The sequence below is a fragment of the Gobius niger genome (assembly GCF_951799975.1).
Source record: "Gobius niger genome assembly, chromosome: 7".
NCBI classification, from domain to species: Eukaryota; Metazoa; Chordata; class Actinopteri; order Gobiiformes; family Gobiidae; genus Gobius; species Gobius niger.
The window spans coordinates 24,232,268-24,304,356 of NC_136858.1; the positions used below are offsets into that span (position 1 = coordinate 24,232,268).

The 72,089-nt window shown below is 38.7% G+C and overlaps 2 protein-coding genes across 2 annotated transcripts in view; one reads left to right on the top strand and one right to left on the bottom strand.

Annotated features, from left to right (window-relative positions):
- Nucleotides 1-557: 557 nt before the first annotated feature.
- On the bottom strand, nucleotides 558-34,057 carry lmbrd1 (LMBR1 domain containing 1). Its single transcript, XM_079560108.1, has 16 exons — nucleotides 33,972-34,057; nucleotides 32,646-32,822; nucleotides 32,002-32,065; nucleotides 21,251-21,348; nucleotides 20,733-20,800; nucleotides 19,082-19,167; nucleotides 16,808-16,881; nucleotides 12,912-13,037; nucleotides 12,391-12,543; nucleotides 10,692-10,756; nucleotides 10,506-10,608; nucleotides 9,744-9,848; nucleotides 9,519-9,668; nucleotides 8,861-8,924; nucleotides 1,182-1,273; nucleotides 558-749 (listed from the first exon to the last, which is right to left on the bottom strand). Exons 1-16 carry the CDS (start codon nucleotides 34,035-34,037, stop codon nucleotides 639-641), a joined length of 1,602 nt encoding a protein of 533 aa, XP_079416234.1. The 5' UTR covers nucleotides 34,038-34,057; the 3' UTR covers nucleotides 558-638.
- Nucleotides 34,058-41,561: 7,504 nt separating this feature from the next.
- LOC306965605 (uncharacterized protein) overlaps nucleotides 41,562-72,089 on the top strand; it is a 111,256-nt gene continuing 80,728 nt past the window's right edge. The window contains exons 1-9 of the mRNA XM_079560119.1: nucleotides 41,562-41,764; nucleotides 43,814-43,935; nucleotides 44,549-44,623; nucleotides 44,712-44,811; nucleotides 50,799-50,922; nucleotides 50,998-51,273; nucleotides 51,874-51,954; nucleotides 53,692-53,811; nucleotides 63,129-63,173. Coding sequence (XP_079416245.1) covers nucleotides 43,848-43,935; nucleotides 44,549-44,623; nucleotides 44,712-44,811; nucleotides 50,799-50,922; nucleotides 50,998-51,273; nucleotides 51,874-51,954; nucleotides 53,692-53,811; nucleotides 63,129-63,173 — 909 coding nt within the window. The 5' untranslated portion in view covers nucleotides 41,562-41,764; nucleotides 43,814-43,847. The remainder of the gene's footprint in view (nucleotides 41,765-43,813; nucleotides 43,936-44,548; nucleotides 44,624-44,711; nucleotides 44,812-50,798; nucleotides 50,923-50,997; nucleotides 51,274-51,873; nucleotides 51,955-53,691; nucleotides 53,812-63,128; nucleotides 63,174-72,089) is intronic.

The window sequence follows — 72,089 nt, forward strand, 5'->3', positions numbered from 1 at the left end:
TATATTTATTTTGTTTGACTATTGTTTAACCAGGAAAGTCCCACTGAGATTTAGAATCTCTTTTACAGGAAGTCCTGGCCCCAGAGGGGAACGATAAAAGCACGCTTTACAACTGTCAGGGGCAAAGCAGAGCATTACTGCCTCAGTAATGCTACCAATAACGCATCATGGCTACCTCTGGGCTTATCATAAAATGACATGAATCTTTGTCTATTTTCACAAATGTTTGGGAATACAAAATACAGCAAGGGGGCAAAACATTTTTCACTCTACTATCGGGTACAGCACCTTCCTAACCAGTACCAAAGATTCAAAGTTACCTCAATAATAAAAATCTAACATAAACTTGGCATGAAGCTTAGAAATAAGGTTCAGAAACACCCAGAATGCAGCTGCAGGAGTCGAGATCAATTCTCATGGTTGGGTTGAGATGAAGAAAACTCTCCGAATCCCATGCTCATCTGTAATATTGACTGTGAAGACAAAATAATCGGTCTGGGAGGTTTTAAAGGTGAAGAGAATTCACACCACCCACATAAAAGACCAAAAACATAAGAAAAAAATGAGATTCAACTACGATGATCAGTGTCTCGAGAGTTCACAGTGAGTTCTTTGAGTCCATCATTGATGCTTTTCCTTTAGTGGATATATTCGTCATCACTTAGGTCTGAGTCATCTGCCTCCACCTCTCCTTCTATCACCGACTTCTTCCCTTTGCAGCAGGACACCACCAGGCCAATAAAGAAAGTCTAGAGAAACAGGAGAAAATGTAAAGATTTAAAGAGCTTATTATCCTTGAAACAACTCTGCATCTATTTCTTCTTCAAAAACCTTATTAGTTATCTGACTATGATCTTGAAACCCATAAATGGCTCAGGCAAGAACCTCTCGGTGTAATATATAACGAGCTCCGGAAATAACTTCTGTTATCTGTTGTAATGTAGGGCCAAAGATACAGGCAAATGTCAAATGTGTTTGAAGCCCAACATATTCAGCATTTTCCTCTGAACATGAAGTGGCCTTAAATCTGCTGCTTAGGGAAGGCATCTTTTTTTTGTCCCCTTTGTTTTGCAATTTTCAAAATTTACTGGCCAACAAAGTCACGTAAAGGCCTGAGTTTTGTGAGGGCTTCAAGTTAATTTATCACCGGTTATAACTTAGCATCTTGAAGGAGGACTTACAGCAATAAAGGCCCAGTTTCCAAAGTAGTAGATGGAGCTGAAAAACCAGAACTTGTGCAAGAAAAGATAGGATCTGGTCACAGTGCACTGGTCTGTAAAACAAGAAGAAACATTTACATCAAGTGCAAAACAGGGCTGTCAGAATCTTCAGTCAAACGGCATTTTAAATGAAGCCTTTTACAGACTACAAAAAGATATCAAAAACACTGACTGACAAAATCACATAAAAAATGCATCATACAGTTTTTGTATTGAGAAGAGAATGTTCTTTCACGCCATCTGAGCCTCGTAATTTGAGCAAGGTATGAAAACAAAAAAGATTTACGATCCAAGCATTTTGCATTTTTCAACAAAATGTAGTAAACACTTCAGCAATTAAAACAGAGGAGAATTCACTTGATTATTGTACTTGACAAACATAAACGGGAACACCTTGAGGCATGTAGAAAATGTGTAGCCTAAGAGTTGAAAGTTGGTGAATGTGGCATAAAGAATGAGAATGACTTTCTTTTCACTTAACCCACGATTGTGCGTCTGTGGTGAGCCTGTACCAAAAACACAGGGCTAATACCGCACGAAGGAGAGCCTGCGGCATAATGTCAATGTAACTGAAAAAGACAAGCGGACCGGAGAGAAGAGGAAACCCATGTCAGTGTCAGCGTGGATCTGGTCTGGCCCATAGATAAAGCTGGAGTGAAGCAACATTTAATAGAGCATTACATACAGTCTGTCTTTGTTGAAAAGTCAAGGGGAATCGTGGACATTTGGCAAGATTGGGATGCAATATTAATCAGAGCATGGTTTAGTAATGAGGAGATGGGAATTAAAGTTTAAATGGTGAAGTTTTGGGGGGCTCTTAGTAGATCAATGCAGTGGTACGGTATGTAGCTTGCAGTCTAAATGATTTAAAAATAGGCCCTACATTCGCAAGTCAACCTGTATCACCTAAGACCGTCCAGAATTAAGCCAATGGTCAGCAGCACTACTTAGTACCTGATTGGGGACAAAAGTGCTGGGATTTTAATTATCTTAGTTTAGCCTTACTTCTAACATTTTAGCAGGTTGCTGTTTAATTTGCCTTTGCAGTTCCTCTTAAAATAAATAATAACTTTGGTTTTACCATTTTGCACCTTGGTTTTTGTAACTTTCCCTTCACCCTAGCAGAGCTGGGTCATAACAGTACGCTCGAGCAAAGCATTTATTACATTTATTGCAAAAAAGAAGAAGAAAAACGCTGAATGCTTTTCTTTGGGAACTGAATTGATCATTGTGTGGATCCGAATGGTAATTTAAGTACATTTAAAATCATGCAAAGTATGTTGGGGTCCAGGGAAAGTATTTCACAAAAGGTCAGTAATTTAAAATGTGTAACCAATAAGGCCTATACAAACAGTTGTGAAAGTTTAAATTGGTATTAAAACTTTTTCTAATACCGAGTAAAGTTTCAAAAAAACGTCTGATCAAAGTGTACTAAATGGCGGCAGCAAGACTACACTTCAGCAGTTAATATGTTGTTGAGGTTGGCCATTTATTGCTTCAATAAAGTGCAAAAGTTTTTTATAGTGGATGATATCATCTTTTGAGCACCAGGAGTTTGACAGAACTGATACAGCTATTGATCCAGTCAGCAGAGAGGGCAAGTATGATGAGTCATTGGCGGGTTTATGAGCATGAATGGACGATGGCAGGCATGGGAAAGACAGCTGACGTCATTACATGGATCGAACCAGAGGTTAACCTGCACCGTCTGGGTCAAATACAAGAAGGCACAAAACTACTCTTTTAGACTACCCATTTCAGTAGTGCATAGTAACAATAACTGCATTTAAGCAAACAATATATATCCTATTTTCTCCGTTCTGACCGTTGTAGTGATGTTTCTTATTTTACTTCCTTAACGGAAATGAGCACAACATGTGGATAAGGGAAAACTAATCCAAAACTGTCACTGTGCAACCAAACTTTTAACACGTACAACAACGTAATAGTAAAAAAAAACTTGAAGCGGAAATGAAATGTCTGGCTATATTAGAAAGCCATCTGGAGCTTTTGTGTTAGCCCCGCTGAGCGGCTCGGTTTCTGAAATGGCTACTGAGGGAGTTTCAAAGCACACCATCAAACTTGTATAAATCCACATGATACAGTTCAAAGAAAATACTGTCCCATCTTCTTATTAATAAATCTCTTTGTGTGATGAAATTCACATGAAAAAGAGACTTTGACATGTTTGAAACGAAGAAGAGCTGATGGATTGACAACAAGTGGATAATACCTGGAAATGCTACTTAAGGCACACACACTGTGTTTCAGCTCATAATAGAAGCTCCATCCAGCTGACAAGCTGACACCTTGTCTCTGCGTGTCAAACACTGCACTGCTCACCTGGATCTCTGGGCTCAGAGTGGGGCCTGCTCAACAGTGGTCCGCCTAAATATGTTACAACCAACGGTTCATTTCACCTTCAGATCATTACTGTTTGTGATAAAAGCGCAAGCCATTGTGCAGGTGCTGGTAAGTAGTCTGACTTACAGAATGAGAGGTAGTCTAGTATCAGCTTCATGTTTTATGTATAATCTTCCCTATGCATTGGAAAACCATACACACAGTATATACACAGAAAGCCTATAGCGCACTATGTTCGAAGTACAAGGCAAAGCAGTCACAGAATCATTAGCCCCTGCGTCAATCAGCCTTTAGTTTGAGTGTTCTTAAGGGATAATGTGCCTCAATAATGTCTCCATCTTCACTACAACTATCTGAACTATTTACGAAAGTGTTTTTTCATCTAATCTCTCTCATAATCAAGGTACATTTTTTTAAGACACGAGAGCAGCGTTACCTTGGATGACACTCAATGATCTGCTATAGTTGGTTAAAGCACTGCCACCTGCTGTGTGGTTTTCATCTTGTCCCCTGCTGAGTGGAGCAACAAAGACTGCTGATTTGTGCATAGAAGTGAGAGTGAGAGCAACAGTATATGTAAGTCAACTGAAATAGCACTGAGGATTTGCCTACTGAACAGACAACAAAGGCGCCAACATTGCCTGCCTTTTTGGTTTAAAATTGTCCAGTCCAGAAAATAAACTATAAAAGGCTTGTTAAATGTTGAACACTGTCAATGCATTTCAGTTTCCCTGAAATGGTAAATAAAATAAAAACAAACAAATGAAAAGAACAAACATTTTCAATAATATAATCTATTCCCAATTATACTATCTAAAAGTAAGCACTGAAAAAGTCAGAACAACAGTAGTGGCTTTACTGAAAACAGGTCTTTGATACATAACCTCAATACTAGAGGAAGAGGTCAATCCAATCAATATAATGGACACAATGTTTACATCAAACTCAGTCATACATACTGATGTTATTAACAGAGCATTCATTTCCAAAATCATGCACAAACTTTGATAGTGTCAGACACCTAATCCCTTCACCTAAAACAAACAAGCTGATTGCTAACGATGTCTGTGAATCTAAATATCAAAATGATTTGCAGCACCAACATGACAAAAAACAATAATGCTTTAGTTTAAAAGTTCAGTATATGTTTTTCTCAATGGAGTCTAACTTTTGACTGACATTTTTCATTGTATCCTAAATTAGTGATAATTCCCATGCAGCGGGAAAATTACTATTAATTCGTTTTGGGGATGAGGGAGCCGCATCCAGAAAATTGGCGGGACACCTGACACTTCAGAGTAAATGCATAAAATTATGACCATCTTCCCTGGTAGCTCTTGAAACAACAGTGTCTTGCCGGCGAAGTTGCTAGGAAACTGACAGAGGTTCACAGCACGACAATCAGGAAATGAAAAATGTTTTTTTTTTTTATGTGCTCTAGTCACACAAAAAGTCAAAAGCATGAGGTCATGTGGCGTCACAGGGTACAGCATGTCAGGACTTTTAAATCGGCCAGACTATCTGGTCAACCTTGAAAGGAAAATAGAAGTCTTTATGTCTAAAACAATATCTATTTAATTAAATACATGTATACATTACTATAATACTAATGTTTACTGCGTGTGGTAATTTTTTCGTCGTTTTAAAAGCCGATCTCTCAAATAATCTGATAACTCCTAAATCTTCACAGATATAAAACCTTGAGCAACAGCAAATCCTCTTGTTAAGCAATGATGTCATTGCTAAAGCCCTATTCACTTTAATGGGATTTTTCTGATTTGGCTCAGAGCTTTGTACAATGCTCTTCTTAAACCTCTGATCACAAAGAAATATTACTTTTCCTCTTTTTACACTTTTAAAATATCCATTTTTATTTCCTATACACAATAAAAGCTTTGTTTAAATAGAAACATATAAACATTGTGACTGGGAAAGTCTTAATATTATGATTAAGTGCAAAACACTTTTTGGGCGACGTTTTATGTGTTGATAAGGATATGAAGATCCAGTTGTTGTTTTTGCTGTTTGTGTCTATGGAACTTTGCAAAGTTTGGACTTTCCACTTAATTTGCTGCTGTTGCCATGATACAACCAGGATGCAACGCTAATTATTAATCCCACACATTTCCTCTAATACGCTTAGAGATGATTTTTATATAAATAAAAATGCATGGGATGTTTTCATTTTCTATTTTGATATAAAAATTGTAAACGTAAAACTTGCTGCGACAAAATCTTAATAATGGATGAAGCCAAGTTTAGATTTGGTTCACATATTAGATAAAAATATTTTTGCAGAGGAAATCTTGGCTATCTTACTTTGTTGCTGCTCATACGAAGAGGGTGTCACCAAAATGTAAGAATAAAAAATGGCCTATGAAGCTACAAATTTCCTTATTAAGCAATTGAGAAATAATAAATAGGCACAATAATTAAGCAGCTCATTGCACATTATTTGTTTCCAGGTTAACGTTTATTTGCTAAGAGAGCAAACTGCCAGTGTCTCTCCTTAATCATGCTGGGTTCTTTGTTTTGAAAAAAGAAAATAAGCCAGGTATACTAGACAGATCGTGATTTTCATTGTCGGTGAGAATGCCAAGGGACCTGGTGCAGCCGATTACGGTCAATGCTCAAGTGATGATGGTGTTTACACAGCAGCCATAAACAACAGTGGAGACAGTTCATTTCTGAGATGAGGCGGCAATCATTAGAAAATGGACACAAAGACTAATAAATCTTTGATGGGAGACACAGAGCTTGAACTAAAAATCAAATCTGTCAATACGTCTGGGAAATTTCTGCATAGAGGTGAGAGATGGATCGGAGAAATCCTTAATGATTATAAAATTGTCAGTCAAAAAATATAGAGAGCGAGAGAGCAGGATGAAAAACGATTCATTATGCCTGAACATGGAGGAACGGCGGCATAAAAACTTCTCAGACAAGGCCAGATGGTAATGTACCAGCGTTCAAGTTAGGCCCTACAACATGATCAAAGCCCCATCCCAGAAGATGTACTGTGAGCGCAATGGTTAGGGATAATTTGACAGCGCGCGCTTGTGTAACCCAAAGAATTTCTCAGGTTGAAACCGGTCTCTGAGAAGCTATGAAATATTTAAGCTTGGCTCATTAATAAAATTATCTATTTAAGGAACTTTCAAGTCAAGTGATAGAATATGCTTTAAACCAAACTTGAGAGACTTGAGAACGGCGAGAGTTCAAGTTGGCATAAATGGGGTGAACAGGCCGAGCAGAAATACATATGCGACCAGCGGTAAAATGAACAGGCTGCATTTAAAAAGCACTCTGAGGTCTGTGTGGTCAGCTCCTTAGTGAAGTCTATTTGCGAGTTCGAGGTCCGTAAGATCGTGTTTTTTTTTTTCTTTTTTCCTGCCAGCGGGAGAGTGCTACCAAATGGCATGGCAGCATAACCTCCCACAGCGACCGGACTATGGCCACAATCTTGTGTTTTCACTTAATAAAATGGGTTATTTCTTCATGTTGCCCATGGCAACATACATCAGAAGAATGATTTGTTTATGCCCAATACACCACATGCTGGCTATATCGCTATGTTTTTGTGACCAACCATCCGTCTGCCCTTTGTTATTATACACATCAAAACAATGATCAGTATGCCCTTCAATGGTGGTACTGCATTGGTTTGTGCAAATCTGTGTCCGACTTCAATAACGTGAGCAACGGCAGATCCATCCAGAGCACACAGGTCAGCCTGCTCTCCCCATGTGCCTTTTCCCCACTGTTCTTTCTTTGCACCACTTGTGTTAGAAACTGACCACTGTAGGAAGACCCAACACATGCTAGTTTTGAAAGTGCTGACTCATCATCTAGCTATAACTTCGAACTTCTCCAACTCTAACCATGCCCCTATAGAATGAAAGGCACAATGTTCACTTATTCCCAAACGTATGCCACTAACAGGTGCCATGGTGCAGATAATCAGCACTTAGCTACGTTTTTGCTGTGTGTGTACATTTTCTCCGTGTCGTGTCATTTCATGAAGATTTTTAATTAAATTCTTAACCGTGCATTAACTGAGGGAGAGCGGGCAAGGAAAAGTTGTGTAATCTGTTTTATCCATCCATCCATCCATCCATCCATCCATCCATCCATTTTCCTCCACTTGTCCGTTTCCGGGTCGTGGGGGCAGCTTTTGGAGCTGCCCAAATAACATTGCACCAGCTGCTATGGCTCCTCCTGCAGGTGGTGGGTCCACGGCCTCATGATTCTAACCGGGCCTGTTGGTCTCTCATAAGGGACTTCTGAACCGCTCTTTGTCTGACCCGTCACCTTGCCCTGGACCCTACCAGGGGCACGAAGCCCCTAACAACAAAGCTCCCAGGATCATTCGGGTGCTCAAATCACGCTATCACGTTAAGGTGGCGGTTCCAGGAGGGGTAATCTGTTTTATGTTGGGTTAAAAGCTGATTGATTGTTTGACTGATATAACGGCTAGCAGTGTTGGGGGTAACGTCTTACAAAAGAAACTAGTTACAAAAATATATTACTTTTTCATTAACTAAGGAATATAACATATTACTTAAACAAAATATGGGAATATATAGTCATTACATTTCAAGCAACTTGAGTTACAAGTCCATTTAAAGGGACTATACAGTTTAAAAATGTTAAATTATGTATTTTCCTCCCTCTGCATGTCCAAGCAATGTCCTAAGGTGTAGAAGACCTGTTCACCACAACTGCCGCAAAAATTCTACACTGTCACTCAAAAAGGTATTAATTTGGGTCCGAAGTGCAGTCATGCACAAGCTTAATATAGAAACTGCAGTTACAAGTAAGACCTGAGGTGGCAGTAGTGAGTATAAAAATGACCAACTTGCATCTAGCCCCTTTAAATGCATAATCCAAAAAATGCCGAACTACCCTCAAATATAATGCAGCATAACAAATCAAGTTGGAGGTTGTATAAGCTGGATAATATCTGTAGTTTGTAGTTATAATGTCGTCAAAACAATTCGCGAAGAAATAGGAAATCTCTGACTGCACTTTTCCTCAGTGGCTTTATTACTATTTTCAGTTTACGTTTTGCCAAAAGTAATTCAAAAGCTACATTAACTTGCCCAACACTAACGGCTAGTAAAAAAATTAAGGATAAAAAAATACCAAGTAAGTTCAAAGTGTGTTTTGTGGGCATCTCTTTTCAAAAGCCTTAATTACTACCGTATGCTGGAAGTTATTTCAACATATCACTGTTGGACTGGTGCTCCCTCACTGTGCAGCAGTGACAGACTTACCCTCCGGCGCATCAGCATCACAGATCCTCGAGGTGCTGAAAGTAGCATTATTCACCAACGGCAGCTGGGGAAAAACACAGTGTCGATCTTTCAACGAAAAACATCAATAATAGTGTGAAGTAGTCAAAATGCTTGTATATACAAATGTAAACATGTGAGAAAAATGTATAAGACAATGACGGAAGCACAGTTGTTTGCTATACTGAAAGCAATGTGCAAAGTGTCGGAAATTACTTTTGGAGGACAACTTTGAACCTCATGCACACACTCACAGACGGAGAGAGTGGCTGTTGCACTATTTACCATATGGGTAAACGTAGTAAAAAGCAAGTTCACAAAAGGGCTACACAATACATCACCAAATTATTGTTCTCACATTCATCAGCTTATGCAATATTTCTATACAAGAAGTCACATTTATTTACTTTAGTCATGATCTTCCTAATTTACTCTTGTTCTGGTGTTGATTTTGACGCAGTTATGAATGAAAAAAATGACTTGGTTTGCTATATAGAACATATTGTGTGAAAATGGCTCAGTAAATCAGCTATCAAATATTGCAACTTTTAACATATGACTAAAACACATGCCATTGTTGTTTATTGCTGGTCTTTCATAACAGATGAACGGCATTTCTTGTGGTGGTGTGAATACTCACCTGTACAAGATACTTCTGGCTGCCATACATGACGTACTGCGGTGCCAGGCTGTAGATCATGTAGCTGGTGTGCAGGACGATCAATAGAAGAATCATACACAGGAAGAGCAGGGCCTGAGGTCGAGTTTTCTTTGGTCTTATTTTGTAAAGCTGCAGGAGCAAATAAAAAGGCCATTTAGACATTTGAACTGTTCAGCAGATTAACAAAGTGCACACCGCACTTACCCTAATCCAGAAGAACCAGATCCCCATGTTGCGGATACCAGCCATAGAAGTGAACACGAAGTACATGGTGATAACAGTGATGAGGATGTAATCTAATGGGAAAACCTGTAATTTTAGAGACGTGTGTCAGTTTGATGTTTATATCCATAGTGCCGCTTTGGGATGCTTGACACTGTAGATGACCATATTAACAATTTCTACTTGATCTGCGCAAAACTCCTGTTAAAATTTGCATCCAGTAAAGTGCTACAGCTGTGTTATGAGACTAACTGCACATCAGCTCGTTTTTTGTTTTGTGTTTTTAAATGGAAAACTGCCTTGATGTAACCCGAAATACACTCTTCTATTCTTTGCATGTGTGGTTTTGCATTTCTTAAACACCAAGGTCAAACTTAATGCTTTCTGTAGACATTTAATCAATGCCGAATTCTTTAATGCTCCGAGCTGTCAATCATGTTTTTCCCTTCAAATTCTCCTCTGGAATACAAAGCTCTGAGATAATATTTTAAAACCTTTTGCGTCAAACTTTTAAAAGTTATTTCAAGGCGAGAGGATAGGAGTGAAATTATTTTATTTTTTTTAACAAATCAGTTCAAAGCTGAATCTGAATCCATATCTCTCTCAAGCTTTGCTACATATTTAAAATATGTAATTATTGTATGAATGGCATAGTGAGTTCACTTGTGGTGCTGTTGTACATCGTTATGCATCTACCAGACAAGAGTGCCCCCATTTGCAGAAGGGAGATGAAAGTGTACTCACAGGCTGCAAGGCCAACAGAAGTTCATTCAGGGGGTTGGTGAGATTTGTGCCAAAGACTACGAACCCGGAGCTGATGCCTGCTGAGTGAAGAGCTTTATCCAAACTACCACACAGAGATACAAGAGTTTAAACTACAAAACAGTACAAATACTGATGATATTACACTGGTGGCCATGAGACACTTACTTTGAAATGAACAAGGCAACCACAAACAGCAATGCCACCAGAATGAAGAAAACCCCAAGCACAATCTGTAGGAACAAATATACAAAGTGTTGTATAATGATGTGAATGTTTAGATATTAACACATCCCTCGTCACAAAACAGTGATACAGTGATTCAGATCCAGACAATGTACTGCAAGAAAAACAAAAACATCTATAATTTAAGGAGAAAAAAAACCTTGCCGTTACGTCTTTCATCGAGGAGAGACCATATGGCACAGTCCACAAATCTGGCACGGGTGCCTAAGGTGACAAAGGGAAGCAGAGGCACAGCCCAGACGGCAGGGAGGGTGCACCGAGGGAGGCAGAGGTGTGGCAGCCAAAATGGCAAAGCGCAACCTAAATAACCAAGCAACTACAACAGACTGATAGCAGTGCATGGCTTTTAAGAGAAGCCATACATATTTTCTTCACCAGTAAATGTTTTGAGGGCAAAAAGTAATTTCCATCCTTGGCAGAGTGGTGAGTTTAAAAAGAAAGCAACAGTAGCTTTGGTCTGGAGATAGAACAATCATTTAGATTATCGCTCTAGACTGGTGCCCAAACATGAAGTAAATTAATCTCCCAACTCATTATTGCTCATATTTGAGTCTGGGGACTGTCATTAGAAGCAACCCCTTGGTTTAAGTCAAACTATTACAGACAGCAGTTTACAATGTTTGGGCAATCCTGCAGAGCAGTAAAAGACTGAAAGGGAAGGAAATTGAATAGCTGTGGCAGCAGAAAAGTGAATTAGGAGAATGATGTGGGACTCATGCTGCCCTTATCAGAGATGTGTTCGGCGCAGACAAGCTTGATTTATAGCATTGCTTTTGTTTTGTGTGAAGATACACAAACCATAATGTAATAAATTAACCATAACAATTGATGAACCGTTCACCAGGTTTCAGAGGGAAAAACAGGCTGCGATTTAAAGTGTTTAAACTGCTCTCGGTTAAGCTTTTGTGTCTTATACCTGATTAAGATTAAGAAATAATGCAGGAAATATGTAATTAACACGAGTTCTCACATAATCATAAAATGATGATTAAACAGGCATGTGCCGCATCAGCACCCTTGGGGTGACATACCATTATTTATCATTAAGCCCAATTCTAGAAATGCATTAAAGGCGTTAAATTATGCTAAATATTCCAAATAAAATACACCAGCTAATGACCAGTCCAGTGTTTAAAAGGGTAATTTCTGTGATAATCGGTGACCTTACAGACAGACTCCTTTTGACAAAAATACATGTGGTGTTATCAAACAACAACACTGTGCAAAATCGTGAACAAATCCATTCATGTCACCAGTTAATGGTTAGAAAAAAGTAAAATCAAAGACAAGTTGGAGGTTGGGCTGCGCCATCTCAGGGGACACATGGGATCCTACAGGAGAAGGACGCCCTGAGAAACTTCAGAGTAAATTAGGTGCGGAGACAGCCCAAGGGAGTTATGTAAATATGCGGATGACTATAGAACAACTGAAAGGAAATCTGGAGCAGATTTAAAAATCAGTACAAAGAACTCACACAATCAAGTAGAAAAAACGACAATACAGAAAGGTCTTATGAAGCAGGCAAACAAGAAACATGCGCTGACGATTGTGAAGTTTAGTTCCACATTTGTTCACATAAATAACAAATGCAGACAGAAGCCATGAGGTAATGGACAGTCACCTTGAAAGGTCTGAGAGCACTGCCCACTTTGGTGCAGCAGTTCCGCTCTGCAATTTCCAGGTGTCTGCTCCTGCGTCGAAGGACCTGCAGTTTCCCCTCCAGATCCTGAAGGCTACGTCTGTCTCGGGAGGACAGAGGACGGCCATCTTTACACTGTCAGGGGGGGAGACAAATTCACTAAATACAAATTCGCAAACAATTTATCTGTATGTCCGCCATTTTAGGAAAGAATGGCTCTAATTGAAGGAAACCATTCGCAAGTACAGCCTAATAACGGCCTAACAACCACCATTATAGGATTTTTCTTCAACTCATATTTTCTAGCTCAGCCAGTGAATAGAAAAATTGTGAACCATCTATAGTTGCGCGCAATCTACACTGCAAGGCCAGGCAGAGAGATAAGAATTGAGAGACGATGGGCTGTCGGTTACGCACAAGTACAGTAAAACGCATGACTGGACTTGCGAAGGATTGTAATAATTAAAATGTATAAAAAGTAAGTGCGCTGCTGTTGCACACACCTTGGATTTGAGGTTTTCTATCTGCTGCTCCACATCATCGATGTCCTCAGTGTTCTCCAGGCGCTCGTATGCAACACTGCGCGTGCCCTTTATCAGATTCAAAGGCAGCACCGACATGCCGTATGCCTGTAACAGAAATATAACATTCATCTATTACTCGGCAACAGAACTCGCCCACTTATTCCTTGCCAACCCATAGTGATGTCTCCTATGACGATAAAGAACAATGCAGATTTTCAAACAAATAGAATAGGAAAAGGCAAATCTGAGGGTTATATAAAGATTCAAATGTTGGCATCTTTAATTGTGCGGGGTTGAGTTTTGAGTTTGCTGCAACCATTTGGTATGGATATCACTGCCTCGTATCAGCCTGATGCAATTTACAGCTTAACAGTGCCCCCATGTGACAGCACTATCCTCTATCCAGGATTTGATGAATTTCATAAGGGGATTTTTGGAGGGAGAGGAAAATCTGGGTTAGAGGAGGGCACGCATCAAAGAGCCATCAATGTTGTAGTCACTGAATCAGTAAAAGACACGGCCCTTTCAGAACTATTTCAGATTTTTAGGGCAAAATAAAAAGCAACCAAGATTGCATGTGTACGCTAGTCTGCAACACATCTTACTGTTGGTCATTTAATAAAATAATATGTGAACATTAACAAAAATGTAAGGGTTCTTCCCCCAAACGTATTAAAAGGATTAAAGAAGGTAGTAATGATAAACGCTGTTATATTTAACAAGGACTATCTTGCTTTCATAAACTTGGAGATGCACTTACAGGTTCCACATATTACAGAGAAGAATTGTGTGAAAAGACACTTTGAGCAGGTTCAAAAGATAGTGCCCCTTTCTTCTTTTTTTCAATAGCAGATATATCAAACCCTAATACCTATATTTAATATTTTTCTGAAACAACTTTTACTAGTTTCTGAGTGTTAGATAGCATTAGGCAAGTCGCTGGGGATCCCAAGTCAGGCTAGACTATTATTAGTCTCTGCTGTGGATCTTTGCTACAGGCGAATGTCGCCTTCTGCAATGAATCATGGAGCTCTTAAGGCCGGAGCATGTCCCGAATATCAAACACACTCATAAAAGGAAAACCTGTCCCAGATCCCTGGAGAAACATTTCCCTCCCCCACGAATGTGCAAGTGCATGAGAGAAATACATAAAGCAGGAAACACAGGTGTCCCCTATTTAAAAAAATATACACAACCTGCATTATCATTTATGCTCCATAATGTTGTTAAAAAGCCCTTGGTGGTCAATAATAGTAGCTAGAAATAGATTAAAAGGGGGATGATGGTCCTGCTGGATAAATAGAGAAATCATGTGACAGTGGAGTGGGCAACAGCACAAGTGTGTGGACACAGAAATCATAGACAAGGCTCTTGCTGTTTCTTAGTCGACTCATGAGAGCGGAGCCTCAGGGAGGAGCAAACACCCTGCCAGCCAGATCTTTCACGCTTTGACATAAAGCTATTTCAACGGAAAGATGAAACAAACAATACATAGGATTAAGTGTATTACGCTAGTTGACTTACAAAAAAGAACGAGATTGTACAGTATATAACTACTCATGCATTTACCTCATACAGTATGTGAGTGTGTGTGCGCTCTAACATTATGGCTGTTCTGTAATTCAAATGACAGCCTTGATTAATTTTAGTTAATTTTATAACCCTGTGTGCATCAATCACAAACTCCTTATTAATTTTTATTATTAAGTCTACAACACTGAGAGAATATAGCCAATTTAATTTAATTATGCTCAGGGAGGGTATCATGATCACTCAAATGGAAAAACCACATCAACGGCGTCACCAAATAAAATGTTAAATTCACATTTTAAGATCCCGGACCAGACTAGCTGTCGACTGAGGTTGTCTAAGAGACCCCATTTCCCAGGTCAATCTCCAGGCTGCGATTACATCAACAGACATTAATCTTCTCAGCTCAGCATCAGCATCTTATGGAAGAAATTTAAGAGCAGAGGAAGATGGGGATCCACGCGGGACAGAGCCGTGAGCCGATATGCATGCTGAGCTAAATGAAGCTAAAGCCCTCGCCTCAGTGGACCTCATGTGCGCCACGCTGCATCTGAACACACTATAGAATAAAAGCATTACAGGGGTATGAGGTTCAGTCTTACATTTGTAGAGAAGAACGGCACTTTCTGTAAGACCTTTTCAAGTGTTCAATCCTATTACTTTTAAGTGCACTGTTATAAAGCATGTACATTACAGCCGTGTGAAAGTGGGCTGAGGGCTTGTAGCACACAAACAGTGCTAATAAATTTACGGCAGTTACAGAATTCCCTGTTACTTATGGAGGCTTTTACTTAGACTCCATTAAGTTAATCAGCCTAAATAGTAACACATAGAAACAAGGATAAATCACACAGTCGTTCTGCTGAAACTTGCATGCAGAACTGCCATCTGGGTTTCTTAAAGCAGAACTAAGTAACACATGCCCCTAGAGGCCATAAGCGCCACTTCAGGTGTCGTAGCATGTTGCAGTTTTTTACTCATTAATTGTCCGTGAGAGTAAATACTACACTGACAGAAAAGACAAAGGGAGAGAGGGATATTGTACATCCAATTACACAATGAAGATCTTTTTTTTTCACTTAAAATTGGTTTTAAATACTGTTTAAGTGGCGCTAGCCCGCAGTTAGCTTTGCCCGTTAGCCTCTTAGCTTCTTCTTCGTGATTCCATTAGTGTGTATTGGAGCCTCCGACACATAGGCACCAAAGTTGCAATTGTGGCTTTTTGGCCAGAGACACAAGGAGGAGATGAGAGACCCCCCAATCATCCCATTAACACTTTTATCACACACAGAGAGACTACGAAAAGGATTTATTAAGATAAATAAGTTACTTTGTACTGCTTTAATTTGCAAGGCTAAAAAGTCACTATGTGTATGTATGTATAAGACAAAGTCTTATTTGCAACTTCTATAATATAAGTTGCTGGAGGACAGATTTTAGGTTTTAACATTGTTGACAGGACAAGCTTCAGATTGTACGTTCTAATTTAAATTGGTTCAACTCTGTAAACAGTGAGCAGCTTGGCTTATGTTTCTTCAGTTTTTCGGCTCCCTTTCTATCAAAAACCAGTGCCACCAGCTTGATTGATTGTTTATTTTGAGCAGTAGCATCCAAAGATGAAATGTAATGCAAGATAAAAGCAATGCAAAATGGGACCTCATGGGCAAGTGCACTCGATATTACAGATCAAACAAGAAAAAAAGACAAATTCCCTAATGCTGAGTAAATAAAAATGCAGGCAGATATGAATGGACTGAGCGCTGAGGGGTCGCTTCAAATTAACAAATCAGCAGCAGGTGAGTGGCTGATAAGAGCAAGATGCAAAACTAGGACTGTGCAGAGATCGAGTGGCTTACGTCTGCATCTGCATAACTTCACCAACAGATCGTAACAGGCCACCAATTGCTCATAATCAGCAGAACAAAATTGTGCAAATAAATACATTTGCCACATAATAACAATAAAATGTGGAACACTTCATATTTGACAAGAAACAAAGTATGTGCCCATAACTCGGTTGAAAAGTTGAATTAAAAAAGTATAACACTGAATCAATAAATATTCAACTTGAAAAAACAATTTTCATATTTAGAAACTTCCTGAATGTAAGCTTAGAGTCACATAAAGCATGTCAAGAACAATATATTTTTTTAATGAATTATTTGTGATTTGTGTCCAAATTTGTGATTTAACCTTTAGACCCATAATTAATATGAAAAAGAGGCAGGGTATTTTTAGGACACCACCCTTGTGAATAATTTACAAATCCATCTTCTTAATGACCGTGCAGCGCGGCAACACTCAAGACACAAGTTCACATTAAGTCTGAGTGGGTTCCAACTCACCGTGTAAGTGATGACGGCCAACATGCCGATCAAGGTCAAGGAGCTGATGGAGAACGACAGCGCAGGTAGCCCATCTGCAGGTGAGAGGCAGGGGAGGGATTAGAGACACACCACACATGACAAAGACTGCAGCAGCTCTGCTCCTGTGAGGCCCGAGTTTGGCAGAGAATCCACCAGCTGTTTGTCCAGTCAACAGAAATGTCACCAGTGCCAGACAAGGCACTTTTAGACACTATTAAGACCTTTTGTTTTCAATTGAGTAGGGAGAGACACCCAGCAAACTGCAGGACTCAAATCTACAAAGCTAAAGAAGGCAATGTCCTTAAGCATGCCACCATAGTTCTTTGCCCAGGACATGTATTTTAGGCTTAATAAATTTGCTATTTGCAAATATTTATTGCACAAATAACATGCAATTATAGCAAACCTGGGAAATGGGTTTCATTCAGGTGAAACTTTTTGACTTAATTTTTAAAGAGCTCTTGTGATTGTTGCAGAGATACTTACACATGCAATTTATGACCATCATTCAAACTAGATTTGGTCATTTCTGTCCCTCAGTGTCCTGTGGGATTGTCATTTCTCAAATCCCATATTCTAACAGCTGGATGTACCACTGTCTGTATGCACTACGCTGATGCATGTCGCCTTTGATTGAGGTGGAAAGTGGACCACCCATAAGGCAAGGGCACCAGTGGGTGTCATGGCAGCTGTCAGAGTTGGAGTCAGAAGACAGGGATTGATGAAGAGACTGATAGGCGTCGTCCCCTGTCACGTTCCCACCTGTCATAGATCTCCACGCAAAAAGCCACACTCGCCCCCTTTAAAATCCCCAACAATGTCCTTCTCCTCCCTGTAGTCACTTCAGTATGCTCGGCCCGCCTGTCAGCATCATGCCTTTCCCCTTTATCCTTGACAGCACGGCTTGATTGAGAATATTAAGTGATTATGTGGAGCGTGTAAAATACCTGCACTCATTACTTGCACAAGTTGGAAACAGTGGAAATTGTGCACAATTATTGTTTTGCTCAGCTAAGAGAAGTCAGTAAGGCATTTTTTTATTTTCTTATTGTTAATTTTAGCATAGATTTGTGCACTTTAAAGCCACATTGTCAGTATAAGTATCTGACTTTTGACAGGTAAAATAGATGACGCTTTCTCTTCATAAACGAAACACTTTAAACAAAGCGCACACATGCTCCCTCTTCTTGGTTTCTGGGGCAGATTTTTCGGTCCTTAAACAGAGAATACAGTCTATTATCAGCAGCAAAACCACATCCGTACGGCTGCGATTCTAGCTATGGCATAAGAAGGCTCTTATCTTGGCTGCATATAAAGCTTCAGGCTTGTGCGCAAACGAGGACCTTTTACCAAGATGTGTTTTTAAAGAGATCTGTTAGTCATAGCAGCCGGCTTTTGTGAAACGACTACATCACCAAAGGGTTGGCAAAGGGCACTATATACTCCCTCAATATTTAATCATAACCGTTTGTTTCCATATAAAATGAAATTATTAGCAAAAACACGTGTTACCTTTTTCACTGAGTAGAAAAAGCCTTTAAGCTTCTTATTATTCTATGGACTTGATAAAGTGATAAAAGATACCATGAACACAGTGATGTCCGAACATACTGTACAGTGTGAGCCATGTTTATGAGTGTATTTAACAAAGTACATGAGTCCATTTTCACCAACAGTTACACTCCATTTAAGCGCCATATTTCAACCATAACTATAATAGCTGCATTACTGGCGACTGATGTAAAAGGCGTTCAGGCATTGCTAAAACGCAGTAACAAATGAAATGCTGGAGCCATTAAAGATGTAGTGGCCTTAATGAACAATGGTAAAAGAGCAGTCAGCGGGGTTAGGTGCCAAAAGTGCCTTTCCCTTTATGCAATTAACCTCCCATCTGGAGCGTGAGGGATGTGGAGCTGGAGAAGCCACGAGGCGCACATTTCCCCCTCAGCGGCAAAGCTCTCTCCCAGGGCACAGACTAAAGAAGGTTAGGGAAAGCGTGTAGGGGTCCACACTGGCACGCAGAGCCAGATGGTTCAACTTCCTCCTTGATCCTCACATGGCAAAAGGCCAGAGGACTGTAAGGAGCCCACATTTGGCCGTGATCCTTCATTAGCATTATAGCGTTGATGTGCTATTCAACAAGTGAAAATGGTAAGAGGTTTGTAATATTGGAACAAATGATGATTGTAAATACCATCTACCAAGCCAAGTAAAATATGAAATATAAATAATGGTCTTTCAAATACAACTTACGGCTACTTCCAAGCTCCTCAAACAGATACTGCACTTTCTCCCACTGGGTTGTGTTCTGATGTGGAGGCTCAAGAGGAACAAATGCTCTGCAAATAGATACATTGTATTAATATACAGGATTTCCGACCAATCAAGATATTTTTCAATCATATTTTGACAAGACAGGTTAAATCGTTAAATAGCTTAAGCTGCAAGGTTATAACATTGTGCCTTTTATAAAATAGCAACCTTATCAATGCCAAACGAGGGCTTTTGAAATATAATCAAGTCAAGTGTTTTCTTTTGCTAAATTTTGAGCTACATTTTAAAATCATGATTCATTGTGCACATTCTAAACATGTTCACAAGTGCTAACCTTTGAGAGAAGACTGAAATATGAACATCTAAACTAAGGTTGGCAGGTTTATATATTATAACAGTGGTTTCCAACCCTTTTTTCTTTGAAGCCGTCCGGCACACACCTCAGTAGGCCTGGCCTCCCAGTTCAAAACCATGGCACCGACAAGTGCATTGAAACATTGGAATAATTATAACATAATAATTTAAAAAAATCATTCAGACAAATGTATTATACAACACCATGGAGAGAGGAATTTTTTTGCGTTTTAATAATTGCAACTTTGATTTGCAAACTAAATAGATTCTGAGAAAAAAAATAAGTGTCCTTTTGAACACGCCACCCAGACCCTCAGCAGTCCAAGTGCAGGGTCCATTAAAGTCATTCACTCACTTGCCGAGCTTAAAGCGAGCAAACAAAGGCTTGCAACATCAAACCAGGGCCTAACCTACACCAAACAAAACTATTATGTCTCACGGCATTAGAAAACCGGTCCAGGATAAAAGCCATCTTGTTGTTGGAAATCAAAGAGCAAAGTAACAATTCCCAGAACAAAGCAGCAACAGTTCCACTTCATGAGACAAAATGGAGGGAAATTGCTTCTGTCTATAAAAAGTCCAAACTGTCTATAGGAGTGTATAGATGTGAGTCTTTTTAAAGAGGCCACCTTTCAACTGGGGCACTGCCGAGTGGCGAGAGGTTAAACTCAAGCCATGTAGCTATCAAGCCTGCAACAGAAGTCTATTATGTTGGAAAGCCACAGCTCAACACTAGTAGACAGTGATAGTAGATACATTAGGGACTATAGGGCTGCTCGATTATAGGAAAAATAATAATCACGATTATTTGTTGCCTTGAAAAAGTCTATCTTTATTTTTTTATTTTATTTATTAAAGCAGTACTAAGTAACTAGTTTAGCTTAATAAATCCTTTGTGTAATTGGACGTACAATATCCCTCTCTCCCTTTGTCTTTTCTATCAGCATAGTATTTACTCTCACGAACAATTAATAAGTAAAAAAACGCAACTTGCTACGACACCTGAAGTGGCGCGTATGGCCTCTAGGGGCATGCGTTACTTAGTACTGCTTTAATCAAAATGGAAAAGGAGCAATATTTGAAAAAACAAAAACAAACAAAAAAAAGGTCTGTGCTTAACCATTGACACTGAGTGTAATTAGAGGGACTGAGTATAATTTAATAGCTTTTAGTCCGGCACATTTCATTGTAACCACCTCTCTGGGTCTCTCTCATTACTAGATGGCCATCTCCACCTAACGTGTCACAGGCGAAGTCAGCCGTGCCTCCAACTTACCCAATTAAGAGCAGCGCTGCGCAGACAATGGCAAATCCAACTGTGTACTTCAGTGCACCTTTTACTTGCTGTAATGCACAAAAAGAGAACAATTAAAATGGTCAATCACAGGACCGAAGTGAAATATGGGATTTTATTCAATGTGTGAGAAAAATGATGGAGGAGGCTGTGGCGGGGTGGAGGGGTCACATAGTCCATTTAGCTAAGGACAGTAGTGACTGAGAGCTTTATAGAGGCGCTGTACATCCAGGTTGACCTAGCGGAGATAACGTGTCAGTCGCGCTGCTATTCAAGGTGCTTTTAAAGTAACAATACAAAAGAAGGCTGTGTCGCTGCCGGTGAGAAAGTGCCTCTGTCAGCTCAAAATTGACAGATGGAGGAGAGGGAGCGCGACACAGAAAGACTGGTCGCATTTTCTACATCACCCGTATTCCATAAAATGATTTTAAAGGTGTCACTAAATAGTTTTGTTGTTATTTTTAGAGTGTTTTTTCTTGTTTGTAGAAGTCATTTCTTACAGAACATTTGTTGGTGTTGTCATCGTCTTTTTCCTCGTAGTAGAAGTAGACGAAGGGGATCCATAGAAAGACACAGAAGAGTATGATGGAGTATAGTGCTGTGGGCAAAGAAAGGATACATTATGCATGTGCATGCAACTCAATAAGAAACGGTATTGATTAATGATTAATTGATTGATTGATTGATTGATTCATTCATTCATTCATTGATGAATTTGATGCAGTTAATCTAGCGTTGTGTAAGGCATTATCAATATCAGGCTTGCGGACCAAATCCGACATACAGTATGTCCTCTGGCCCAGCAGATGATTTGATTTTTCACATCAGAGAACTAAACACCTGTTAAAGTTTCAGAAAAAAAAGAAGAAAAAAAACAGTAAAAAATTGTGTCAATTACTTTAAAATTGCCCCCCCCCCCCCCAGACCTGCCTTTAGTTTAGTTATTATGATGATTAAACAGAGTTTGAGGAGGATCCGCCCCCAACTTTTAACTAGAAAGCAAACTTGCCAAACCCTGACTAGTTAAATAAAATAAAATTAAAAAAACAGTTTAGGGTTTCCATATGTATATATATTCACAATCCTGTTTTTCTTTATAATTGCTTTTGGTCCGAGGCTTATCTGCTTTGCTGAACTAAAAATGCATTAGCAAAAAGAGGCACAACGTTCATCAATCAGATAAAATAAATTTGTCCCTGACTGGGTGTTGCCAGAAACAAGTGTAGCACAACTATTCATGCTGGCTTGAGTAATACGGCTAATGCTAGCCCATTTGGTATCAAGAATAGAAAACAAACTTGGACTTTTATAACTACAAGCAAGAAAAACATGAAACACACAGTATTGGTAACTGTTACACTTGCTGCTGTCATTGAAAAAAGACTTAAAAGCACTCTTGAATAGGGAGATGCTATTTCAAGAGGGGGGCTCTTCTCTTTTAGTGAAAAATGGATGTTGGTGAGTTCAGTCCAGACCATCCCAAACAACTCCAAGAATAGCACATCCCTAAGATGTAACTTGTGGTCACAGTAAATACTTTTAGTGAAAAGCACCAAAAGATAACTAACATCCGCCGTGTCCCTATAGGCTGCTGAATTTGAAATAAAAAAGTGATGTGACTCATGATTACATTACACATCACACAATTCAAGTGTTTTTCTCTTTAACTTGCATTAAAAACAAAAATCTGTGGTTTCCATTAATATATTTACCTAAGATGTATCAAGTAAATATCTCAATGAAAAAATGTTTTATACTTTGCAGAACAGATGTCAACTCGAATCACCTATAATTCCATGATCATATTTGTGTGATCATGGAATAAAATGGCAACTCGTGTAACCAACCACCACCACCAGCCACAATAAGGTACAGCCCACAAGTAACACGCGCAAGATATAAATCTGGCCTTTATCCATCAAGAGGAAATGTCTAAACAAGTACAACACACTTGTTTGTGAAATGGTGAAATGGGTGATATTTCAGACAATGTTCCACAGACAAATGAGCATCTCGGTGATTGTGGCTCGCCGTTTCACCAGCTGTGACTGTGACAAGGCATTACTTTAAATAAACACAGGCTCATTGCTGCGCTAGACACCAATTTACACTCGTTTATAGCCAGGCAGGCCAGGCCCAGGATGATGTTCGGGGACAAATACCGGTACTACATGTGCGTACACTGGGCATATGCTTGAGAGAGGAGAGATTAATCATACAATAATTGCATGAATATTAACGTACAGTAAGACTTGGTTGTATTACATTAACAGATACCATCCATCACATTCTAAGGAGATCTTCTACTGGAGGACGCCAGACCACGAAGAAACAAAAGAGCACATTTATCCAAGGGCAGAGGACGGAAATACGCATTGTCCCTAACCTGCGTACAATACATCATTAGGATTTTCACATCAGACACTAGTATTTGAATTCCCTCAAGAATAGCTTCTAGAAAATATTGCAAAATGGTATTAAGCTTTATCAACACACTATTTCTGGAGCATTAATTTTTCAGTGAACATTTTTAGTTTAGCGGCTTATTGATTGATGTCTATTCAACCTTCCAAACAAATGATCCCGGAGCACCATAGAGGCCACTGTGATAGGGTACAATATCGTAAGGCGTAATAACACCTTAGGAGCACTTCAATGTCCGTGCAGTAAAATGAAGATATTACTGCAAGGACGTCGAAGTGCTCCTAAGGTGTTATTACGGCTTACGATACAGTACCTCTTTTTATCCGCTTAGAAAATCGACATGTTTAATTTCGTAACTAAACTTGGATCTTGTAACTACTCATGTAACCGTATTTAAATAGGGGAATCGTGGAAGAGCTTCGTCGCTTCTAACTTCACCCCCGCTGGGTCCAAATAGAGGAGAGGAGAAGAGGCTAAATGCTAACAACATCTTTGGTCTTTTTGCGTGACTGAGCGCACACGTAAAGACCAGACAGGTACGCATCAACTCGTCTAAGCTCAGGTAAGAACAGATCTCAGTCTGGAAAAACTGTGGCCTGTTCCTTCCACTAATGAGAAGCGCAGAAGTCTAGTCTACAGTCTGCATTTAGAAACGCAAGATCAGGCCCTTAGACTTAGACTAAATCTAACACAGTGCACGAGATAGCAATTAATTAACCAAATTAATTAATAACCAAATTATATTATTGCAGTTTTATGATAAACTCTAAACCTTCTACTTCCTGGTCCAAGCGTTTTAACCTTACCATAGTCTTGCACAGTGACTTCAACCCCTGAACGCTTGTCCCTTGCAGAAGAAAGTATTAGATTTTATGTGAAAATGAAATGCCAGGGGAGGCTGCACAGAAACACAGCCAGTGACAAAAGGGCTCGGGAGACTGATGAAAATATCTGTCCGGACAGACACTAGCTGAAAGGTATGACACGACTGGCTTGCACTCTAATTTCCTGTAAACATCAAGGGAGGCATCATTTTTTGGGGCCACAGCCATGATAAGACGCTGAATATTGGGTCTACATTTGACAGGGAGCAGGAAGAAGCAGAAGCCTGTGTGCCTCAGATTTGACTCGATGTGTGAACAGCTGCTGCCATCTAAAATGCTGTACAAAAGAGGCACGGATTCAAAGAAGTCATTCATGAGCGACCTCATCTCCCCGTGAGGGGCTGGACACTAGCTCAGCTCCTCTGTGTCCAAGGTAGGGGTAACACCTCCAGCAAGTTACAAAGTCACACGAAAATTGTGAAATCAAGAAAACCGTAGAGAAGGTCTCTGCAAGTTAATTTCCATTGATCATTTTAAACACATTCAGGAGCATTTACAGCTGCAACTACAGACTGACAAAAGCGAAGATTAATACTGGCAAAGTGGGTAGAGTGTATTGTGCAAAGACTTGAATAAGACGACCTGCTCGTTATTCTAATTGTGACTATTCAAATGATGATTTCAATGTTTATGACTTATTGTAGAATCGTAATGTAGATATACAGAATGGCTTTGTGCTCTTTTTTTATTCTCAAACATATTTTTTTTTGTCAAATAGAAGTCACGTAACTGTCTAAAGCTTATATTTTTTGGGAGAGACCGTGATGACGTTTTGACTGCAGGGTTCCAGGTTCAGTTGCTGCAAAACAAACTGAAATACTCATCCTTTTCCTACAATCTTGCACAGCCTCGACTACATGGGGTGTTGGTGGGAAACAGTGTTTGCTATTTGACAAAACAGGACTGAGGCCAAACAGCTCCTCGCTGATCTCATCTGTCCATAACATACTGATTCAGAAGTCTTTGGGCTTGTTCGGGCACTGTCTTGTGCTGCAGTCACACTTGTTTTTCTTCTTGCTGTCTGTTTGGATTAAATCATTTTTTTCCCCACCAATCTCAAATGTGAACAGACAGATAATGAGGTCCAAAATTATGTATAAATCATGAATATTCACGTGGAAATGTATGGCAACAGGATATATATAACATAGTCCAAACTATTGAGAAATTAGTCTGTGTAGTTAACAGAGAATCTTCACAAAGCAATTGATACATATTTTTAATATTTAAACTGTATTTTGAATGTTGTTATATACTATAATTTATTGTTTCTTAATGTAAATGTGTTCATTTAAATATGCTTCTCAAATAAACTGGCAACAGAAGGGTCAGAAAACAAGCCCACACAATGCAATGGAAGCTTATTTGGAAGCATGTTTTTGTAGCTGTTTTCACATGACACAAGTCACCAATGTTGTTTTTATGGCTTCACATAATGTTGCACATGTGTACTCAACTCCAAGTCACCATTTTCTTGCTTTCAGAACTTTTATACTTTTTCATTTTGTGTAGCATCATACTGTAAGACATTCAGGTTCAATCTGAATTTCTACAGGTAATGTGTCTAACTCATTGTGTGATCATGATGATGCTATTAATCGGTGTTGCTTTTAGCTGTCCACTATGTCCAGTCACATGACTTTTAAAATATGTCTGCACCTGTGCAAAATGACTGATCTGGCAAAGACTCATCCACGAGCTAAAATGCATTGCTGTTAAAATTAAATAATATATTTGCAGCACAATCTGCGTGCATCGGATTTCATTCAGTTAGTATAAGTTGTATTTATTCTAATGTCACTATCACTTTCCTTTCAGACCCATAACCATCATCTAACTCACAAAAGGAATCAATATAAGTTCATGCTCTGCAATACAAAATATGCCCTGCCTATGCGGGATGGTAAAAAAGCCCTCTAAAATATTGAAGGAAGCACAGGGTCAAAAGTACTGTTGAGTTTAGATGGAAAGAGGGAAGGGAGAGTAACTATTTTAGTCAAGTGCTTGATGCACAGAGGCCTAACAGCAACTCAAGTTCAAACTAATATCACTTTCACTTCTATGTTTTTCTTCTTTGTCAACACTAATAGTAACAGTTATGGAACAGTTATGAATACTAAATGCAGCACAATCAAGGACTAACACAAATATTTTTCATCTTCTTTTACTTTTGGACAAGCTTGAAAGTATTTTTTGCTTAGGCACTCAAACATGCCCTCAGAAATAAAAGCGTAATTTGTCATTGGCTTGAAATTTAAAAGTAAAACCTAAACTCCTCTTTCCAGCATTTATTCTGCATCACAGACACAAAAAAAGTTCTTGAGGTTTACTTACAAAATAGTTGCTTCCATAATTCCATAAATGGCATTAAAAAGAGAAAGAGAAAGCAAATGATTTATTCAAAGGCCCCATGGGTTTTTTGCCCTGTTGCTTGGGGTCTTGTGCACTGCTACTTTGAAGTAGTGAGCATTTGGAGGGAATTTAAAAATGGACAGAGATTGAAAAGGCCAGGCTTTCAGACTTTGAATTTCATCAAAGATCGCAAAAAGCTATTTGAACTCTAAAAAGAAATGGTGTTAAACCATAACACAAATTTATCCACTTTTCACTTTTCACAGTTCAGTTTTCAGCAACAGAAAAGCTGGTATGACTCCTTTATACATCAACCAATTTTCAGTTTACTCTTTTGTAACTGGTTATAGATCAAATATTGTGATGGTACATTAAAACAGTACTTTATATGTGTAAAATGATGACTAATGTATATGCTTGAGCAAAAGGCAATACGAGTGTCGAGTTTGGCAACACCAAATTAGCCCAGTAATCAGTACATGTTGTGCTTGTTTTCCTTTTTCACCACAGTTGCATCTGCTAATGTTGTCCATGTCACTACTAATTGCAGTTATTGTAGTCGGACCTTTACAACATCTGCAGGTCTTACGGAAATCCAATGCTTATGATGGCTCATAATTAGCTTAGATAAATACTACGGTAGCTTGGTGTAGTAAACAGCACAGATAGAATTATGGGCTGGATTTATTGTGTTAAATCAATTGAAAAACAATATTAAATACAGCTGAAACACTGAAAATAAATGACTCATTACAGTGAGAGAATTAGACCTACAAGGGAACATACAGTATGTGTGAAGCTGAGGAGCGAGCAGCACTCTCATTCATGAAAGCGTTTGAAAAATTAATCTACATATGATCGTTATGTGCTTTGGAAATCAATCACACTGTAGAAACAAAACATGCATATGAGCAGGAAGAGGGAGCGCACGTCAGCCATGTAATTATTCCATTTGTGAGAAGACGAACAGACAGCTCCGTCAAATATGGCCTTAAAGAAAAGTGCTCTTTAAAGGTTAGATTTGTACTGAGGCTTTGGCATGTGTCACATGTGGAGCTTGGTCTCCACCTACTGGCAACAAAAAAGGTAAAATCCTCCACGGAGACTGCAGTCTCTTTGGTTACACTTTAGAGCCATATCGGCCAAGTCACGATTTCTATGCAATTCATATTTAGTATGAAGTAGGGCTACATCGCATGAGTATCGTTATTGCAATTCTTCCATCTGAGATTTACAAAACCAGCTTAAATAAAAAATGCATGGAAATTTAAAAATGTGTAAATGCTTGGTTTTAGTCACAACTTCCTTTAGTACTTGTTTTGACACAATATGAAATGTACAGTGCTGAAATGGCTTAGTAAATCATCTCAATAATGTTGTTAATTGTCGCAATATTCAAGACCGTTATAGAATTCAGCATTGTTTTTCTCATATTGTGCAGCCCTAGTTTGAAGCTTAAACCATCAATAGAAATCCCCTCGAGTACAAAACAAAGGTCTCCTCAAGTGTCATTTGAACCAAGCATAAGCATTGTCTTAAACGTTATTATTACAAATGACCTCTGTCGCTGCAGATTCAGAATGCAACATAGAAATAGTCCATCCACAGCAACTGCAAGATAAGTATGACCAACAGGATAACTGATAGCTCTGAAACAGCAAAATGATTCAATAGTGCCACTATGCTACTTTCTAATATTAAATCAAGCATAATAATAGAAATCCTAAACTGCTATAATTCCAGGCAAGTAAACAAAAGAAACAAGCACAACGGAGATTGCTCAAACTCAAACGTCCGAGGGCTATGATCATGTGATACAAGCTTTTCAACTCAATCTCCAGAATGTAGTACACAGCCTTGACACCAGCCTTACAGTAGATATTCTTTATTCATTGCACACAAAGCCATTCCTATCTTTTTTGTACATAGTAGAAAGGCGTTAGAGGGAAAAGTCAGTACTACAGAATGAAAAAAATAAAAATGAAACATCTTTGGGAATGAACTAATTATTATCACCATTTTTTTTAATTATTATCATTGCTATCATGTTATTATAATTTCCCCTCAAAGACACTTACAGGATCTGGAATCAAGTTTTATCTCATTCTTGACAGTTTTCAGTGTTGTAAGCAGTGCTAGGTAAGTGCAGTAAATACCATTAGATTGGTGACTGTTCTTTTGTTTGCATGCATTATTGAATTATTTAACCCAAGTTTAACCCATACCATAACGAGTAACAGAAACGAGTAAGGATTAAACAATGAGGAACCGTGCATTATACAGTTTTAATGCACGATGCGGAGATGTGTTCTTGACTCCGCGTCGTGCATTAAAACTGTATGTATAACAAATCCGCTTATACCACCATGGTCACACAAACTGAAACTGTTCATTTGGGCCTATTTGCTTTTTTTTAAGTACCGGGCAGGAGTTATTTTACTTTTTACGCTGTTTTACCTGAAGCTAGTTCCAGCCATTGACGGTATATTAGCTCATCACTCTACTTCCGGGTCCAACGGAGCTTTATGCCTATTCACTGTAATGGGATTTACAGTAGCTGATTTCAACCTGCTATAGAGCCGACTACAATGTCTGATCACACAGACATTTACTGTGGATTTTATTTAATAACGCTTTTCTGGCATTAACTATCTAATTTTTTTTCAATACACAATGAAGGCTTATTTTAAATATAAAAATATATTGTATTTTGCCCAGAAAAATGGCGAGATATATTATTCTACTTAGGTGTAAAACAGTTTCTGGCCTTTTATCAGTTGTTATTTCATCCGGAGATTCAGATAAAGTTGCGTTTTTTGCTGTGTTTGTCAATGGAACTCACAGTTTGGACCCGGAAGAAGCTTATTATTGTGTGTGTGATGTCACTTAACAAATGTATAGAACATGATTTAACTGTTACTGGACAAACTGCGCAGTTATACGAAAATAAACCATGCCGGCTAGCATTAGAATTCTCACTGACCACGGTATAAACTGTTATAAACCATTAATTGAATTTGTCAGTGATGCGACGTGTTTATGATCTGTGAAAGACACGTCCTGATGTGTTCATGGTGACGCTGTGTGTTGATTGGGCTGTCTATGCCTGGATATAACTTGTCATCCATGTATTTGGCATATCAAACAGAACTTGGTGCATTAATTGTGTAGCTGACAGCAACTTTCCGCCAAACATCTGGCAGGCATCACAAAGATAGCCTCTTTGTAATACACTGGAAAATACATGTTTCCCCCCCCTCTCACCATACAAAATTATACTTTTCAATGGATGAAAATGCAAAAATAAGCAATAACAAATCTGCTCAGGAAGTTTTTGTCACATTGTTGTTTTGTAAAGAAGGTGCTCCCTAGTTTGGGGAATAGTAAAATCCAAATAAAATTCAAGGCCCTCTCTCTATATTAATATTCTCTTTTTTAAACCTTCTAAAAATACTGTATAATGGGCTAATGAGACATTGCCGCAATGCTTTCAGATTTTGTTGAGAGCTTGGTAAAAAATAAACTGATTATGTGAACCCTCCGGCTCACAGTGTTGGGATGGCACTGGTACAATGACTGGAGCAACAGTGGTTCGGATGGCAGATCGGGTATTCTTATAAGAGTAAGGATGACGGATCGAATTCCTGCATCACGCACCACACTATGAGGTGCATATGAATGTAGTGAGTGAGCGGGTGAATGGTGGTGATCGGTGGTGCAGATCGGCCTACCCCCGGGCAAATACTATCTTATCATGAATAATGACTACAGTGTAGTCGTTTGAGAAGGTGTAGGAGATATACCAGCATGCATCCAGGTCCTGAGTGCAAGACACTGTATTACCCAACCCGACCAGCAACACTGCTTCTGTTTTTACAAACATATGAAAATACATAGGAAAATTATAAATTATGAACATGATAGGTCAGAGTGGAAGACAGGGTTAATTCAATCCAAAAAGGTGCTTGAAAGGTGCCCAAAACTGGCAAAAAGATAAAAATCTGCAAGAGGTAGCATTGAGGCATTTCAAAAATCATTGTTTTTAATAATTCCCAAGTGAACCGCACCGGCATGGGACTCGTTCCCTCGCTCGCCTCGCTTTTTCTCTCTCTCTTTGTCTCTCCCTCCAGTGTAGAGCGCAGGGTACAGGCAGACATCATGCCGAGCGACACAGGTAACACAAACTCACACACTGAGAGACAGTGTGTGAACACAGGGGACATCAGGCAGCAAAAAAGCGCTCTCTGGATTTATGAAAATTTGCCACATACTGTATTTACGTCAAAACCTTGCTGAATAGATGTTGGAATCAGAAGTAGCTTAATACAAAGAGACACACACAGCAAATGTGCCTGACTAACACCTGAAGCAGACTGACCACAGCCCAAGGGAAACTGTGGCTGCATATGTAGCGTACTACCACAGTGTGTGGAGTGAATTAAGAACAAATCCCTAGACAGTGTCAAGCACTCAAGGACTTTAGGTGACTTGTGTCATGCCATTCCATGCCATGGTCAATCTCAATTATCATCATGGGCTTTTTAGTGGTCAGGTCTCTCAGGCAACCTGGTCTGAAGCAAAATTATATTTTTGTGGGGGGGGGGGGGGGGGGGGGGGGGGAATCATCATTAAGCAGATCTTTATAAGAGGTCTATCTTAGACACTCTTGAACCATAAGTAAACCCCTTATTATTTTTGGCAATATTGGCATAGTGCATAGTGCTATCCCAGAAAATGCCTCTTTTACATTGAAAGTTTCTACATACTCCATGAGCGAGGGGGGCAGTTGAGGATATACAGGCGCTCGTCATATAATAACAATATCAGGAAAAAGTGCATTTACTTCTGTTGTTCAACTTAAAATATGAAACTAATATATGATATAGACTCATTACATGCAAAAGGACATATGTCAAGCCTTTGTTTGTTATAATTTTGATGATTATGGCTTACAGTCCATTTTTAAATATTCTAATTTTCGGAGATTTTAAATTTGGGGTTTTCACAAGCTGTGAGCCATAATAATCAAAATGATAACAAATAAAGGCTATATCTCACTTTGCATGTAATGAGTCTATCATATATTAGTTTCACAGTTTAAGTTGAATACCAGATGTAAATGCACTTTTTCATGAGATTCCAATTATATGATGAGCACCTGTACTTGCAACTACTTTGCTCATTATATTACTTTACTGATGAAGAGACTCCAAGACTGAACAAAAGCAATGGGGGAGACAACAAATAACTGTGTTTGAGAGGATAATGTGTTTGCATTTAATTGTGTGATCCAACAACGTATTGAACCCTTTAGGCACCAAAGTCACAAAAATATGACCTGTGATTTTACTGAAAACAACAGGTTCTCTTACAAATATGCTTCTTTTATAATTCCATCAAGGGCTTCTTAGGGGCTCTACCCACATAACAAAATCAACTTTAAAAGGTAAAGTAATGGTTTGACTGGTTGTAATACAGTTTTTTTATTTTTTTATTTTTTACATTTTATTAGATGTCACAAAATATGTTTTTACAAACACATGGGCGCCTAAAGGGTTAATTGGTTCTGGTGAAGCAAATACTTTACTTACTGTAATAGCCATAGAGCACAGAGTCTTCAACTTTGGCCCTGGTCACATTGTTTGCAGCCCATTCCTAGAAGCATCCAAATAAATGCACTGGTTATAAAATGAAACATTAGAAAACATAGCAATGCTACTAAAATCAATTATACAGTCCTCATGTATCTTTTCAGATATTTTTTCTTAACCATTTCCAAATGTCATAATTTGCTTCCTGTTTTTGATAAGAAAATGACCATTCAAGTTACCATAATGTTTTTCCAAATGTAATTCACATGTTTATGTGACAATGACATGAAGTAAGAGAAGAAAGAACGTGGCTGTGAGAAGTTTAGTCTATTCTAAAACATTCTGTCCAAACACTATATAAAAGCCAGTGCCCAATAGCAATCAGACGCCCATATCAACCTAAATGAAACCCGCAAATTACCTCTTGCTCATTGTGCCTGTACCACTTTAGCAAACCTTCAGAGAGTAACAAATGCAATGACTTGGCAAAGAAGTGATGAGCATAGACAAGCATTCAGCTGTTAGGCCAGATTAAGACGCCATAATTGCATGAAAAACAAGATAAAGGGTGCTGTGGGAGAACCATTTTGTTAGCATCTCTCAAATTGATTTTGTTTAGGTTGTTAGAAGAAAGAAGTACTAACCTTATAGGTACCGTTGGGATATTTCATGAATGAAACAAGAAATATATCTACTGGAAGAAGTGCTGAAGTTATCAGAGCAATAGCCAAGGCACATATTGCCGTGATGGTCGACACAACCTCGCTCTCCTGTCGACTTTGAAATTTACGGATGTAGACCCAACAGAAAGCAAGGATTATCTGGACACATGGAAACAAAAGGATGGTTCAAATGACAAAAATGTATAGATTTTATTACAGTATAAAGAATTATGATTAATGTAATAGATGTGTAAGGAATATGTTTGAACAATGCATGAACAATAGAGTTTTTGAAAATCTTCGTACACTACTTAGTGCTAGATGTGTCAATGTGAAAATAAAAACACAGTGGAAGTGTAAAGACAGGACACTGCAGGGGTATTATGTACTGAAAATAGCCCACAGCAAGGTGTTACGAAACAGCTGATCTCATAATACTAAACATCCTTTCGTAATTTCTAGATCAGGTTGTACAAAAGGGAACTACCTGGAAATACACAGAGAACACCTTTGTGTTAATTAAATTATGTGTAATATCTTGTCTTAATGAGGTGGGAACATGTTGTTAGTATTGTTACTTAGCATAGTTCATATCAGATGATTATGAAGAAAAAGTATAGTATAAGCTAAGTATATAGTATACTAGTATAACGTATTGTATGTGTTTAAAATAGAGGGTTTAACATAGTTTTAAAGGTTGTAATTCCATTTGCATACTGTAGACTGGGAGGAGGAAGGAAGACACTGATAGTACTGAAACTAGTACTGGCTGCCAGACACGGGTTTTAAAACCCAAATTCATACAAAATATGCTCTACAGTCTTCTTAAATAAGACACTGATTGTGAATACTCTATCCTCAGCAGCAACTGACTATGGACTAGTCCCGGGAGCTAAAAACAAACAATTACAGAGGTTAAAAACTATTTAAAAGGTCGGCTTACAGTCCTCATATAATACAAAGATTTGGAAAAATAGCCAAAATACATATGAAGAGCATTGTGCAATAGATCACGCGACGGTCTCTGAAATTAAGAAGTTATACGATTGTTGCGTATTGTAGAGCAGTCGTCAATACAGCACATTGTACACTAACGTATGTCACGTAAAAAATAGATTTATGATTTTACACTGTAACAGAAAAACACACGGGATGCAGTTAGCTTGTGTTAGCTAAAAGGATTTAGAGCGGGTATTAGCCAGCTCTAAATCGCCATAGACTGCGATACACAGAGTAACACCGTCCTCAGCAGATGACACATTGGCTCTACGATTCTACAACATGGACATAAAACTTTTGTTTGCTCACCAAGAGTATTATGGTAAATATTGACCATCCGAGCGCTGACTCGGTGAGCAGCGACTGATCCGCCATCTTCACTTCCGTAATAACAAAACCACGTGACGCACATGACGTTTTCTCGTTTTTTCTGGGAAAGTCTGCTGACCAAAGATCTTTAATAAAACTAAGACTTACATAAAAGATCTTTGGCCCAGAGAAGAGAGGAGGAGAAGGAAATGTTCCTTCTGTAGAGTGGAGAAGAAGAGGGGGCAGAAGAGAACATAGGAGAAGGAAAAACAAAAAGACTGACAAGTCTGACTACTTTAAAACCAATAGTCTTTATATAAAAAAGCTTAAAAATATTTGATAAGAAAACATTTTCATTTCATCATTGCCTAATCCTTGAAACATTTTGTATTCTAAATTTTTAAAATTTTAGAAAATTTAAACTGTTCGGTTTATAAGATTCTGAATGGACTCTCTCCACCATTCATTAAGTTTGAATTCAGTACAAGTGGTAGAGTGACCAGCACAAAACTTAAAGGTTAGCTAGGGGAACCAGACATGTGACCTCTGACCACTGTTCTTATGTTTTATGTCTCAAGTTTAATTGTGTGGAGGATCTGTGTAATGATCTTTTGTGTTTAATGTTGCACTGGTCTTTGTATTTTCTTGATCTGCCAGGGACTAAAGTAGTCATTGCATTAATATGCATTGTCCCTTTAAATAAATAAACAATAAAAAGAAAGAAAGAGACAAAGAGAGAAAGAACAAAAAAAGAGAGAGAAAAAAAGAAAGAATGAATGAAGAAAAGATCCTTCTTCTGAAGTTTCCTGTCAATGGCATCAATCCTCTTCTGACCTTGACTCTTGAACCTGTTCACTTTGGCCTTGATGTCTTTATCCCTCTCTAACATCGCCCTGTAGTCCATTCAGACGTTCTTTTGCTTTTTGTCTTGTATGGTCTACAGCACTCCGCTCCTTCTATCTAGTTCAAGTTTCTCTTGTGCTTCAAACCTCTCAGAGTTTATGAGTTTTTCAAACAGGACTAGTTTTCCTCTCCAAGTCAATGATAACTTCAGCTCTTTTGTGAAGATTCTGAACCCTCGCCCTGAACCCTCTTGAAAACGAGGTTTGATTCTTGGAAAGTGTGGATTTTGTCTCTAATACTGTCCTGCCTGCTTTGAGCACTGTGTTCCTCTGTTGCTCCCATTGACAGTGGATATACTGTCAATGGTTGCTCCTGTGCCAGCTTGTGTGTGACCTGTTGGAGCTGATCTCCAGGCTTCTTGAAGGAGTTCTTCTGCTCCTCCTTAGCGTCCTTTTGAAACATTATGTTCAATGTACTTGTTTTGTGCACAAGATTTGGGAGGCCTCTTGTAGTGCCTCTGAGGCCCCACAACTCATCTTCTTAGTAGATCTTACATTTATTTTGTATTTTCCTTCTGCTGAGATTAAAAAGTGCTGTGTGTTGTACTTGTTAAAAATGATGCATTGTCAGTCTCCCATGGGCATCCCTATTCAGTAGTTAGTATCTGTTCAATATATTATGTATACTCCCCAGAATCGTTAGCCTTATGTTCACTTGAAAAATAGAAGTAGGCCAGTGACAAATCTGGTGCTGCACCTGTAGCTGTGGTCCCATGTGAAGAACAGATTACAGCATTTACACTTGCGATCAGTTATAGAAGAGCAGCACAGGCACTCAAAGTATTCCCACTGTACGTACAATGTATTTCTGGTTAACCTGACCCTTCTTATTGACCCAAAAAGTCCAACATATTAGTCATGGCCTATGTGTAGTATACTTAGTCGTATGATTCCAAATAATGCAATGGTTGGTTGTGGATTTGTTTTAGCAATAGCCTACTTTATGGGACTGCACAAATTGCGATTGAATGCTTGCAATTAGCTATTGCTGCAAAGACTGCAATTATTTATGGAATACAAAATTATACAGTATCTCCACGGAGGTCCCATTATGTATAAACCCTGTGAACCTCTACAAAACTATTCCGAAAGGCATGTGATTCTGTAAGTTTATTAGTCCTCTGGATTTGTTTAAAATGCACACAGTGAACTAAATCTTGATTTAAAACAATCCTAATCGCAACACTTGCAGAACAATGGCTATTAGTTTTCATGCTGCCATATATAGTACAACAGTTACTTCTTAAATCTCAACATGTATTGAAAAAAATCAGTCTGGGAAATGAAATCTATATAATGGAAATGATTGCAAGTAATTACTAGATGTGTGAAAGAGAATATTTAACAGTTATCTTGTTTTGCTTCTTGTTTCATTGTTTCAATGTTTGTGCAGCCCTGTGGGGCAACAGGAGCTGTACAAAACAACTTTATTGATTTAAAGTATCATATACTCATCATAATGAATGGTATATGATACGTTTGACTGTACGTAAACACTGGGGATTAACAGTGTAGTGGATTTATACAAACCTTATCAGACTTAATGTGAAGTGCAATGTAAGCTGGAGGTCCCTGGAACACTCCCCATTTCCTTCAGCTCTTATCAAATTCATCTTGCATGCAGGCCTATGGTGTCTCTATATAAAGAATTTGCTGTGTTTCCATTTTTCCTTCCTTTTCTTTACCCTGAGTGCATTGTGTCCAGAGTATGTAAACTTTTGATCACGGTCATAGTTTCTTTCATCATTATTAATTAAAAAAGACTTGTTTGACCAGAAATGGCTTTGCACACCCACTAACTATGAGAGATAAAAATATTTTTGTGTTCATATTCTCTGAAAAGTAGTAGTGTAAGCAGTGAGCACAACTATCTATCATTGCTTTATATTATTTGACGCATGTATATTATGTAACAACAGGGGATAACTGGTGTTTTTTGTCTTAATTGTCTTAATAACTAATTCGCTGTTCGTTAAAACACCTTTAAATTCAGCTCACAGAAACTATTAACAGTATATCTGAACTCCATTTCATGACTTGAAAATTTAATTAAACTAATGTATTCACACGCTGCTCCTAGAAGCCAGATCTGCACTTAATTCAAAGCTGCAAAATGCTATTATCATGACGCCTGGCAGCAGCTCAATCTCAAGACCACTCTGTGTATTAGAAGTGGTGTCATTTACTGTCTACTATTCTCTTTTTTTTTATGTAGTTGTAGTTACAATGGTCCTCATTTTAAGACACCCAGCCTGGCCAGAGAAAACTGCCATTTGTATTGCTCATAAGATTAAAATAAAAGTTTTTGATTAAGTACTAAGTATCTTTTTTATTGTTCTTCTATAGAAATCTATAGGTACTTTTCCTTGCACCATGACTTTCTTTTTTATTAATCTCCAACAATTATGTGATCATGTTTTGCCTGGAGCCCATGTCACTGCTGCAGGCCAAACCGATTTTGATTGATGTTATTGTTTCATTCCTCATTCTTTACCCAATATTTTAAAGTAAGATCATACAGACCAGGCCTTTCACAGAGAATGAATGGGAACCATTTGTGCTCTATTGTGGTTGCGCACAAAAGTTATGTCTGCATAGAGATGAGTTACACACATTGAGTCTTTGTTTAGTGTTTTGTCAATTTTGTAAATGATACGCTCAAATGGACAGGTGTTCCTCACTAAAAGCCAGTTACTACAATGGCTTCAATGCTATGATTAAGAGACTACAGTGATTAGTTTGCTTTTGTATGAAGTAAACAAACAGTGTTAATGGTTTGGCTTATGGACTGTGCCAACAGAGAGACGGCAAACCCCAATGACAAAACAGCAGAAGCTTTCATGCATTTATAAACCGCTTTGGAGGCATTAAGTCACAACATGTACTGTATTGCAAAATTGATCCAGCTAATATTGTTGATCCCTTTGTTGTTCTTTGAATATATCAAATGTATTCATGCCAAAGGTTTGACCAAATCACGCATTTGAAAGCAGGTATAATTTTTCAATAATAAAACTATGTATATTCTCTGTCATCCAGGTGGTAAAACTAAACAACGGGACTTACATTTAGAAAAACGTCTATCTATCTAGAGAGCTTCCTCATGGCAGTGTTTAAGTAAGTAAGTTCTTTATTTGTCATTGTACAACCATCTGTGGCCCAACCTGAGCAGCATGTTTCTCGAGGTAGGGTAAACTGTAGCACCCGGAGGAAACCTGACTGGCTGCCTTCATTGCTCCTCTGATCCCCTGAAACGGTGCTTCGCCTCCTGGGTTTGTCCCTGTTTCAGAGCGTGGTGTCCCGCACTGTTCAGCTCATCCACCTTCCACTCCCTCTGCTCCACAACAGTCTTTCACCATCTTCTCCTTTGTCCCTTCCTTGTTTCCTTCTGAACAGCCTCACCTACCAGATATAAATGTGGGCTTGGGTGGTAAAAATTGTATGGAGAAAAATGGCATCACTGGAGGGGGTCCCGAACATGGCTTGGTGCCAAACCAATCTAGTCCTCCATGTCTGTTGAGGGACGCACTGATCACTCATACATGGCTTCTTTCACTGCTCTCTCAAACCACTTAGCTCTTTGTCCACAAGCCGGATTCAAACCATGAACCTTCTGGTTTTTAGACAACCACCGGAACATTCAAAGTTTACAAGAAGCCAGCCGTGTTGAATAAACTTACCGGGTTACGGTAATATCGTTATTATGAAGATGTTTTCATTTTGTTTAGTGAGATCATGGAGCGAATCACTAATATAAATGGTCTATGTCAAAATTTCTTGTTGAAATGTAATGCGAGCAAAAGGAAAAGCTACCTCATGACCGCAAAACAACTAATAGGTAGGTCAAATGGGAGTTGCTTATAAGAAATTCCGTTAACTTATCAACACCATTTGGTAAAACACATATTTCCCAGCTAAATAAATCTAAAATGAGATATGAAAAGCTCTGTGTCTATGCAAGTCTAGGGTTAGAAACAGCATGACCATCTGTCTGGTCTGTCCCACTTCCACTTGGCATTTTTGAAAAGTCATAAAAGCAAAAACTGACATTAAAAAGGATGTTTTGTCAAAGGGCAACTTCGCTTCCTTTCTTGTATTTATAAACTGGAAAACTAAGCAGCTTTGATGGCAATATAAAGTCTGACATTCACTTCTCTAACTTTTCCTTTTAGAGCTTAAATGATACAAAATTTTATTAACAAAGTAACCAGAATAAACAGCCATCATGAATAAATACATAGTCTAATGATTTGATTGGTATCATTAATTGCTACATTTTCACTAGTTAAAACATACTTATGGTTTGTGAAATTGGGCCAACAGAATTGAATGGAAGCTGTTTCTCTTTTTGATGCATGGACCTGAAAAATCTTGGCTACTTTATATTTTCTTATCTCTTGTTTTTAGTGCGTTTCTGAGTTAACCTAAAGGACCTTGGAGCTCGCTGGATGTCACTTCGATTTGATGCTTTGAAACATTTACCTTGAAGGATGTCTGGTGGGTCGGATGTTTCACCTTTATGCACTGACTCACAGCCTGCTATAGTTGTGTCCCAAAAGTATAAGCCTAAGTATAAACCTAAAAAGGATTTCAAAAATACAACTTTGAAGAAAATTCTAAAATTGCATAGAGTGCAATCACAGTAATGTTTACTTTTGAAGACCATACATTTGGATACATATTGCACATCTGGGAACCCATATTGCACTTAACATATTTATTTCTTTATTCATTCATTCTTACACATTCATTCTTATACAGTAAATCAGCCTACTCAGGGTACTTGCCTTGGACAAAATGCAACCATGACGGCCCGGGTTTGGCAACTAGAAAAAGTTACTTAGTGGACACAATGAAAAATCACTATGACCACCCTGTGTACAAGTATACAAGTTGTATTTCACATAGAGCTTATAAACAGCATTTGGGTTGCAGCACAGTGCATGAGGGAGTTTATACAGAACCAGTGGTTCTCAAACAGGTAACTTCGGGTGGTCATCTGAAATTTTAGACTTCCTTTTTTATTTAGAGACAATTTCATGTATGCTGCAGTAATACATTTAAGACAGCTGTATTCCATTTTAGACATGGTTTACAATCAGTTTAGATAAAATGTAGTCCAATTTAGGTTTCTATTAGACTGGGTTTTGTGCCGACTTGATATAGCCCCAATGGTACTTGCAATGTGATATATTTTAAGTGGTACAGGATGGTACCAATTGGTTCGAATAAAAAATGTTCTCGGCTTTATGCAATACAGACAATACATGAACACTTATGACAAGGACTAGTGAAGTAAAGGACTTTAAGAGCTAACATAGCTATTCCGCACATGTGAAGCATGTCCTTTCCTGTCATTGTTGGCTTTATTGCTCATAAATGTAACACTCTGAAGGCTATTAAACACTTTGACATTGCTTGTAGGTAATAGCTGATCATTTGTAGAGCAGCCCCAGAAATAATATATATTTTGACTTTAGAATCAGAAAACTTTATTACTCCCACGCAATTCATTGCAGGGATCCAGCCAAACACACACACACACACACACACACACACACACACACACACACACACACACACACACACACACACACACACACACACACACACACACACACACACACACACACACACACACACACACACACACACACACACACACACACACACACACACACACACACACACACACACACACACACACACACACACACACACACAGTATTACGTTTAATTTCCTTCCTGCAACCAGCTACACTGACAAACTTATGTGCATAAACTGCAACATACACTGGGTCAAAGAGTCAATTAAAGTCAAACTAAAAGATGAAAGAAGGCATTGGGCAATATTTGAATGCACCAAGAGGTACAGTATTTAAAATGAGTGAACAAATAGAGAAGGCATTTGTCAAGATTCTGATTCAAAGTTAAGTGCAGACATTTAGTCCACTGCTGGTGTATTTTTTAGCTCTTTCTTTCGCGTGTGCTTCTGTGCTGAAAGTCTGTGACAGTCTCCTGGGGGGTCAGAGTGAGTAAGGAGGAGGTGGAATAAAATCATCTGTCTAAACACTTACTGTAGGCTATGTGTGTGGAGCCAGAACACCTGTTTCTGTTAGTGTCTGGGCTGTTAGCACTGTCTCACAAAAACACTGAGGGAAAAGTTGTCTACCTGTAGCTGAGTCTCCATATGTATTGGCTGCGAGTTTATATATTCGAGGACATTTGTGACATTTAAGCTTTGAATAGTTGGTTAAAATAGAGCATATGGAATACTATTGCTCTAGGAGATACAGGGAATGTTGTTGACTTCTGAGTAGGGCACCAGCATTGCCACATGACATAACGATCTAAAATAGTATGTATGGGAGTATGATACTTTTGGCTGTACACTTTTGAAAGTCATGCACTTTTCTAACTTGGATTGGACAACACAATAACCCTTTCCCCAATTCAATTACTAAAACAGCAGCCATAGAAAATCAAAAGGAATAAACTTTGTACAGTATATTAATTTTTTTTATTGTCTATAATGGAAGGTAGCTGAATGATATTTAAGATGGTTTTGAATAGCACACCTGGGCGCCTCAAATAGTCTTTGAGTTGGTTTGAAGCCCCAGTGGGCATGTATTCCGAGTGCTGCGGACGCGCCCGGTGCGCGCTGCTCGTGTTTGCTGAAGTCCTCTGAGGCAGTGCATTTCAGTGATAATGACAGAGTGGGAGGGCCACTCGGAGCAACTAATAAAGACCGCTATAGCAGCTTGATCCAACTGTGACTTTTATCTCCAACTCCTGGAATTTGGATCTACACTCGCCGTCATCACAAATGGATTATGCTTTTTACGCTATGTTTTTATCCGTGCAGTCCTAAAGGAAACTTTCCCAGTGAGTGTAAGTACCGAAATTCAGTCTACGGAATATCCTTCATGCCTTTTTACTAAAGCCTACCTGTTTGCCTCATTAACTTCACGATAATTCGCCGTGCGTTACTTTTACGCACGGTTTGATTCTTCAAAGTTTTCTTTGTATCCGAGCACGTGTTCCATAAGAATGACGTATAATTGAAACACGGCGTGTAATTTTAAAGAACGAAACGCATTGCTCCACATGTCGAGCTCGTGGGACAGCGGGGAAAGCTGTTAAATGTCTGGTTTAATAAAAAATAGACATGTTCAATCAGCCAATCAGCAGGCACGCAGACTCTCTCTTGTTTGAACAATGTATCGTCATGGAAAGACAATGGATGAGAAAGTTAATTGCTTGTGGTACTTTTTTTTTTTTTTTTCATTAATTACGTGCACGTCTACATTTTCTTTAAAACAAAACATCTTAAAGTCATCCAATTTAAGTCTTTAGTGAAAATTAGTCATGCACACCGTCGCTGCAGGGTTCGGCTTTAGTGCCTCGTGAACTGCATGCATTTACTCAGAAATAACCGGAATAACATTACGCCTTCACATCACCAGGAACGTGATAGCTCTGTAGTGCTGCTTCACGTCGCTTCACGTCTCTGACATCGTACATGCCTTGGGTTGTTGAGCTACGGCCACTTCGTGATATTGGAAAGTTTATGGTCCAGGGGAAGAGGGCACAATATGGGAATTGGCTGCAAAAGCTTTGGGCCAAATTGAGCAGAGAAACAAGGAAAAGAGTGTAATAAAATACTGTTGCCTACAATTGTGGTAATAAATCAAGTATATAATACATTTACTTGATATGTTCTTGAAGGAGCAGGTTCAATTGTGAGCCTTTGAGCAAAGTTAGTTGTTTTTGGCTGTTGTCCTCTCAAGAGAAAATTGAATTATAGCCTAAGCTTTAAAAAATATATTTTTTTTTAATGTAGGCCTGATTTCACGATGCTTCCAAAACATCCTTGTCGTTTTGCTTAGAAGGATGTGTGGGATTTCACTAGCAGCATAGCCAAATGATCCCTAGGACTTATGTGTGACTGGAAGGTTCCTGGTTTGGTCTTTGCATGTGTTGCCCTTGAGCCATGAACAATGCTGACAGACTGCAAATCACTCTCAATCCACTGTCAATACAGCCTATAATCACAAAGGGACTGGGTAGTGCTACTGCCAAAACCACTTCAAACTACGAGTATGCGGTTGTAGCTTAAACCAGTTTGCAAACTTTTTTTGTGTTTTGATCTGCATAAAGACTACAGAAGATAAAAAACGCACCTGAAAAGCAACAAAGACATTTTTTTTTGTCGCATACAAATCAAAGAGTTAAATCTTTACTTTGGAGCTGTATCAAATCATTATATTTGGATAGTGAACTGTGAGCTTCTGAAATGAAATCCCGCATACCTGAAGAACTATGCTGAACAATAAGAAGCCTGAGCTTGGGTAAACACTGCTGCAATTTAAACATTTCTTTTTCATCAACTGGCAGTAGGTGTTACTAAAGAAATGTATACATTGGAAAGGGCTTTACCAGTATGTGACTTTGCATTACATTACGCAAGATTTACAAGTTGAAACTAATGTAGGTATTAAAAAGAATCAAGCTGGCAACCCAGTTATGTCCCCCTGTGTCTTTATGTAAATTATATCAGAACATTACTGACGGTTTGACGTACTTTTATATAATAGTATTTTCTCTTAAATCTCCTTTGGTGTCTTATATTAGTCCTATTATTGTATGGGGAGTGACTGACCAGCATTAAACCTTTATGCCAAAGATATCTATTACCCAGAAAGCAGATAATTTGCTAAAGAAGTAAAGAATACAGTGAATCATCGTGAATCATCAAATGTGGAAAGAAAGTTCCCAAGCTTGTCTCAAAAGACAATCCTTACATTGAACAAACCGCATATTTCTCGGCTTGGTTGAGTATTTTCGTTTAGTATGTAAAGTGAGTACTCGGCAATGTGCTGTATTCTTTAGAAGGTCATTGAATGTGATTGAAATGTAAAACAATCTATTTGCACACAGGTTTTGGAGAGGCCGGCTTTCGAGTGACAGAGACATGATTTGCTTGCTAACATGGACGTCTTTTCTCTGGACTCTGAATTCCATTCCTTGCACATTTGGAATGGCAGTGAATGAGCAAACAGGTATTTATTTATGTTTGTGTAAAAAAGTTGGTCGTGTACTATAGTTGAAACGCACGGCTGTGTCTGTGAAATTAGAAATCCCCTTTTGATAGTGAGACAAAGCAGACTACGATACATCAGGCAGACGATCCATCACATCTCAAACTGGATTGCTTCCCACATTTTTTTCATTGTAGCCACATCAGTTTCAAGTTTTTGAAAGCCAGCTAGATTTATACGGCGGTGAAAGCTGCATTTAATGGGACATATTTCATGCCATTTATGGTTTTAACATTGGACATTGTGAGCCGACCCTGACAATATTGGTATCACTTGGACGTTTCACTTTCAAGAAGGACTTGGAGTGCTATTACTGGATAATAAGACATTTAAAATCAGTGTCACTCATTTGTGAAGTTATTATTTGTCTTTATGTGGGAACAAGACAAATACTCCTTATGACCTAATTAAAGGAGCATTTCACAGCTTAGAATTTCAATACAAGCACTACTAACTCCTTAAAAAAGAAATGCTGCTCTTCGTGTCAGCAAGTAATACCCATTTTGAGTGTATATCATTTTGGTGGTTGTATACTAAGATAATGTCAAGCACAAAAACCTGTTCTTTTACCTAGATGGAACGTGTCCGCTTCTCAACGTACAAGATCACAGGTTCTCAGATGTTTTAGACCGACCATTGCAAATTACAGGTATGTGGATGCCTGCAGCGAAATGTTTAAAATGGAGTTTGTTTTGTTTGTAATGTGTTGTTGTTGTTGTTGTTGTTATTTTCTTCAGGGTTTGATTTGACAGAAAGGTTTCTCCAGAGAAAGGGCACAGTGTGGGAAAACTTGCCGACATTTCGTTTGGGGAGCAGTCCATTGATTAAACCAACAAAGTGAGTCACAAGCTTTTTTTTTTCTGTAATTCCCTGCAGGGCAAATGTTACAGTAAGAGGCTCGCAGCTATACATCATGTCATATAGATCATGTCGTATCTGCTTTATGATTTTACTTGGCAAAATCAAATCAAAAGTTATGGTCTTTTGGCTAAATGGATCTACTTTATGACAGTAGCGCAACTCCCTGCAGAAAGTTGCGTGGATATGATACACCCAGTTCAAACCACAAACCCCATTTGCCCGGGCTAAAAAGGATGAGTTGTAAGGTGAGCTGTTGGAAAGAAATAATTTGAACCGAATTAATATAACGTACATTTACGCAAGGAATCTCTGAAGGGCAAAAAAGCGGCGCACAAAGGCATGAGAACTGAGCCTTTACAATAAGACATGAATATTAGAATAACATAAATAGCCTACAAAGGCACCATTTACTGAAGGCCTGAATCCCCAGGTCAGTCAGTATAAGCCATCACTTTGGCTGTGATATAATGGTCTGTGAGGGAATTTATTTAAATGCATTATAGATGGATATAGCTGTTTTAAATAAAATCCTGTGAGGAATCGGGGAAGACCAGAATGCACAGCAGAATTTACTGATGCAAACTCATACTATGAGCAAGAATTGATTTCAATTGAAATAAGATCAACTGTAAGAGCGTTGACCTTTAACAAGACACACACCTTCTGCTGTAATGGTAAACACACAGTGCCCATGCCTGAAGCCTAATGCAGCGTTTCCTTTTAACCAGAAATCGCCAAGTATGGAAAATAAAGCTTTATGCATTATTAGGAACAGGTTTGGGCTAATCACACGATACCGCATGTGTATTTCAAGATATACTATTGCTTATGTCTTAAGGTTTAACTTTGAGAGAGTAGACTTTGTCATTCTACCTGGAAGACAGGATATTTTTAGTTTTATTTAGGGTTTAAAAAAAAAATGTCACCTGACATCTACTGCCTCACTCTTGCCTCGTCACTTTCTGTCCTGAACTCAAAAACATTTCGTATCAGGTGATTTGTTTACTCCCGTTTAGACTGCCAGCTTTAAATACATTTACTTCGACTTCAACCACAGCCCTAAGTCTGGGCCCACAATGCAGGAAGATGCTGGTTTTCAGTGACACTGCTGACACTGTCATTGGTTATAGTGGCCAGAACGGGATCCCCTCTCATATCCAATTATCTAAGTACTTTGACAGGTGATACGGCATGTCAGCTGAGGAGGGAAAGCTAGGGCAATTGCACGAAGCAGGAGGCCCACTTCCCCCACCACTAAGACCTGCTAAAGCATTGCTCACTTTACCCCGAGTATAGATGCTAGCCGATCCACAACCAGCTAATGCTCTGCGAGCTCTTTGGCACACTTCGTATTAGAGTGAATATATCAAGGCTGACACAGCAGTGGTACATTTGTGTGGGATAATGTATGGCCCCACCTAAAGCACATTAGGCTTGCATTTATGATGTGCTTCCAGACTGTATTAAAGCACACAGATTCAACAGCTAACCATCTTTCAAGGCGAGTTTGACCTTGTCCCATTCTGATGTATAGTGCAGCTTTATATTCTCACAAAAGAAATGGTAAGTGAGAATCTGCACAAAAAATGTCTCAAACATATAAAGAAAAGTGATGTTTTTATTGTAATTTTTATTCTATTTTTATTGTTTTTATTTATTTTTTTAAATTTTTATTTTATGAATTAATATTTAGTTGAGCAAAGACACAGCACTATTGTGTCTTTCTTGACCTTAGGTAGTGTGAGTGAGTTGTATTCGGAAATACATATTTTTTTCCGAGAAGGCTTTTGAAACAGTGGAGAAAAAACCAATACAACATCACATTTGGACAACTCAACACAAATCTCTTCAGAGTATTTTTTTCAACTATTTGCATTCAGATTAACTCAGGCTACTTAGTGTTCGTGGTTCTTAACATTTGGTGTAAAAAATCAGCCTGATAGTCAGGATTTAGTTTGCTAAATAAATAAACAAGTACATCAATAGATGAATACATACATACATAAAAGAATAATAACAAGAAATTGAATTATATTAAGAAGCTTTCACATTTTCAAGAAGACATTTTTTAATGTTTGCATCACAACACAGGATGTGATGATTGAACACATTGAACACACCCATTATGGCGGCCCCTGACAATGTTATCACCACATTCTACACTTGTCAAAGACGAGTAAACAACATTTTTTGCTCAGTACAGTATCTTCTCTACAGCTGCGAAGTAAACTGACACACTTTCCTGCACATCTGTATTCAGAAATGAGTCATTCTTTCAGATTGCAATCTTGCATTAGATTTTGGCTTGATCAGTCACATTCTTCAGTCCTGTTGGCTGCTTCACAGATTCACAGTTCAACAAGAAACAAATGAATGATGCCTTTCCTCCACAGAGCGACATGGTTGAGCCCACTTTGATCAGCCGGAGGATTGGGTGTCATTGATAGGAATGACAGCCAACTGGGCTAACATTTGAGGTTTGATTATTCTTGAGAGAAATCCGATTCCTGTTAGTCATATGAAAGAGCCTCCTGGATTGGGTTTCTTGTGCAGCAGGACACCAAAGCTGCTTCCGGAGGATTCTCTCGCCGACACCGGCTGATGTGACAATCTCTGACAAACCAGTGCTCAAAGCCATACTACAGTAGAGAGGAACAGCTACAGGATACTACTATAAATGAAAAACATACAGTATAGCGATAGCAAAGCATTTTTTTTATAGATACAATTTTTCTTTTTTTGTTTTCTTTTTTTCTTTGTTTTCTGTGACCAAAACAGTGAAGATGGCGGCCGCGACACAACTTTCTTTCACCAAAGAAAAAAAAAGAGTGGAAAAAGAGTGGTGCGCACTGAATGGGTGCTGCTGCCGGATGCTCTCTCATCGAATGCAATTTCTCCATCTGTGAGATCAATAAAGTATCATCTTATCTTATCTTATCTTAATGTTAAAATTAGCAAACATAGCTTTAACTAAAAAGGTGCATGAAAAATGAGTGAGATGAACCTAAAATAAATCTCAGCATAAACAAAAAAATATATAAGTATTTGGAAAAGACAAAAGTATTCCTAGAGGTAGAATCTAGAGGCTTTTTTAAATAGCACTTTTCCCATGAGACAACTCACCAAAGTGCTTCACACAGGGGTAGGGGATTTTTTATTTATTTTATTCATTCACTCACTCCACACGGTGGTAGTAAGCTGTGCACTGTATGTAGCCACGGCTGCCCTTTGGAGTAGAGAGACAGAAGCGCCACTGCACACATCTGCACCAACGGACCATTTATTCATGCACAACCACGTGAGGTAGACTAAGTGCACAAAAAGCAACAGATGTGTGTTGAATAACCCAGCTGAGGACATTATCAGTGTGTGCCATTTGATTCATTTTTGAATAATTGTACAGCCCTGTCATTAAGTGGATTTCACAATGGTGAATTTCTCCATTGTGAGATCAATAAAGTCATATCTTATCTCTTTTTTCCGTTAAATCTAGCTCCTAACAAACTGCAATGTCCTATTTTTCATGTTCTGTTAAAAGCAAGAATGATGGGGACAAAATTTGTGTGACATTTCATACATAAAGATGTATTTCCTGACCTGAGTCACCCCAGCAACACATGTGGTGTCTAATGAGCAGTGATTTATGTTCAACACAACAAATCCTGATGTAACTCCACATTATTGTGGCTTGAGATTCAAAAACACACAGTTTGCTCTAAGGCTGAGTTGCTCTTGCGAAATAGAAAGTATTGCCTAAGCAGTATGTACTTACTGTATGCATTTCAAATTATGGATCAAAATGAATCAGTAGATGTTTTTGTATTGGTGAATATCTTTGCTTTTTTTGCATCGTTTCTTAGTTAATGGGCTATTTTGTTGTTTCATCTTGCTCGTGATAATGCATTCCCTAACACCCTTTTTGTTCTTCCCAACCTAATCCAATTTCCCTATGCAAATGTGTTGTCCCTGGATGCCGGTTACTTATAATTACAGTGATTTTGTTGTTTAAAAGACCTTTTTTTTAAACAACCTTCAAGCGAGAAGTGTCCAGTTGTGTCTAAATGCCAGGTTCAACCGTTTAGTCCCAGGAGGCAGGCAACACAGGGTCACAAACTTTGACCTTGTGGGCTCCGGGAGATCAAGTGTACCTCTCTGTAGACAGGTCATGTTTTGAAATGAGAGCTGTCGTACTTGGGGACTTTGTGAAGAGGGTGTGAAGTCCATGCCCTAACAGATGTGCTATTCCTTTAATGTGAATATAGTATTATGCTGCTAGTCTTTCATCATGTCTAATACACATGGGATGGTCGATTACAGCAGAGAAATACTCGGAGAGGCATCTAATAAATTCACATTCTTATAAATTGCCATGTCACTTCTGATATTGAACTGCAGCTAAAATAGTCCTCTTAGCCCCAAGGCAACAAATAACCTTCTCGTTCTTCTGCTAAACTATTCGATTTTTTAGTACTTTGTAAGTTATTTCGGAGTATTTATCAATTTAGTCATGTACCATAGAGCAAAAATGGTAAAGAATTCAGCGGACACAATAGGGGTGCGTTAAGGTGAGAGAGAATAGGAGATGATATATTGGAGTGAAAACTAATTTCCAACCTGTCGGCAGAAAGTCTCCCTCGGGCTGTGCCCTGCCTCTCCAATGACCTTATCACAGCAATATTATTATTTTGGTCGATCTTGATTTATAATGTTTATGCTTCTCCACTTAACATTGCTAATCTCAACTTTGGGTGAGAACATGGTTTTGTTATCTTTTAGACATTCATGAAACTGTTGTATATAGTGGTGATATCTGGAGATAAGTTGAATAAGCCGTAACAGGCTGGTTTGGTGCGATGCGGTCTGCTTTCTTCACCCATATGTTCTGTGGTTATGAGCTGTATTTGTTTCTTTCTGAGCAAACACTTAGTGTGTACTTTCAGTGAATTAAATCCCACATCGAAATCCTCGTTACATAAAGTGCACTTGGAGAAACTTTTGTTTTCCTTCCTAATCCATAAATTAAAAAAAAAGTTGTCTGGTTTCAGAGTTTCAAATACATTAACTCTGTACTAGAGCGTATATTTTGTCCCCTTAGGATTATAAAGTTTTATCTGACATTTTTGTCGAGGTAGATTTGGGTGCAGGTTTTTATGAGCAAAAAACGTATAATCAATTTCCATTTCATTCAATAAGTGATCAAAACGTTAAACCTAAATGTCTCAGTACTACTCTGAACGCAAATATATTCTTATAATTCTAAGCCTTAGAATTATAAGATTCTATCTGGGTTCAAAGTAGTTCTGGGATATTTAGGTTTAACGCTTACAGCAATAATCAGGCCATACATACAGTATCATCCCCTTAGAATGTATGGATATGATATTGTATGTGTGGCCTGATTGTTGCTTACGTCTTGTGCAAAGTTGTGTCTTTGTGCAAGAAACGTCACTGATACTGTCTGCCCTCAAAACAGAATACGGGTACAAAAAGACCTTCAATGGAAAAACATGATTGATTTGTTGGGGAGTAGAAGAAAGTAAAAAGGACACAAATACCAATGTAATAATATTTAAAATCACATCCTAGTATGCTTTTTCCTTAAATTCGTTATGGTTTAACAGGCAACTGTATTGAGCATCTGAGGTCGATGAAACCTTGAGCAATAGTGTCCTAAAATCTTGTAAAAGATTTAGGTTTTGACTCAGATTCAAGTTGTACATTATCTAAATGACAAAGAAGCCAGTATCAGGCTAGATGGGAATCCAGTTTGACAGGTGATATTTATGAGACAGATTTATGTCTTTATTTCATAAGAGGACACTGAAACATTTTATCGATCATTGAAGTTGACTGGCTTCACGTCCTTTGCCTTGAATGCTTTGTTCTGAGTTACTGAAAGATGTATTTTTCTATTTTGTATTGATACTAAAGACCTTCTTTTCTGTGATATGTTTTTTTTATAGATCCATATTCACAAATGGGCTTTCAAGTGAATACTCTTTGGTCACCACTTTCCGAGTGCGAAGAACGACAAAAAAAGACCGCTGGTATCTTTGGCAGATTTTCAACCAGGCAGGAATCTCTCAGGTTAGCCTATTACTTTCCAGCTTCTTTTTATAAACACAATAATTTAGTAAAGTCGTTGTATCCGTGTGTCTTCAGGTTTCGGTGGTGGTCGATGGCGCCAAGAAGGTTGTGGAGTTTTCTTACCAGAGCGCACTCAAAAACACACTCCGCTACACATTCAAAGGCAGAGACCTGCAAAACCTGTTCGATCGACAATGGCACAAGCTGGGCATATCTGTGCGGAGTAACATCGTGTCTATGTACATGGACTGCAAGTTGGTGGAGAGAAAGCTCACAGATGAGAAGGAGACTATAGAAATCAGCGGAAGAACTCTTGTAACAACAAGAGTGGAGGATGGACGGCCTGTAGATGTATGTGCAAGACTTACTCTATTTTATTTTTTAGCACTCTAACACTGATTTATCCAATTTCGCTCTTGGGCTGCATAATGCATCGTCAAATTATTGTCATTGCAATATTTGGTGATGCAGTATTTAAGCCCCAAGAAAGGGCCACCACACCTACCGTAAAACAACATATAGAAGAAGAAATCACAATGTACTGCAACATCACTAAGGCCAACAAAGACGAAAACAGAACACATGTTGTACCTTAAAATGTCTAAAAGTTCAGTTTTATTTCCAGTTTAGTTGCTGTTTTGGTCCTGATTTGGTGTCTTATGTAGACACAATTTGATTAAAACAAATTACGTTTAGATTTAATGGAAAACACTGAAAGTTGAAAGGGTTTAGCAAAATATCTAAACAGTATCGTTATCTCAGTGTTTAAGGCTAAGCAATTCTTTCTCATATTGCGCAATCTTCAGCTAAAATTGACACCATTTTTAATAGCAAATCCTTATTGAAGTGTGAGATGTTTATTCACACATGAATAAAATATAAAATAGCAATAGAATTTTTTGTTAGCATCATGTATTATGTTTCTATGCTTACATGGTCTTTTGCACACAGATTGAACTGAAACAGCTCCTAATCTACTGTGACCCCTATATGGCTGAAATGGAAAACTGCTGTGAGCTGATTGAACCGAAGGTACTGTGCTGCATTTCATTCCAACAGCAACAAATTACATACTTGAATTATTCAGAGTCGTACCACTTGGATTCATTGTTTTGCCCTAAATAATGTATGCTTTGTGTACAATACTTTTTTCCTCATTTTTCCTCCCCCCTCAGTGAGCTTGTGGAATGGCTTCTTGTTTATTTCAATTAGGCCTCGATCCATTCCCTAGATAGTAACACAATAACATCGGTCTTTCGTCACAATAAATCAATATAGGCTACACGGTTACAGTATAGTGCAAATGCAGACACGACCCCTGACCCCATACCATTAGGTGTCCCCATAAGCATGCTGTCATGTGCATCTAGAGTTTCCCGTGGAGAACAAAGAGCAAGACAACCCTGAGAAGAAGTCATCCCTGATTGTATTCTTAGCACTTTGTGGATGCAAGAGTTAAAGAAGAAGTAACTGGTTTACCTTAATAAATCCTTTTTGTAGTTCCTCTGGGGGTAATACAAGTGTTAATGGGATGATTGGGGGGTCATTCATCTCCCACTGGTGTCTCTGGCCAGAAAGCCACACTTGCAACTTTCCCTGCACCAGGTGGGAGGCCCCAATACACACTAATAGAATCACGAAGAAGAAGCTAACAGCTAACTAAAAGCTAACTGCGGGCTAGCACCACTTTAGCAGTATTTACAGCCAAGTTTGAGTGAAAAAAATTATCTCCATTGGGGCACAATGTACAATATCCCTCTCTCCTTTTGTCTTTTCTGTCAGCGAAGTATCTACTCTTACGGACAATTAATGAGCAAAAAAAACCCCGCAACATGCTACGACACCTACAGTGGCACTTATGGCCTCTAGGGGCATGAGTTACTTAGTTTTGCTTTAATGCTTTAAAGAGACTAGATGCAAGTTGGTCATTTTTATACTCACTACTGCCACCTCAGGTAACGCGTAACTGCAGGTTCTATATTAAGCCTGTGCATGACGGCACTTCGGACCTGAATTAATAACTTTTTGAGTGACAGTGCAGGATTTTAGAGGCAGTTGTGGTGAATAGGTCTGGGCTCATTCTACACATTAGGACATGGCTGAAACATTTAGGGGGAGGAAGATACTTATTTTTAACATGTTTAAACTCTGTAGGTTCTGGGGTTTTGCGACAATAAATGGAGGTCTCTAAAAACTTATATTCATAATAATTGAAATAAATCTATAACTTCTCTACTCTTAGAATACCAACGTTTTTTCAGGTTGGAAAAGGGTGCCACTGTGAGAAAAAGATGGGAAATCACTGTCAAATATATTGCAAATGAAACACTTCTGTTTGCCTGGTTTAGCTATGATCCCGTTCTGGCATATCTGTCTTGCATTAACCTTTCAAAGACTCGAGATCATTGAAGTCGTGCTGTAGAGATGGCTTTGTCTTTGTTATACCAGTTCAATCCTATTTTATTAATTTGTCTGTGTGGACCAGGTTAAGTTTGTGATGGATAACTTCATTGTTTACTATTGTAGCATTGTAGTACTTCAATGTGTACTATGGAATAAAACTCTTGAATCTTTTGCTTTATATAAATGTCAAAATGACACACTTGCATCTGTACATTGATTACTTTTGGCTATATTAAGCCGCCCTAATATTTTAGACAAAGTGTTTTTGCCTGAAAAATGTGTATTCTGGTGCCGTACAGTGATTTCTGGTGTGTAGTACCATGACAAAGGAGGTGTCTAAACGGTGATATTTTTCTATTGATCTAGTGTGAAGCCTGGGAGACACTTAATGGCACTTCCCCTCCCCTGGTTACCGCACAGCTCCCCCAGATGCTGTCTCAGCCGCCATCGCAGCCCACTGACAGATGCCACTGTCCAGCTGAAAAGGTACAATCAATGCCTCCACCAAGGGACCCTAATTGAGTACAGTGTAATGTCCGTTGTAACCGAACCAGTCCCAATTTACTACGCAATCTATTATTCGGACTGCACAGATCAATTTTTCCCAAAGGTGTTTTCTCAAATAGATTCCAAGAAAGCACGGGAGGATTCTTCTAAGAAACTGCACACAGTGTATATTTAGGGAAAACACACACACTCATAAGTGGTAAATTTACTGCATGACAAGTCAGGCTTTAAGTTGTTTGCGTGTAATTCCACCCTAATTATTGTGATGCGGACACTGTATTTGTACTGAAATTCATTTACTGCAATGTGGATCAAATTTCAAATGTGTGATATTTACTGTCACTTCCAAACTCATTTTCAAAATATACAAAAATGGTGCGGTCCTGAACTGCTGTGCCTTGTCAGGGGAAGTGTGATAAGGCCTAAAACGAGAGCCTATATATTGCCTCCTGTTGAATTTTGCTCGATTTGCTCACTGCAAACTTCATGGATTCTGGCTTCATTTCCTCATTGTTCAGCCCATAGACACACTTTAATATGTTTGAGTTTCAGTCCACGTTGCAGCTTTTTTTTTTCCATATTGAAGATGTGGACTAGTTGCATGCAAAAGGCACGGTGTCACATGGTTTTGGGATCAAGAAAGTTTACCCCAAAATGAGTGTTTCATCAGGGAAGAGACAAAAGTGTATCACTGTCACTCCGCCCGTGAATAGGCATATTTGGTGGCTTCTTTTCAAAACACAATCATGGTACAGTTCTTTTAGACGGATAACTTTTTTATATTTGAAAATCATACATTTGACTAGGCATTTGGGGCACAGAAGAATCCTTTTATTTATGACAACTCAATTGGCAGATAGAATGGTGTGTTGTGACAACTGTGGGCGTGAGTTCAAATGAAGGACAAACGAATGCTAAAAATAATCCAAATCTAAGAACAAAAAGGAATGAATTTTCCCCCAGACGAAGTACATGCTTTGAACGCTCCCTTTTAGTTAGGAGAGGGTTAAATAAAGTCGTGGTGACAGAGATTGCATTGTGCTATGAGTGGTATTCTTAGGGATGAGCAGGTGTTGTTACTGTGTGGCCGATAAGACCAGATGGCTTTTGGGGTCAGTGTCCTAATTACTGTGATGTGTTTGTAGGATTAAGATACTTAAAATGACTGGAGTGCACCGTCGCTACTGGATGCTAAATAAAAGCTTGTGGAGGATGCGGGATCTTTTCACCTGAGCAATTGTTGATCCTTTTTCCGAGCACAAAGTCGGAAGCTGTTTTACCTAGCTCTTAGTGTGGCATTATGAAAAACACCATGCAAAAGAGAAGTCCGCCTGAGTTTCTCACCGCTTTGCATGCGTTTAAAAAACTATCACGAACAGGTACTATTGCATTTATTCTCGGGAACATGAGACATCAAGGTTCAAGGTTCAACTTTATTATTGTCCTGAAGGAAAATTAGGTGTCCACACGTGATGTCCACACAAAGATCATACAGTCACAGTACAGCTAAGCATACAAATCAAACAATTACTTTTACAATGAATTCATTAAACATGGGTTGAATCTAAAAGGAATAGAATAGATGAAACCCCTTGACATTCACCATCTTGTCTTCAAGGAGGGCCAAAAACATACAACATAGATAAACTGCATTATACTGATACAATACAGTATTCTACAGGATACATTTGTGTAGAAACATTTCACTTGCTCAAGCTTAATCTTGAGTGAAACATCTTAAATGCAAAAATATCTGTCCATGAGTGTTTACAATTTAAGTCTGTACAGGATTAACATTTTTTAAAGTAGACACATCTACAGGTCAAAGAGATGTAAAAAGGGCATTTTTTTCCCCCACACTGACAAGAAACAGAATATTATATTGTATTGTATTAATGTACCTAATATAGTGTTGAATGAAGTGTGTGTTTAGCAGCAGATTGGGTTTATCAGATTCGTAAATGTGTTGTAATTGGCCTCTAATGATTCTTAATTGACCTAGCAGGGTTCAGCTCCCACGCTGCACTGACTGCCGGCTTAGGTGAACTTGACTGTGGCTCTGGAGCAGGTGATTAATTACTTTGTGCGGGATGATGGGACCTCTCAGGGCTAAGATACATGAGCGTTTGGAGCTGTGTTAAGTTAGTATTTCAAACCCAGTAACATGCTGTCACTGTCAGGAGACTGCAGATGCCATGAGTGTAAATCTATGGCTCAAAGCGGATTGTGTTAAATATGCCTTTAATCTGCACTGATAGAGTGGGCAATATGCGCGTGTGAACTTTGCTAATGGATTATGTTCCAACAGTCATCAATGATTTTAGCCTGCCATTCAGCACAATGTGGAGTTTTTTTTCTGCTTCCATTTCTGCAGGGCATGAGTCAGGCCGTGCACTGTTAACGCTTGAAATCTAATTTCAGGTCTTCGACAAATCAATATCTGGCACCATTTGTTTACTTACCAAACAACAGAATTCATAACAATTCCTATTACAGGTCTGAACACTAAATCAATGAGGTTAGGGAAAATATTAGATGATCTGCAGTTTGCATGGAAATGCAGCTCTAGGCAGCAAACAGCTGGTCATGCCCTGAACTCATTTACTTATGCACAGCTTGGACTTCCCCTCGTAACAGAACAGTGTGTGATTTATTGGAATAAGAAAGACATTTGTCAAAATAAGGATAATCGATATGTCTGCAGAAAGTGGCTTAAGTGCCACTCAGCCAATTACTTGTACTTGCTGTGATGCATCAAGAAACTTAAATGCATCTGACGAAGAATTTTAATTTCCAACTCTATTAAGTTTGCAAGGGTGAGAAGAAAATGCAACAAGAAATGCAATAGTGTCTCGCTTTAACATTGTTTTCATATGAGGAATTTATATTTACATACAATAACTCATCATGTAATAAAGTTTACATTTGTCATCCATTAGCATGTTCTGGCAAACTAAGGAAACTGTATTTAAATGTGTCACTCCATTTCATTTTTATTTTTTTATTTACATCTTGATGGAAATTGATAAACTGCAAAATTGACACAGAAAAATACACTACATTGCCATTCCCTGTCCCTGAAAGCAGACATACCTCTCCATTTAAAAATGGCTAGTATTTTAAATGCAACGTATATAGTTATGTGGTTTAAATGCAGGTACATCTCTCTAAGTGCCACATCTAAATGTCAATGATCATTGATTGAAAATATTTCTGCTGGTGTCTGGAATTACCAATGCTAACATTAATGCGGCTGCAATGTTTATGTGGTGCCTCTGTGCAGTTTATCAAAAACGCCATGCTTTGACACATCCCTGCATCATAATTGCTTTCATCTTATTCTCTTTGGCTTCCATCAACATTCATCTCTCTGCTAAATCATGGCTGCAGTACACTCCTTTAGATATTCATTTACACAGATCCTGAAATGTCACTGAAAGTCCAGTTGACTGTTGAGCATGCGTGTAACACATTAAATCAGGTGGTGGGGGTTAGTAATAAGGCGTTCTCACGAGACTTCACAACAAGAGATTTTGGTTTAAGAATAGTAAACTGTCAAGAGTGCAACAATTTAGCTTGACTTTGTAGAGATTAATCAGACATCTGGGCAATTTAGCGCCTTTAAAACAACTATAATGAGGAGTACAAGCCAATCAGCATGACCTCCACTCAGGGCTTCAGCAAAACTGTATAGGGATTTTTCTAGCTATTTTACTACTGCCCAAAGTACCACCATGCAGTACAGTGAGTTTGACGGAAGATGCTCTGCAAAGGGATTACCCCGCTATGATTAATCCAGAATCCCTCAGGAAATTAAACAGATAAGTAGTGGTTTATAAGAATGCAGCTTACTTGAAGAGAAATCCATTTTCTATGGCCTTGCACATAAACCCTGATATTACAACTCCAATGTGCACATGCAAACAAACAGAAACACAATACTTGAAATGTTAATGGCAAAAGTTTAAACATTTCTTGCATGTTCATTTGCATTCTATAATAGACGTTTGTGTATTGTTAAACATACAGTATATTGTCATAAAAAAGGTGTCCAAAACAGATATGGATGAAAACACTCACTCCAGTTATACTCAACTTCAGGTACAACGTTTTTATTGTATATTAGTGCAATAATGTATATGCAAGTTCTAGACTATATACAGTTATTGTCCTTATCCAAATATGATAGATGTATCTTTATGTCTACTGTATGGACAAAACAGCTTTATTTTTTAAATATTATAATTAAATGTTCAATCTAATGTCTGACAAAACACTTTTTTTTTGTTAGGGAAGTGCAGTATTTTTTTTTATCTCATAAAAGAAAGAGGACCACATTGTGGACTAATAGCAGTTATCTGTCTCATTATATTCAACTGAACCTCCTTGAATTTGTGCTTTAACAAACAGGGCTTGAAATTAAGTTGTGCCCATGAATGGACAATGTGCTTAATTAGATTCTTTGCTTTCAGCGAGTTCTTTGTTGGTTTAATTTGCCAAATCGCTGTATCCCCCATCTTCTCCCGCGGATGAATTTTGTTCTTATCCTGCCTGTTCACACTTGTTTAATTCCACCCCATAAGGCTATACCACGAGGGCAATCATCCCTCTTTTTGTCCTATCCCTAAAATAATAAGGGTATTATAATGGTAATGTGAACCCCAACAAGGGTCATCATAGCCAGTTGTTGAGGAAATATTATCCGCCAATGCAGCTGCTGTGCCACTGTGTCACTGAGAACCAGTGGAACAGCTGTAAGAATGAAACCTCTGATGAAATGACAAGCCTTCATAAAGCTATTCTCTAATGTGTGAACTAGGAACCTTTCACTAACTCTGTGTGTGTATTGTTTCCTCTGCAGGGTGACATAGGGGGCGCTGGCCTTCAGAAGAACCCCGGACAGAAGGTAAGATTCCAATTTTCATTCCATTTGCCGGTGGCTGAAGGTTAATATTGTGTCTGTGGGACTTATGTCATAATAGACAATAAGCCATAGCAGAAACACAACATACAAAGACAACTACCCAACTTAAAGGGATTTTTCAGGATTTTTGACACAGGGCCTCATTTCCTAGTTATCTAGAATGTTGTTGATCTTTGGGGATTTTTTATGAGAGATGAGAGATGATACTTTATTGATCTCACAGATGAGATTCATGCAGTCCTTATATTTGAAGAGTTTATAGTGGTGCAGGGCGAGTGCTAGGCTAGCGCATGTCTATGGTAACTAGTAGCCTGCATTGAAAACTTCTTCGAAATCATCGGGTAGTCTGATTTGTTGAAAGCTCCTTTGTGAATTCCACGTGTAGTAATGCTGGCCGCAGGTAAACAAACTACTGTAGATCCGGTAACCGAGCAGATCACTTCGCCGCTGCAGAGCTTACAACCAGGAAGCTGATGCTGCTCAAATACAAGTTATTTTAAATGCAAGATGGTTATATTTAAAACATTATTCAGTCAACGCAGACATTTATGCCGGTAGTATGGTGTTATAAGTGATTTACCTCAGGTGCACTGTGCTTGGGTCAGACTGTTTATAATGCACGCTACGAGTTAGCATAGACATGCACTAGCCTAGCACCACTAAACCTTTCAAATACAGCGACTGCATGAATAAGAATACAAAAGATATCCCCAGAAATCAACAACATTCTGGATAACTAGGAAATGAGGCAGATATCACACAGTGAGTGATATCTTTTTTATGCATGTACTGTATTTATGGCACACACAAACGCTACACCATCCCAATGCAAGGGTGCACCATACATTATTATAAAGATGATGATTATAAAACTAGTTCAGAGAACCACTGATACCATTCAAGTCCTATTTAAAGCCTTACTGCTGACCATTCCAGATTATACTGTATGTTGCAACTAAACTTTCATAGAACTGAAAACATGACATCGATACCAAATGGGCTTTGTGTAGTGAAAGCAAAGCAGAACCTTGAGACAAGCTGGTGATGTCTCGGTCCGAGCAAAGTTAGAGTCAGGTCTGAGGAGAGGCACACAGTAAAACACGAGTGTTTGTGAGGTACTTTTCATTGATACAAAAAACATGCCTCTATTTTATTATGTTTATTGGGTGAAATGTTAGGGAGTATAGCTAGGAGTATTCATTTCCTAGATTTATATGGATGGCAGTTCACAAGTTTGACCAGCCTCTCAATGAGCTACAAACTAGGCCATTATTCCTTCACTTCCCACTCTCAGCTGCGGTGAGCTTACTTGGTGCCCTGGGGCCGCGTGACTTGAACATGGCTGCCATTTTGCGCCAACAACCTGCAGTCACTCGCTCATATTCCACATTTACACAGACAAGGTTGGTGAAACGCCCAAGAACACAATGACATCTGTGTTACAGTCCTGCTGGTTGGTTCAAGTTCTTGTTTGAGCCAAGCAATGAATCCCCGCTTTGTCCCCCTGGTTCAGGCTTAGTCACGATTTTGACCTTTTATGGTCACTTAACAATGGTACTTGGATCTTTTTGAGTTGGTGCGAATATTTGACATATTACAGCTCGAAATCCACTGACAGCCGGTACAAATCATTATCATAACTGCTAACAGTATGGGCACTTGCTTGGATGGCATAAATTAGTACAACAAATGTCCTTTTAGGAAAATGGTGCCACAGAAAAGATTGGAGTCGCATTGGGATATTTGGCCTGGAGTCTGGTCCTGCAGTGCAAGTGGCCACAGATGGTTGAGTTTCTGGAGGGGAGCCAGGAGGGATCATGTCCTTGTCACTGCTCGAGCAGACGAAGAGGCTGTGCTGGGGTCTTGGTGTCAGCCGCACTGCCTTCTGCATAAAAGTTTGGGCTAAAAGCAACCAATTAGCAAGGTTTTTTATGCTTTTCTCATTTTGACCAGCACTGGGGTATATTCAAATTACACACTGTGCTATTTAATATGGGAGAAAATGTGTGTTCTGGTTATAAAGCCTCTCAGACAAGCTAAGTGCATGTAATTTAACTTTGATGTTTATTTCTAGTAATGAATTTGAAAGACTGTATTTAACATTTAAAGCACAAAAACATTTTCCATTCATTTGTGTTCCTTTTAATGATTTGATGTCGCTACCATTAGACGGTCCTGATTAAAAGAGATCTCCGTAATAGTGAGAGAGAAAGTCACACATTATTTCACCCCAATGGTGGAAATTCACGTTAGGCATAAAAATATAAATGAGAGTGGTGTGTGACGGCCGTGCTTTCTGACAGTCTTTTCCAAGGGCAGCTGTGGCTCTACGTATATGTATGACTATGGAGCGAATTAAAAAACATGTCCCTTATGTAATGCTTTGGTTGACTTGTGTCATTTAAAACACCGTCCCTTTAGTTCTGCATTATGTTTATTTCTAGAGATTTTTACAAAGTGTAGTCATGGTGTAGACTTCTGCTAGCAATTCAAAATATCAAAAATAATGCTTTAAATCCTGGCATTTTGAACAAAATTGGGCAAAGAGATGTATTTTGCCCTTGGAACAAAACACAAGTATAAACACAGTATATTTTTCTGTGGCCATTTTCTAATCAACTTTTCCAGCAGCTATCACAAAAACAGGTGTAATGATGTGGTTGCTCCCGGACGCTGTAATATGTCCATTTGTTGGCGCTTTATTGGTGCGCTGAGGTCAGGGAAGTGTATAGCTTACACACTATAAAAAAGCCAGCTAATTCCACGCATGGCATTTCTGGCAAAGGGTCGGAAACTGGGGCTTGGGAATCTGTTATCACGGTGATATTTGTGGAAAGTAAGCTGCTAAGATGCTATAGAGAATTTGTGGAAACATAAGCCACTTCCAGCGTATTCCCTCACTACATATAATCATGATATAGACTCAGGCTTGGGTTAAAATAATGCATCCCACCAAGCCGGTAGTGGAGCTGCCGTGTTTGTGAGAGCTTTTTTATCAGTATCGCTGCAGTGCAAGTCGCTGTTCATTGCTCAAAGAGCCGTGAGTAAGTTTGGAGGGCATTTTTGATAGAGCCAGTAAATGTTAAGAAAGTTGTGGATGTCGCCAGTAACAGTTTGTCTTTATAAACAGATACGGAGAATGTGTCCCTATAATCCTCTCAGGGTGATAAGAATGATAGCGCATATCGTTGGCAAATTATAATACTGAGGCTCCATTGTTATATGGACAGGGATACGTTTTAAGACTTACACTTACATCTTGTTATCAAAATGCAAGTATATGACAGTACATTAAAAAGCATTTTTGTAAACGCACCAGAATTAGCCAGAAGAGACGAGTTTCTGAAGTGAAGCATCCCCAACTATATTTAATCATCTATTTTACAATCGGGTTTGTAGTCATGTCTCTAAGCAAAGCTGTGGGTTTGATAATCCAAATGGGGTAAAAATGTGTCTCTGTGTAAGCACTGTGACTTGCATGCCTATGTGTATTCATCTTTAGGATGTCTACTACTTCTAGTTCTACTATACGATTCGTGATTACAATTTGTTATTATTGCAATAGGACAGGTTACTTTGTGTTGTCATGGGTTGCACTGTAGATTAATTTCAGTATGCCTTTATACAGTGTTTTTTTTGTCAGTACTGAAAATGAAAACAGTAGTAACATTAGGTCCAGATTCAGACATGTTTTTTCTCCTATCATGCACAGTTAGTTACTCCTAATTAGGGATGGGACCATAAACAATAATATCGTTAATTGCGATAAAAATGCAGCAATTAATCGATCGCCACATTTTTTGATGATGATTTTTTGAGCAGCATTCATGATTTCAGTAGGTTAATTCCTCATCCAAATCCATTCTTTGATTAACCACTGCAGAAATAGCATTTTCTGTGTCGAGTTGCTCATTTGCTGCATGTTTTGTATTGATGACAACAGTATAGTTCAAAATGTTGCACAGTGTGCCTTTAAATACTTACTTTATGTCTCACTCAATATGACATTTACAGCAGACAATGAATAGGAATATTTAATAATTGTTCAATCCCCATCATTTCTGCAGTTTCAGTGATTTTTTTAAACCATAGGCAAATATCGTAATAATATCGTTCATTACAATTATTTTGGCCAAGATAATCATGACCCCGAATTTCATTATCGCCTCATCCCTTCTCCTAAAACACATATAGTTGTAGGAAATGTGCACGAGTCACGTAAGATCACTACTGACAACCACTGGATGAAGCTACACCGATTCATTCAAAACCATACTGTTTATGCCATACAAGCTTTTGACCTGAAATTGAGACTATGAACTTTTCCCCAAGTCTCTTCCTAGTTCTTTAACTTTCAATTTTGTCATTGCAGGGGGAAGTTGGAGCAGAAGGGCAAAAGGGAATCGATGGGGAGAAGGTAAGTACTACCATTTCCAGCCGACATATATTCCATACATAGCACATCAGCCCGATCTCGTTTTGTCAGGGAATCAATTCTTATAGGCTTTTCATTTTCTGCGCGGTGCCCTGAGGTTTTGCAGCCGGAGCAGACTTCTCAGGTGCCTGTCTTATCTGGAGCAGATCTAAGAGCGTCGTAGCCTGCTGTGTCCTTCTCCGCTAAAACTAATTGATATGTATGCGACTGAAGGTTTGGCATACTAATGGACTAAACTAATTTCTCAGATTACTGTAAGACCCTTCTCTGTCATTTCAGGTTAAACTTTATTGCATGCTTTTAAATCCAGCCGCAGTGATTTAGATAATGTACTAGAGTAAACCAATGATTACTGCTCCGAAAGTCTAGCTCTGAAACATCCCTTTATCCGTTATGATTTTCACAAATACGCTGGGGTCAGGTGTATTTTTATTTTTATGTTTTTTTGCTCTTTAGTTGATGTTTGGCCAGAAGCAATATTTCCTGGTGTTTTCATTGCCTTTGAGTGCCACAATCTCTGTCCAGTGTGCAGACGGTCAGGGTAACACTTTATAAAGGCATCTTATTTCTAGGGGAGTGTTTTCCTCATGTCAACAAACTGCGACCAAAGGCAAAACATGTCATGCTAGATGGGTAAAAGAAATAGCAAAAATGTTTGGTAAAGTTTTGTCATGCCGTTGCCACAAGAGGATTTAAAAAATATATATATAAATTACGAACTAGATTTCAGGACATCCCTAACTGTTGATGTGTACAGAAGATATAGGACACATTTCTAATAGGAAGTGTTGTCAAAGTGTCGGGGGGGGGGTTTGAAAAGTAAGGAATAAAAGTTGTTGTGAGTGCAGACCAGACTGCAAAGACAAGGCCAGCTCACACAGAGGGAGGGTTAAGTGGCCTCTGTCAGCTCCAAAAGTCCCTGACGTCATCTCAATATTTGCATACGAAACAAACAACACATTTAAATTCTACTTTTCCTGTCGCAAAACAACAATGACAAACGACAACAGTGACTTTTAAGACTCTCTGATTTGTTGATTACGAAACGATTTGGAGTTTTAGTTTAGTTTAGTTACTCTGTTCAAAGTGACAGAGAGTTTGTGCAAGACTCTCCTTTCTTCCCTCACTATTTACCCCGGCTCTTTGGTCCAATGAACACAAGTTTAGCACTTGTAAATCTGGCCCAGACACTAAGATTCAATCGCTCCACTGAAAAGCTTAGCTCTGTCTGGTGACACGTTGGACAATCGGGATATTACTTTTACAATTTAGAAATTAGTCATTTTGTTTAAGGTTAAATAATAGGCTTTGACATGAACACTTTCAGAAATGAGTAAATATTGAAGAACCAAATGCTTCATTTTGATCTATAAAATAAATGTTGTTCATCCCGTGCATCACACTCTTTAGAACAATTTTGTTTTTCTGTATTTTTATTAGGGATGTCAGAATTAAAGCTTTAACTCGCAATTAATCGAAAGAATAATTAATTGCGATGAATTAAATTAAACGCGATGATGTTTTGACCAAATACACTCCTGTATTAACTAATCCAGGGGTCTCCAGCCTTTTCACATGATGAGGTACTTTTATGTAACAACTTTAATTTAGTTTTGTCATTAAACTCTACTTTATGAACCTATAAATTTACAGATTCTGTTCAAAATGTTCAGCACTGAAGAAAATGTATCTAAAGTGTGTTTATCAAGCACGTGTAGAAATGTTGAAAGCCTTGGTAGAGCAACATCCCTGTTATAAACTGTTGGGCTTTTCCCATAGAATTATAAAACTGTGAATATTTGGTTAATGAAACGTGAACAAATGCTTTAAAGCAGCACTAATAAATCCTTTTCATAGTCTGTCTGTGGGTAATACAAGTGTTAATGGGATGAGCTCCCCCTGGTGTCTCTGCCCAGAAAACCCCACTTGCAACCCCAATACACACCACCAATACACACAAATGGAATCACAAAGAAGAGCTAACAGGCTAACGGGCAGAGCTGACTGCGGGCTAGTGCCACTTAAGCAGTATTTACAGCCAAATTTGAGTGGAAAAAAATATCTCCATTGTGTAATTGAGTTGTGGCACAATGTATGATATCCCTCTCTCCTTTTGTCATTTCTGAAAGCGTAGTATTTACTCTCACGGACAATTTATGATGTAGTGACGCTTATGCCTTTAAAGCAGAACTAAGTAACTCATGCCCCTAGAGGCCATAAGTGCCACTGCAGGTGTCGTAGCATGTTGCAGTTTTTTACTCACTAATTTTCCATGAGAGTAAATACTACGCTGACAGAAAAGACAAAGGGAGAGAGGGATATTGTACATCCAATTACACAATGGAGATAATTTGTTTCACTCAAACGTGGCTGTAAATACTGTTTAAGTGGCGCTAGCCCGCAGTTAGCTTTTCCCGTTAGCCTTTTAGCTTCTTCTTTGTGATTCCATTAGTGTGTATTGGGGCATCTGGCCCATAGGCAGGAAAGCTACAATTGTAGTTTTCTGGACAGAGACTCCATGGGGAGATGAAAGACTCCCAGTCATCCCATTAACACTTGTATTACCCCCAGAGGGACTACGAAAAGTATTCATCAAGGTAAACAACTTACTTAGTTCTTCTTTAAATTTGAGTATTTTATGTCGGCCAAGTATTAATAATGAGTATAATTATTAGAAATAAATGCGATTAATCACAGTTTATTGAATTTCACAAGTCTCCGAGCTGGCCTGGTGTCGCCTCGGGGTCCCCCCAGAACAGCTGGAGGAGGTGTGTGTGGATAGGGAAGTCTGGGCATCTCTGCTGAGACTGCTGCCCCCGGGAAGTGCAGTTAATCGCGATTTAAAAAATATAACAATGACAGCACTAATTTTTATGCAATTTTCTTTGTAAACATCACAATTTATGGCGTTATTGAAAATAAATCAGACTTTTTCGTTGTAGTGCTCAAGAGCCATTTTCTCTCCTTAACTTTTACTTTGGGTCACTACTTTTTACTTGTACTTGAATAAGATTATTAAAAAAAGTTACTTTAACTCTTACTTGAGTAAATATATTGGCTACTTTACCCACCTCTGCATCTGACTATACATTGATGAGGCATGAGATTATCGTAGTTAATAACGAATGATGGAAATTAATAAAGCAAAATAACTTATCTGATGTTGTGATACAAGAACGAGTTGCTTTGCAGTGAGTTTTTGTAAGTCCAATGTCTTCAGTTTCTCTTTGATCAAGTAGCAGTTTCTGTCTATGAGCTCTATACTTTTATGCAAACCTAGAAAATCGAAGGCTTCATATTGGCCGCTGCCTGTGGAATTATCCCCATTAATCACACTGTTAGAGGATGTTCATTATTAGTGCTTTCTGCCAGTGTGCTGTTTGCTCTGATTTATCCCACTCTTTGACCTGGCGCTTGTATTTCATAGAGATGAATATTAAGGCCGCACGCAGAAGTGAAAGGTATAATGTAGCCCGCGTCTCATCAGGCACTTGAGGATTAATGGCTTGAAACCTGCAGTGTGTGTCCCCAGTGGCTTCATAATGACTGAGCAAAGTTGATTCTCATCGAGTCCATGCAATTGTAACAGGGCTTTTCTCTACACAAAGCGCCCCCTCCCACCAAGTCCTATGAATGAATAGCACCAAGGATATCACATTTGCTTTATCCATTCACACCAAATTAAATGCAAAATGAAATTGCATGTTTGTTTACACGATTCGTTCAGTTTTATTTTGTGTTTTGCATTGAGCTCCGGCTAATGAGAACATTATTGCCCCGTGTCTGCTTTAATTAGGCAGATTTATATATCAAAGTAGACCCATTGCATTTAATATGTATTTGAAGAGCGGGAGTGTAAAATGGAAACAGAGCAAGATTTATGTCACTATTAGTGCATTTGCGTGTTCGTGATTTTGCAGGACACGTCTGACTGTGTCTCGTACTACGGAGACCGCCTTACCCGATACGTCCCTTTACTGCAATTAACTCATCGTCCATTTTTAAAGCTACAATGTTATTTAAGGCTCAGTGGACACCTGAGAGGTCAGAATGCTGTCTATGAGCATGTGATCCCGGATCGTTTTGCAGATACACGTCCTGCGGGACAGAGCGAGTGCACACCATGTTGTCCGAGGGGTAATCCATGCTGTGCATTTGTGGATACATACATGATGTTCCTTTCAAACTGATCAAATATAATTATATCCAAGTGGAAGACTGTTGTTTTACGTCCGTGTTGTTATAGAATCTAAAGACTTGCTCAATGTGAGACATCTGTACACTCAAGTGCTTCTAAAAGCAATTTTATTTAATGTGTTTTATGGATTTTGAATATTGTTTCTTGAATAGTTTCGGCTACATTGCATTGATTTTAGGACATATAGCTTCTGTTATTTGTTTGTTTTTTGTCATCAAACGCTTAAAATAAAATAAATATATATTGTTTTCCCGTCTACTTGTAGCTCAGAGTAATAGTATTGGAGTAGTATTTGTTCACAAGACTGCATTTTCTGTTTCTACATACTTTTTGTTATTATTTATAGCTTGGTTTGCACATTATGTAATATGTGACTGTGATTACATCAATGCTGCGACATTCCTGTAACAACTTCTCAGCTTATTGTTACTCTCCAGCTGAGAGCGCTTGTTTGACCTCTGAATCTTTAGATTAGGACCTATGTGATGGTGTATCGCTGAGCCCATGGAAAGTCACAAAAGGCATTTCCTGCTCTAACCTCCTCGGCATTTGTAGGCCGGCACTCAAGATATCTGTGTTACTCATGGATCTGGTTCCACAGCGCTTTAAAGGGCCTGTCATTCAGCGTAACAACATTTCCACACCGCGGTCTCCCCTGGACACGTCGCTCATTTGCAATTATAATGTGCCACAGGCAAAACCACTTTTACTAATTGTTCAGCTGCACGGTGTAACCCCAATTTCCGAAGTTGGGACACTGTGAAATGTGATTACAAACAAATAACAACACCAGCAATCAGCGGGAGCTCGTGATTTTAGTAATGATAAGGATATTGGGTTATAGTTATGGTAATAGTGACAGCTGCAGTGCTCCTTATCCACGTCACGGTTTCCTGTAAAGGTTCTATTTTGATGCAGTGGGTGTGGTTGTAGTTGTGCAAAGATTTGGAACAGCAGTAGAAAAAAAAAAGACAGTGCTATGACAGTGCTAAACACCCTTCCGGTTCTTTTAGGAAATTCAATGTGCCAGACACTTTATTCTAAGGATGCTCCTAGAGATTTACATATTGATTTCTACTTTAGATACAAGAGGTGAAGGATTATCGACTGAAAATGGAAATATTTAAAGAAACATGTGAATTGAGAGAAAATAACACTTAATTTGATAAATGTTGCTGATCATTTGTAAGGCCTAAAGTCGGAAAATACTATCATCAATTGTCTAAAGCAGACTTCCGTGATCTACCACTGCCTTCGAGATCTATTGTTAGATCACAATGTACTGGCTGCACGTACGCCCACTTTATTCTATTGGGAATAATTTGCACTGCCTTTTGTGATATACAGACATAATTATATTTTATATAGTTTTTATTTTGTTTGTTCTATCCTGCATTACATGTTTGTCCCCAGTTTTGTGGGAATTTGAATTTCTAATTACATTTGCAGCATAACTAGCAGCTCTGCCTGATGAGGTTGACCAGGAGCCAGCCATGTTTTGGTAAAATGCACAAAAAAGTAAACGTAATTAAACTGCATTTGCACAGCATCCTTCCTCTGGCTTTATGGCAGTGGTTTATTGTGCCATGCTCTGGCCCTTGGTGCCTCGTGTTGGGGATTTTCCAGATTGTCTTGTGGCCTCCTCGCGACGGGAGCGAGGAGACTCACAGTGGTGTGTGTAATTAGCAGCGAGTGTACACAGCTCCCCACAGCGTCGTGACCTCGTGCTGCAGCCGGCTGACTCTCACCACTGCAGCGGCCCTGATCCCTCGCTCTCTCTCCCCCTCTTCTCCCTCCCCAAGCCACACAAAGCCAGCAGAAGCGCACCAAAAGCTAACAATACATCCAGGCCCCGAGGTCTATATATAAATTAGGCCTTCAGGCTCAATGCACGGGTCTATTATGGGAAGATTTGATGTTCTGCACTGTGCACAAAAGACAGAGAAGAGAGTGGAAGAAATAGTATCTGAATCATAAACATGAGGGCTATTATTAACTCTAATATTAATATTTACAGTGAACGTAACAGTCAAATTTATCTGTGTAGACACAAGGAAAGAGACTAATGTATATGAGAGAGAATTAAGAAGCACCTGTTAAGTGCTTTAATTTTCTGTGGTTCTCAAATTGCAGTAAAGTTTTAAAGTGTTCTTCTAGTTTAGATGTAATTTAGTCTGGTTTAAATCAACTGTTGACCGATTTTAGTTCCTGATTGATCTGAAGTTTGTCCCACATGGTAGATCAGATATTTTATGACGTGTTAGCGTGAAAACTTCTAGAATCTCTGCTCTTAACGATGTCTGATATTGTCAATAAAAAAGCAAGCTATTGTAGCAATACGTTTTCACAGACTTTATTCTAAGATACTTTGCAAACTTGAAGCTTTATGAATAAATTAAGGAATGTTTAATTCATGTCTAAAACACAAAAGGCCTCATTATGTAAAAATGTTAAAGTACATGTTAAATAAACCATTGCAATAGAAATTGTAAATTTTCCTGTAATGTTTCCAATTTGTCAATCTAGTGTTTTGGTTTGTCAAATTAAATTAAGGATTGGCTACACACAGAGCTGTTGGACAGCTGTACTATTATTGACTGTGTGGGAGGGTGATGCAATGCGTTAAAACTGTGGCACAAGCACATCACTGTAGTGCAAGATTTGGGCATTACTGCGTGTTGTATGGAGGCACTTGTTTTATGTATAGTGTGGAGTAAGTCGTTTTGTTTGGTCTATTTTGAACCCTGAAAACTTGTAGTTAGAGTTGCCCTGGCTGTAGTATCAAGTGTAGTCTAGTAGTAATAGTGGTATTTATTGGCTCTATTCAAGTCCCTCGTGCTTAGTGTACTTTTATACGCTTCAGAAACATGATCCATGTTCAAAATGGTTTGCTGGTATCAGTAAAGGCTCATGTGACATCTGAAGATCTAAGGCAAAAATGTAAGTGCCCTTCATGTATCATGGCAAAGAGAAAAGCAAAGTGTTAAAGGATTGGTCTGATGCAGGGTCATAGTAGGAGAAGTCGTAGCAATCGTAGAAACAATCGAAGCAGGATTGTTTAAAGACGCACCCATTATGTATGTACTGTTACTATTTACAAATTGTATATTTCGTCCACCAATTCATTCCACTGTGCATTTAAATGTGACAAATTTCTAGTCCCTTTCTAGTCAGTTATTTCTGGTCTTAACCTGTTTTGAGGAGTCAGTGGCCCAAATGTGTCACACCTAACCCGACGCGCTGCAAATTTAGCCTGTCAATACAGTCAGGGCCCATTCAGCCGCCATCACTCTTCATGTCCGCTGTCCCTCTTCTTTGTCTATGTAACTGTTTCCAGGGAGATGCCGAGTTAGCCCCCCCAGCCTGTGAGGTTCAGTGCCTTCTGCAGGTCAACTCCCAAAGCATAATGCCTGCCGCAGAGTCCACATATACGTGCGCTGAGTGAAAACACAAGAACACAGCTCTCCTCATTCACCGTGACAGGCTTGAGAATCTTACACCTGCGCGGTAACGCTGGGTTGTCAACATAAGACCAGTATATATGAGGAGGGCGATCTACCTCTAACCTGACAAATGTTTATGGCACAAGTGTAGGAAGCCAGCCTCGCTCACGTCTCCTCCTGTCACGTCTCCTCTTGAGAAGCTTTTCAACAGAGGCAGTGTATCTAGGAGTGAAAGATTATAGAAAACTTTAAAATACTGACTCATATGTCACCATACTTTTAAAATCTTTGTATTATTTCTCTTACAGCTCATAGAAAATAATGAATGGGATCCTTACTTCTGAAATCCTAAATCCCCACCCACTGTTGCTTCCGTTGGCAGGAACCTGACATCAAGTGGCATATACGAAATATAGTCGAATTCATAAGACTGAAATATGGCATTAAGACATTTCAAATAAACAATACCTGGATTATGTTGTTAGTAAATGCACAGTAAGCACGGCTGATCTGAGTTTGAACAGTTGGACATGTTGGCCAGAGGCTGAAATGTAAACAGTCTGTCATTCATTATTTTGAAAAACAAAACAAAACAAAACATAAAACATCAAAGGAAAAAATGTACAGCAACAATTTGACTTCTTTATTTTTTTTAATCATATCAAAAAGCAATTCTTAAACAACACACTACTGGGTTTTGTCAATATATTCTTCCCTCCTTTGGACTGTAAGGCATTTGAGAACAATGCTATATAAAAAAAACAGCTTTCATCATTTCTGTTTTAAGTGAAAATTGATTATCAGATGACTTTTCCAGACATTGACATATAATCCAATCCAATACAGTGTGTTGTGTTCACCCATCAATCTGAAGTGGTGCAAACACGGCCAGGGAGCCGTTTTTCAACAACCATTCCAACTATTTGTATATTCATTGCAGTCTGAAGTGGACATACCCGACCAAATCCCTTTATCTCGGCCTCTAAACAGTTTCATGGGACGGAAGCCCAGAGGAGAAATGTGGTGAGCATATATAGACTATCAAACAGAGTGGCTTCAGGGAAACTGCAGCTTTGAAAACAGAATTTTAAATAGAGAGATGGTGATTTCCTTGCATTGAAACTATTGACAAACTGGCATTAAAATCTTAAAAAATGCAGTATGCCTAAGTGACATTAAAATGTTGTATGGGATGGGATGATTGGGGGGTCTTTCATCTCCCTCGGTGTCTCTGGCCAGAAAACCACCCTTGCAACT

What these genes read in the sequence shown, in the direction of transcription:
- lmbrd1 (XM_079560108.1), bottom strand. Translation starts at nt 34,037, where the DNA reads ATGGCGGATCAGTCGCTGCTCACCGAGTCAGCGCTCGGATGGTCAATA. An exon ending in TTCTGTTGGCCTTGCAGCCT is followed by an intron (nt 9,849 to 10,505) that starts GTGAGTACACTT and finishes CTAAAATTACAG; the next exon opens with GTTTTCCCATTAGATTACAT. An exon ending in GAAACTGGGCCTTTATTGCT is followed by an intron (nt 750 to 1,181) that starts GTAAGTCCTCCT and finishes CTGTTTCTCTAG; the next exon opens with ACTTTCTTTATTGGCCTGGT.